General features: G+C 48.1%; 1 protein-coding gene across 2 annotated transcripts; it reads right to left on the bottom strand.

Moving 5' to 3' along the window:
- Positions 1 to 13,996: 13,996 nt before the first annotated feature.
- On the bottom strand, positions 13,997 to 42,410 carry GPR20 (G protein-coupled receptor 20). Of its 2 annotated transcripts, none has more exons than XM_013953278.2 (2): positions 42,330 to 42,410; positions 13,997 to 15,351 (listed from the first exon to the last, which is right to left on the bottom strand). In XM_013953278.2, the coding sequence occupies exon 2, from the start codon at positions 15,328 to 15,330 to the stop codon at positions 14,269 to 14,271; it is 1,062 nt and encodes a 353-aa protein (XP_013808732.1). In that variant the 5' UTR covers positions 15,331 to 15,351; positions 42,330 to 42,410; the 3' UTR covers positions 13,997 to 14,268. The 2 variants fall into 2 exon arrangements, with proteins under 2 accessions (XP_013808732.1, XP_013808733.1); XM_013953279.2 differs by lacking the exon at positions 42,330 to 42,410 and adding an exon at positions 27,665 to 27,748.
- Positions 42,411 to 71,212: the final 28,802 nt, after the last annotated feature.

Genomic DNA, 71,212 nt, shown 5'->3' with positions numbered 1-71,212 from the left:
GACGGGGGACCTGCCGCCAAGGGGACGGCGGTCCTGCCGCCAAGGGCCGCTGTCCCTGTCCCAGCCCGCCACCCAGAGCGCGGCATGGCGGCGCTCGCCCTTTCCGGCAGCGCCATCTCGTGACGGCGCGGGGCCGCCGGCGCGGAGGCCGCGGCGGGTCTCGGCGGGTCCCGCCGCCTCGGCCTCAGCCTCCCCCGGGGCTCGGCGCCCCTCCCCCTCCCCCTCAGAGCTAACGGCCGCGCTGCGGCGGTGCCCTTCACCTCAACGGCCACACGCTGCCCGCAGCGGGACCCTGCTCTTCAGACCTCCGAGACTTGATCCCCCCCCCGCCCCCCATCCCTGTCTGCAAACACACACAAAGCCCCTCAAAAGATGGAGCGCGACACGTTGTTGTCATCGGGGTCTTGCCGAGCGGTCGCCACGGCGGCTGCAGGGCCGAGCTGCGGCGCCTGCCTTCTGCGGGGCCCAGGGAAGGAGGGAGGCTGCCCCGGCTGCGGCCGTGGGGCGCAGGGCGGCCGGGAGGCAGGCGTGAGGGTGCCTGGCCCTCCGGGGTGACGCGCGTCGTGTGAGGATCGCTCCGGGTGAACCCGCCATCTCGAGGGCACCGGGGACTCCTCACCTGTGAGCCCAGTACCCCCCATCAGAGATTTATGGACAGGTGCTCTCAGCACAGGGGTGCAAAAAGCTCTGGAGAGGGGCAAGAAATCCTCACTCACCATGCACGGGCTATGGTGTCCATTACCTGGAGCTCAGGGCTGGAAGAAGCCACCAGGGGTTTCTGTGAGGTCCAGCGCACCAAGGCATGCATGAGATATCCCTCAAAGCTGCTTTGGGCTCTCCTGCTGAGGGACGGACAGCCCGAACTATGTTAGTCAAGAGAAAGATTGACTTTCTGAAGGTGGAAGGAGGCCGCTTATCTAGTCTGGCCTCCATCCAAACAGAGACCAGAGACTTCGCCTCCTGCCCGTGGCTGGGCTCCGGTGTGTCTTTCAGGAAGGCACCCAGGCTTGATTTCTTGTGATGGAGAGTCCACGGGGTCCCTTAGAAATCAGCTTCGGTGGGTGACTCCCTTCAAATGTAATACATTCATCTCTTCCTTGGCTTGGGTCTCTTCCACAGCAGGTGGACAGTTTGCCTATTTGGATGTGCTCTTGTGACAATTCTCATCAGAAACTTTTTTGCTTTTCATATACATTAGCCAAAATTCTTAACCGAGACAGCTAGTGGATGGATGCAAATACAAAATGTGCTTTATTGTTAGCAGAAAATAGCACTTGTGTAGTCTTATGTAGAAACAAGCCCATATATGTACTGTAGAGACTCTGTAGCAGGAATGTGACTTGGAAGTCACAAAATACAGGACCTTAGCAGCTGCAGGGCCTGGGACCTGAAGAAGAGACTCCAAATTTAAGATGAGGAGGAGTTCAGGCTTCCCCTTCCTCCCAGCAAAATAGGATTTTAGTTGTAATTTTCTGGCTAGCTGGACCCCTGGGAGCTCTTTGGGGGATTTCAGACTCTGTTCAGCAGAGGGCAGTGGTTGGTTTGGTCACTACTTCGCTGTCTGCTTCAGACCTCCTAAGCCATTGCCATGGTCTGGGAACCTTGGAGGTACTGCCTTTCTCTCTAAAGCTCTGCTGTAAAGCAGTGCTGTTTGTTTGCTTAAATCTCTCTGCTCTGCAGAGTGTCTGACTGTAGAAAGAGACAGTGCAAGCAGATCCTCCCTGCCCGGCAGTGGTGCAATGCAGAGTGATGCTGGATCAGTGAAATCTCTTGAGGAAATTCAGCAAATCTCCCTCACTCCACCCTCTGCTGTTTTACAGAACCAAAATAAATTTCCAAGGAACAAATTACGATTCCTTGACCTGGTTTAAATCTGGTGATTTACTGCTGCTTTTTAAGAAGCTTGGCATTTTGTTATCTGTAAGTGTTTAATTGAAATATCCCTCCCACAACCAAAACCTGCTATCTGTGTTTATAAAGCTTCCCTAAACAGTATATGTAACCACTACTGCTCATGTGAGCAAAGAATACCACAGAGCGTCTCATCGTCCGGGCATCCTGTTCCCGTGGGAAGGGAAGAGACGCGGGAAAATGGAAAAATTTCTGCAAAACAAGGATACCAGCCACCTGGAACAAGTAGTGAGGCCTAGGTAGCCTTGGGAAAATTACTTAACCTTAGGAAAATTGGCATGGGTCTGCTCTGAGCTGCTCCAGAAAGTCTGGGAAGGGAATGCTGAGGGGGACTGGTCCCGTGATGGTCCCCCTGTGACTGCTGGCATGTTGGATGCTGCTGCAGGAAGGAGGCCAGGGCCAGGGATTCCCAGACAGTTGCTCCATACAGGGGTTGATGGCAGGCGGTGTGACACCAAACTCGTCGGTACGGAGCAGCCTTGGGATTGTCAGAGGAGTCCCCCTTTGTATCCCACCTCTGTGCGTGGAGGGCTGATCTCCCGGGCAGATTCCAGTTCACTACTGGGTGTATTGGTGTGATGTGAGTCCAGGCAGGAAGGTCAACTCCCTGCCACTGGTCTGAGCAAAACCCAGTGTGAAGGGGAACTGCTGCAGTTTGATCACATTTTACACAGTTTAGACCCAGAGCCTGATTTGCCCTGACAACCCTTTAATCCCTAAGCAACTTCAGTGCCACCTTAGTGAATGAAGGTGCCATTCAGCAATAGGAAAGGTATCAGGGTCTGGCCTTGAAGGCAATATCCAGGCTGTTCACTTGTGAGACTAGGGCTGGAAGAGAGGAGGTGGGAGAATGGCTGCAACACAGGTGTAGAGGCAGAGCAAAGCACATAGGAAATCCGACAGGCTGGGAGGACTGGGAATGAAGAAGCTCAGCGATGAGATCAAGCACTTAGCCATGACCTGCTTGTCCAGCTCAGCCCCTGCATCACACCATGTGCCTGCCATGGCCCCTTCCCCATCTCCACATTGGCTGGACAGATACATGTATTTTTATATGTATTTATCTGAAGCTGATTCCTCACTTCCATAACTCTGCTGGCAGGACTGATCTTTGGAGAAGAGAGGGATCAGGACTGACAAATTGCTGAGGAAAAATTAACTATATACGTCCCAAATGGGAAGAGCTGTGAAAGCCTGCAAAGACAGGAGGTCCGAGGCACATGGGAGGCCTGTTCTGTTGTAACGCCAATGGCCAGATCCTGCTTGCTGCTGTGCATCCTCTGTTCCTGCTGCAGGCAAAAGGGATGAACCACTTCCTAGGAAAAGGCCCAAGTGTAAAAAGAGCCAATAGGTTATTTACTCCTGCTTCCCAGCAGCTTTATCTTCTCTCCGGTTGCTGGAAGGGCCTCAGGCAGGCTGTTTCCTGTGATTTTACACACCACTAGCTGGGCAAAGAGGCTTCCCTGGAGAGCTATTAAAGTGTATTTAAGCTGTGAAGATTTTTTGCTGACTGTGGTGGTGGGGAAATGCCGCAGACCCCCCGTGCAGAGTGTGGAGGGAGGAGATGGTGCCCGGCAAAAGGGACTGTGGTTTTACCACAAGCACAAGCATTTGTGCAGCCCCAAGGCATGCTGCTGAATGCCAGCATACACGTCTTCACTGGGGGTAGCCCCGTGCTTGTTGACCTCGGGCAGTGTGGGCGATCCAGCTACATGCTAGGAGTCCTCCTTCGTTTTCCTGGCTAGATGCACAAATCTCTTTCAGGTCTGGGTGACATGGCTTGGTTTCTTCTCCAGATCTGGGCCTGATCCTGCACAAAACCAGAAAAGAGAGTGGACTTCCCTTGCTTTTTCTGCACAGCTGTCTTGAGGCTGATGTGTTGGCTCCCTTCTCTCAGTACCTGAGCATTTCTCCAGCCTTCGCAGGAGACTGCAGGCAGAAGTGAGCTTTTTCTGCCCTGCTCCAAGCCAAGCATGGGCAGAACAACCCCAGAAACATTCAGCTGCTTTATAGACACTGATCCTGCTTGTGTCACTTCTTTCCAGCCTCATTCCTTGCTTCTTGCAGACGGAGTGAGGTTGGAAGCAAAACCTGGCTGTGTGAAGAGAGAATTCAAGCTGTTTTCCCACCCCTTGGCACTACTGGGAGGTGACTGCATTGGGGCAGAAGACGGGATTTCAGCTCTTCCATTGCACTGTGAAAAATCTGGAGGAAGGACTGGATCTGGGCTCAGTTACACCTTCGTAAACCTGGAGATAGCCTGTGTGCCATCCCCTCTTCCTGGCACATCACCCCATTCCCCATCCATGTAACAGTGCCCCAGATGGGCTCTCCACCCCGGTCTCTTCTTCCTTGGTGAGATTATACAAGGTCCTGGAATAACCCCTGTTGCACAATTACTGCTCTACCCTTCTGGGGTGGCCTCCAAACCCAGTGGCTTGGCCTCTTTGATTTTTGCTTTTCTATAGACTGTTCAAACAATTTTTACACTGTTTAAAATCTGTGCTCCCTGCTCCAGATTGGTTTCTATGCCCTTTTCGATTCCCCAGGGCACGTAACAGAGCAGAGCCAATGTGAGCAGTGAAGTTGCAAGGAAATTGTTGAAATGAGTGAGAGATGACTGCGACTGTGACTGCTTCTTGCTGCTGGTGTCCTCAGCACACACTGGCCCATCTGGAGAGGCGTGTGGCCTTCCTCACGGAGAGATCAGCTCTTGGACCCTTAGGGCTGTATTGAAAAGACCTGGATGAGAAGCAAAACAGAGAGGCTGTTACCTCATTTAGCTGGTGCCTTGCTTGGCAGCATGGATGCCCACTGTGAGAGTGTATTTCCAACTTTGGTGTCCCCAATAAAGACAAGTCATCCTGGACATGGCAGTGGCAATGGTGGGTCATGCTGTGGTTGGAAGGTGCCCTGAGGGACCCCATGTGCCTGAAAATTTCTACTTCTTTCATGTCCCAGAGGAATACCCCGCATTTCCACCTCCCTTCAGCATGCTCCTGGCTCTGGCTGCTTTCCATCCTCATGGGTACTCTCATGAAGCCTCTGTGCAACCGCCACAGCACGTTATGGTGTCCCACACTAGCTAACACCGTACTTCGGCTCTGGCTTGCAGTAGCCTTTGGGTGACCCTCCGATGCAGTGTAGATAAACGCATGACATCCTGCCCTAGGGACCGCATGTTGAGACTGTGCCTCGGTTTCTCTCTGGCTTTCACCCCACACCTCCCTGCCATACCCATGGTCTCCTAGTCTCCCTGTCTCTTTGGGGTTTGCACCCTCACAGCATGGTTCTCTGAGTCTTCTCCCCAGCCATGCTAAGGCATTTCTTTCCACGCTTGAACACACACGTGAACACACTGTTCCTTTTGGGTTTATGGTGCATTTGTTTTCACTGCTTCTGAGGGTCTGTGGCCTTGGATGTTCAGCTGGTGTTGGGCTCACTGAAGGCCCCAGGACAGGGGACCCAGGAGGGCTTTGTCTCGCGAGGGTGCCATCACTGAAGCTGGAGGCAGGGAGGACTTCCAGGAATAGCCCAGGACAGACCCAAAACCCTCCACTGAAATCCTCCCCGGCTGTCAGTGGGTGCTGGATCAGGACGTGAGTGATGTCTGATTTGTATCACGTAGCAGGAATTTGCCTCAGGAGGCTGGTGTGTTTAACAGCCCGCAGGCTCCTGCTCCCTGACACAGATGAGATGAGTTCCCTGCCCAGAGCTGTCTCTGCTGGGCTCCGTGCCCTGTTTTTCCAACACATGATTGTAACAGCAAACATGCTCTGTGTTGCCACCCACGTGACCCTGTGCACCTACACCTCTGTGCAGGTGTCCTGCCCCACTCACCCTTCAGGCTCTCCTCCTGCTCCCTCATGGTTCAGCATTGCTGACAAATGGCCCTCCAGGATACTCTTTGGCAGAACCGATTGATTTTTCTTGCCCTCAGGAGCTTGCAGGACAAACAGCTGCTCTATTGATCGTAAACACAGAGTTGCAAATAGCACGTCTCCATCCTCTATCCTGGCAGCAGCTGCTGCTGGATTTCACCACAGCAGCTGGAGAGATGGTGTGCAATGAACAGCCCCCCGCAGTCCTCATGGGCTTAGAAGACCTACATGCATGGCTGCCAAATGCTGCAGAGCATGTGGGCCTTGCAAAGCAGGACCGGCCAGACAGCACAGGGGCTGAAAGGGAACTGCAGATGTCAGGGATACACATCGGTGCTGGCAGACATGGAGCTCTTGGCGGTGGGGTAGAGAGGCACCATGCTCCCCCAAGGACCCTTGAGGGTCAGTTGTGTCGCTCAGTCCTTCTGCATCACCTCCCTATCTTCCCCAGTGTAAAGAAGGGGTTTAACCTCAATTAAATCGACTGATGGAATAACATCCCCCTGCTCCTGCGATGTAGATAGGCAGGGACCAGCTTCCGCCTCCAGCAGATAAGGGCTAGAATGGCAGGGCATAAACATGCTTTTTTATACAGCAAAGTGTCACCTGCAGGGTGGGAGGAGACCTTGGTGTGTAGCCACAGAGGTACCCAGAAAGGAGGGATGTGGGTGATAATCTGCCCAGAGCTGACTGAGGGCTCCTGGTACATTGAGCAGGGAGGTGAACGCTGGGGACACTAATGGCGAAACCTGGAGAAGGGAAGCAGTATTGCCTCTGAGTCCTGCTTGAGAGAGGGCAGTGCCTTTCTCTGATGTCCCTACCCGGAAAAGAAAGCTGAAACGGCTGAAGAGGGCTCGGAGAATAGCCACTAGAAAGCCTGAGCATGGAAACCTGCCTCACAGGAAGAGACGGAGTCATTTAATTTTTCAGAGTGCAGGGGTTGAGTGTGGTTTACAAATACCTTTGCTGGGAGAAAAAAATCTGGCATTGGGGTGTGTAGTAATCTGTTAGACAAAGACAGAGCAAATATCTGTGGCTTGGAACATGACACTGCAAAGGCAAAGAAAGCACTTTATCTTTTCTAAACCTCAAAGAGACATTGTAGTGACTTCTCTAGGCAAAACTGGAGGCTTTTCTGAAAAAGGGGCTCCAGTTTAAACAGGCTGTTGCTGGGATGACTGGGTGAGGTTATTTTGTCTCTGTTACGCATGCAGTAACATGAGAAAGAAGTTCTGCAGGCTTCCAAGTCCTGCCAGCCTTGGGATGCAGCAGGGCTATTGTGCCTGGTTTTGATGTTTTATGGGTTAATATGCTACAGCAGCTTGCTGAAAACTCTGCAGGCCAGGTAAAGCATAAGCAGTAGCAGAACTGTTAGGATTGTATAGATAAACCATCCAATAGTTTGCTTTAATTATGACAATACCAATTTGTTTGCTTTATGCAGTGTTTGTCAGAAGATGAAGCATGGTTACCAAAATTATCATGTAGACTAGTCTGTATATAATAGCAGGCCAAGAGGTTACAAGAGGAAGGGTTTCCGGGTTGGGTAGGAGGCACAAAGTAAAGCTACCAGATAAACAAGCCATAACTTCTGTCAAGAACCTATCAACAGATTCCCACCACATGCGCTGCAAATGGGCAGCTGTGGAGAGAAATCTGTTTGAATTGGCGTCTTGTGCACTGCAGTATTTTCCAAGCCATGCTGGCAGGATGGCATTTCCAACTCTAAATAATATCAATCAAGAGAGGCCTGCCCTGAGAGGTCTGGATTCAGGGTAGTCTCTGAGCTTCAAAAACTTGAAGGGACTGGATATACTGCTTTGGTCTAGGCGCCTGTCTAATGAGCCTCACAAATTAATTTATAAGGGTCCTTCTCTTTTTGGAGAGATGCTGTGTCTGCAGGATCAAAGGAAGGATGAGCTAACAGCTGGGCTCAGGCCCAGGGCACTGCTGCCGTTCTCTACTCTGACATGGACTTTGCCTGTGCAAGTTCCTTTCACCCACCTGCAGGAATCTCCCCCTTTAGCTCTCTTTGTAGAAACAAACAGGCATTTCTAGGCCTATTTTAGATACCTGCTTTTGGAGGAGGTGGAAATAAGGCTACTCTGAGTATAATCTGGGGGTGTCGTTTTGATGCCAGGTGCATGAGCCTTGCTTTAAGGTAATGTCAAGAAGGTCCCATGCATGTCTGCTAAGGGGACACAGAGGGACTGAGGAGTCTGTGGCAAGGGAGAGGGGAAAGGCCTTCAGGACCCGGGAACCTGGAGCGAGGCAGAGGTGCAGAAGAGCCAGCCCTCAGCTATACCTAATCTGGGACTGGAAACTCAGGCTGATGCTTCTGTTTGCTTGTTCCTATTGAAAGGAGTGAAGGTGACATGGTTGGAGAAAGAGATGTGTTTGAATCAGAGCTGTTGATTGACTTTTTGACAAAGTAAGGCCTATTCTGGCAGATCTAGACTTTCTTGGAGCATTGTGCATCTCTACACAGCTGTCTGAGTCAGTCAGCACTCCAATATACGTCCCTCCGTTGCTGATAAGAGAACCAAACTCTGGATTACTTGTGCCCACCAAGGCATGGCACTGCAGCCTGTTCTGACCTCTGCCTCACTTTCAATGGACTGCTTTAGATCGGCTCTCCAGAAAGCTCTCCTGAAATGACCCCTTTGCCTCCTTACGAGAGGCCTGCACACTGTAGGACATCCATTCAGTCTTAGCTTGTAGTCAAGAGCAGAGAGCTCAAGGAAAACCAGCTTTTCACGTCCCATTCAGCCCTTTTACAGCAGCTGCAGGTCAGATGTGTTATCTGAGAGAATTGGACTGAGCGGGTGATGGGCCTGGAAGGAGGCAGGTAAAGGGATTTCTTTGTCAAGCTCAAACTGAGTCAAAGGGACATAGCATCAAGAATGATGTGGAAAATGCTTCTCCATATTATCCCTTTGTTTCATCTCTCCTTGAGGTCTTAAATATGTTCCATTTTTTTGCTGGGCTGTTGCCAATATGGCCTTATATTGTCAAGACAGTGAAGAGAGCAGAACAGCAAAGGCTGCCAGTTGTTTAATTTCTCACTATTAATGGAGCTTAATCTAAACATCAATGGCAAATATTTATCATTGCAGTTCTGTGGCCTGTTGTTGACAGGTGATGGACAGCACTCTGCCCTTCCCAGTATGACTATTTGGGTTTATTAAGGCAAATGCAAAAGAGGGAATGGAGCTGGGAGAGGGCTACTTACCTTCTGGATGGGATGGCAGGAACTCCTCTCTGTGAGTTTTTGTTGAGATTGCAGTAAGGTGAACAAGGATTTTATCCTACATGTAACCTTGGCTTTATTTCATCTGAGGGGCTCTCTCTTGGAAGCATGGGCAGCTGGAGAGGAGAACCTCAGACCCGTGCTGGGCTGTGGGCTCTACATGCAGCCCTGAAGGAAAGGCCACATCACTTGGGATAAAAATCAAACCATACCTAAGTTAATCTAAGCTGGGATGCTACAGTCAAGCATGTATCCTGAAGAAGGATAGTTTCATGAATTAAAGACCTTGATATTCTGCCAGCGCTGGTGGATTATAAAAAAGATTTAGGGAATCTCATGTCCCTGCCAGGGAAGTTTTGGTCATTTTTTACAGTGTCTGCTGGGTGCATGGGAGGGAGTGAACCAGGCCTGAGCAGCTCACAGCCTGCAGGTTGCATGTGTCCTGCAAAGCCAGTTCTTTGCCTATGGCATTGCGTGCCATAAGGACTCAGCTGGTCTAATCGCTGATTCTCAGATTGATATGGGACTTGTGTAGATGATTATATGGACAGCCAGCAGAGGAAGACAGCAGTCTGCACAACTGAGAAAACAGCTGACCAATGGCTACTGTCCCACACCCCCTGTGGTGGACAGAAAACAGGACTGCAGGACTGGGGACTTCTCTTAGAAGAGGGCTGGAGACCTGGGAATGTACAGGGACAGGGTCTTACAGCAAAGGGAAGGAAGGAATGGGGATGGAGAGGACTGGGGACATGTGGAGAGGGAATTGCATGGGGGAAAGAAGGGATCAGAGAGATGGGAGATGGGTGAATATTGCAGGGGATGTTCCCCCCTGTATCCACATCTGACCCCAATAGCAAAACGGAACCCACCTCCAAGCACTGAGATACTTCAGTAACGTAACTCTGATCATTTCCCATGCTTGGGTTCATGCTGCAGTCTCCCAGTCTGCCTTTGCCTGGGATGCCAGTGCAGGGCATGGGACACGTGCTGTGCTGTGACATTTCAGGTAGCACCATCTAGCCTAAAAGCCACTCATCGCTTCCTGTGATGATCCTGCTCATTACTTAGTCAACGTACAAAATGGATACTAATACAAACCCACGAATGTGCACATAACACCAGGCCCCCACCTGCACCCCCTTGGCACAGCCCTCCTGAGAGCTGAGGGGACAGAGGCCCTCTCCTTCCTTTCCAGCATACGGGAGATCTTCCCATCCTCTACCCCAAGACCACAACAGCTCACACAGCTGTGGGGAGATCACTTTTGTCCCTTTTCTGGGCCCCGCCTTGGGAAGGGGATACAATGCTCTGCTTTTTCTTCCTAAAATGGGAGTCTTCCAGCTATGATCCAAGCACTGTAATCCTCTCGAGAGCTCCTGTTTTGGGTCTAAGTGCCCAGATGGGGAAAAGCAAGCCAAGTCTTCCCTAGTATTCCTGTGTCATCCTTTGCTAGATATCAGCTCCTTGTGTTCCCTGGCTGCTTTCCCCTGTGTTAGCTTCACCGTCCTTGTCCTCACCAGCCCTCCCCTCCATTGAGCTTCACTTGTTTAACCCGTTGGCTCCCCCTCCTTTCCTTCCTCTCTTACTGCTTTGTCTGGGGCTTTGGTCCCTTTGCAACACCTTCCTCATCTTCTCCTGCCCTGGGGGCAGCCATAGGGATTGGACCTACTGCAGCACTGCCCTGTCCTCCCAAATCCTTCCCCAGGCCTGCTCTTGCCCTTACAGCCGGGAGGAGGCAGCAGGCAGGTGCAGAATAGGCAGGGAGACAGGCCACTATTTCTGTGATGCTAACACACATGGCCTGTGCTGATAGCCCTAACACAGGTGATTCCACCTTCCCCTGCCTTTCTGCAAATCAGGCCCACACCTGCTAATGGTACTTGTTAACGCTGATTAGGTTGAATAATGAGACTCATGTGCACACATCTGAGGGGCAGCAGAACCCAGAGGACAAACAAGAAGGAAGAAATTGTCTTTGAGCATTGCTGTTAAAAAGCCACTCAGGACTTCCTGAAGTTCTGCAGTTGACAAGGCTAAAGTGTAGTTGGGGGTGGGAGGGAGAGCAGAGTTTGCTTGGAGCCCAAGAGGAAGCCAGTCTGGCAGATAACCCCATGTGTGGAATCAGGGGGCCCTGTTCTGGCACAAAATGCCTTGCTGCTTTGAAACACAGGCTGTGCTGGAGGCAACGCAGGTGAGACACACAGCAGCGAGAGAAAGAGGCTAAACTATATTTCTGGACTCCCATCCACTGGCATGCATCAGGTAGCCAAAAGATTACACACATCAGTGTCTCGTGACTCTGGCAGCCAAGCTTGTGGTTGCTAGAGATCTCTTATCACAGGAATGGCTGAGATCCCAAGAAATACATGTGAGATTTTTGCATGGTCTTTTTTGTTAGCCCCTGGGCAGCTGGTGGAAGAGTATATTTCTAATTCTCTTTATAGCATTTTAGATGCACAAGAGAAGCACAGCACATCAAAGAGGAATGAATGCTGTAATTCCCTTGAAAGGTCGGGGCTTTTTACAGAGCTCTTTATTGCTGTTAAGCTCTTTAGGGAACGCTGTATTCTGTCTACTGCAGACTTGGCCGTGATAGTCAGATATGCAATGCCCATCTATCCCTATTACTATTTCAGTCTTTGGCTAATGACCCAGATCCTCAAAGGCTGTTAAGTGCCTGATTTCATTTGAAATCACTGGGAGTTTGGCATTTAAATCTTTAAATGCCCCGCATAAAAGCCTGTCCTGCAAAAGTCGATGTGCAGAGCTCTCTCTGGTTTCATGGCAGGGACTACAAGCAGAAGGCCAGAAGGTGCAAGCCTTGCAGCTGAGTTAGCAGAAATGGGCATGCAAAGAAACACCGTGAGAAACTAAATTGTGCTGAAAGGAACAAAGCCAGGGCCTGCCTTGCCTGGAGCGGTGCCTCCCTGCCCAGCAGTCTCTGCGTGTATTTAATGGTATATGGAGTTACTCAGGTTGCCTGTGGAGACTTTCCTGCTGTTTCAGTGGGGCTTTGGTTGTGCTGTTCTCATCAGAGAAAGCGCAGATGAGGGTAGGAATAGGACTATTGCAATCCCCATCAGTGATCACTGAAAGGCAAGAAGATACTGTGAACAGACGGATAAAGTGGGTAAGGGCCAGATACCTAGCCCCAATTTCCAGAAATGTGGAGGAGAACTGAGGGAGGCTTTGGCACCAGTGGGAACTGGCCAGTGGCAGGTGTCCGCCAAAACTGTGCCATTTGGAAAGTTGTTTCTGATGACAGCTGAGTTTTTGGTACTGATTTTCAACATCATGCCCATTAATATGAGCAGAAATGGCTGACTTTAAATAGAGGGACAGAAATGTAGCAACTGCTGCACCCTGAGGAAAAAGGGGATGTGTAAATAACACGGACTAAGCAGACAGTGTAAAAAGTCACTGAAAAATAGGTTGGCTGGTGACTGCTTTAGCCTCTTGCCTTTTTTCGGAGACTGTGTCCTTGACAAGGGACCAGCTCCGGGTTTGGAGCCGGAAGAAAGTGAAGAGGGACCACTGGAAGCTCTAGATAAGGCAATAGACATTACCAAGTAAAGAGAATTGTCCAGTCCCAGCTGGGCCTTGTGGGTGGGGGGTGAATAATACACAATTCAGACTATTACAAGATAAGTCATACTGCAGAAAGAGCGAGCTTCAACTAAGAGCCCATTTAGGGACTAAAAATCTAAGCAAAAAATCACAGAGGTTTTATACTGGCCTCAAATGAGCAACTGCACTGAGAAAGATGTTCAGGCATTGCTGTATAAGGCAAAATATTGTTCACTGCAAAAGAAAAGGAGGTGTGAAACTTTAGCTCATTGGAATAAAGAAACTGAAATAAGCTATGTACTTAGTCTGCACTTTTGCTCCTGTTTCTCTGAGATAGTTTTGGCAAAAGACAGTACTGCTAACAGCTTTGCGCTGGGAAGCCTGTTTTCACTACAGACGACTTATCTGGCATGGTAATGACTGCAAGTGTGCTGTGGGTTGGTGGGCATGAGCTTCGGCGGGCTGCAGGGAAGTGCAGAGCTTTGATGTGTAACAGATTGTCTCCAAGTCAGGGGCTGGTGGAAAATGGTGGCAGAAATGTGAAGTGGCTAACCTGGCTGAGAAGTCAGAGCCTAATCCGTGGTACAGTGTATACTAAAATATTTAACCAGCATTGTGGAGAGAATTTGCCCAGCATCCTTAACCTCATGTAACTTTTAAATATGAGTCTTAAATCATCTGAGGGATTTTATACTGGGATGAGTTTTGACCTAGATGCTTCAGATGGATTCTTTTTCTTTCCTTTGAAGCATCAGTATTTAAGCAACTGAGAGGGTGTATTGATAGTGGGAATTAGGATGGCAAGCCCTAATTTCACATTGTGCCAGGAAGGGAACTCAAGCAAGGGTAGTTTAGCATCACAGTCTGGTTCTGCTTTTCATCTTGGATGCTTTTCAAGAGGAGAGTGCAAGTACAGAACAACGGAGTTTGCTGGAAAGCACGTTCATTTTCACAGCTTTTTTATATTTTTGTCTGCAATTTAGGGGATTTAGTGATCCAAATGAAGGTGGAACATATCATTAACCTCTCCCCAAGCCCAGACAGTATGCAGGAAAACATACACCCACATATATTTTTTCATATAGTTGAAGTAGTGAGAGGAGACATTACTGCTTAACTTTATCATCTCTTCCCTGAGAAAGTTTGGAAACAACTGAATAGCTGCAGGTAATAGGCAGGCTAGAGTATTTTCTGTCCCACTCTGCTGGCATCTAAAATCTTTGTAGTGGAAAGCTCTGGAAACATCTCTGTTATTCTTTACTCTTAAACACATGCCCAAGGCCTGACAGCTTTCATAGAAAACAAAGGGATTTACTGCTTTCTAAGTCATCCTAGGAGTGTCGCATTACAATGTCAAACAGGAAAAGAAAACCACAGTAAGGAATTTGTTGCTAGCAAAATGTCTGTATTAAAATACAAAGAAAACATTCCTATTGGGAACAGTAATTAATAGACTCTCTTTTGTATTGGTACTAACAACACTGGAAGTTCTTCTTTCCAAACAGACAATAATGTTCTTGAGGAATAAATTCCACCACTGTCATTCTGAACCTCAGCCTAAAAAACAAAGAGGTCAAAGACAATAGTACCATGAATCCTAACAATATTCCAGCATCATTACACTGGCTTACTGCAGCATGTCCCATCAGAAGTGGGTTAGATCTGGGCACTGCTTGCTGATGGCAAGCTCAGAGGGCTTCCTATTGTGTTTGAGAAGGCAATGATTGCATTGGAGCCCTTGGTGTTCTTGTTCATACCCAGGATGTCCACACTGGTTTGTTCTGGCTCGGTTTTCCTGAAGATGTTTTTCATGGTTGACTGAAAGTTATTGGTGACAAAGCAGTAGACAATGGGGTCCATGCAGCTGTTGAGGCTACTCAGAGTCACTGTCACATGGTAGACAATGAGGCTGACATCATTGGGCATATTTGAGTTGATGGAGATTGCTACCTGTCGCACGTGGAAGGGAGTGAAGCAGATCATAAAGATGATGAGAACAGTGATAAGGAGTTGCACAGCCCTCATCCTCCTCTCCCGACTCTGGTGCATGAGGCTGGGCTTGGACAGAGCACACATAATTCTGGTGGTGAAGAAGACAATTATGATGAGGGGGAAGAAGTACTCGCAGACCATCAGGGCTAGGATCTTGGAGAGGCAGCAGTTGGCAAACTGTATTGCCATGCTCAGGATGGAGAAAGTCACCACGGTTGCAAAGATCCAAATGAAGACACAGATCCCCTTGGCACAGGTGGGGTTCCTCCATTTACGTGAGGCCTCCACTTGTACGATTGCAAGATAGCGGTCAACACAGATGCACGTCAAGAAGAGGATGCTGCAGTACATGTTGACAAAGTAGCCAAAGATGTGAACCAAGGAACAATTCAGGCAGTCACCTGCACTATAGAACATGATGAGCCGGACAGGCAAGGAGAAGCCCACCAAGAGATCAGTAACAATCAGGTTGATGGTGTAGATAACGGAGGTGGTTTTTGTCTTGGTACGGAAGCAGAAGACATACAGTGCCAAGCTGTTCAGCACAACACCAACCAGGAAAATGATAGCATTGACCACCATCAGGGCAATCCACAGGTTGTAAAATTCTCCGTACAGTTCTTTGTCAAGGTAGATGAAGTTGGAGAACAACCGGAGGCTGGAGTTGAGTCCCTGCGTAGAGTTGATAGAGTCAGTGACTGACAGTTGGGTAGAGGAGGTCGGCATGGTCACTGATTTCCAAGAGATCTGGAAGAAAAGAAACAGGGAGACATTGATGGGTATGTCAGCATTCCTTTAGGGCTCAAAACATTGTCCCCTAAGAACATTTTAACCAATGTATTTGCACAGCCTCAATGACAATGTATATTGCTGTAGTTTCTGAGCATTTCACCTGTCAATATATTAAGTGGCAGGCCGAGTTTACCAATAATCGCCTACAAAATACCTGTTTTTATAACTACTGTTTTTTAGTGCTTCCAGCTGGGTGTTTCAGAGAAGATCCCCACACAATCCCCACCGCAAGTTGCTCTTCCCCTGCTCTGGGCACAAGTGTTTTTAGGGACAGAGCAATAACAGAGAAGTGAACCGTGCTGAAGGGAGCAGAAAGGAGAAGGGAAGGACTGGAGTGGTAAGGTGGAGAAGTGTGAGTCATGCTTGGCCCAGCCTTGTGGCAAATGGCCCAGGGAAGTAAACGGGGTTGCTGAGGGCAAGCAAGGTGCATTGCTGCTCATAGAGGGCACCGTATGTTTCCTGTCCTGACAGGGAGGGTTGGACTGATATGGGACTCCTAACAAGTTTTGTTTTCTGAACATGGCACTCACTCTTTTGACTACGTTCTTTTGACTACTTCTTTCATCAGAACAGCCTCTTCCTAGCTGGACGCTCTCTCTGCCGTGCCATGGGAGCAGGGTAGTGCTGACAGACACAAGAAGACATTTGCCCGACCTAATGGCACAACTGTAGCCCCATCATGTGACTCCTAAAATATCGCATCCATTCGCCTAGCCAGGTGATGACATGAGAGTCATGTGCAGCAGCGTTTTCAGGAACTGTGAGACTTGCCTAAAGGCAAAGGATGGCTGAATTTTCCAAGGCAGCACGAGCAGGTTGTGTGGCATCTTCTAGAGATTTGCATTCATAGCAACAGCAGCCGGGAGATTTCAAACCAAGGGCGTCAGCTGCTACTCCTGCCAGGGTCTGACAGTTTAATTTGCAAATCATTCCTGACTTATACACTATTTTAAACTGATTTGTATATTAAAAAGATAAAAAAAAAAGCCCAATATATACAGAGACTTGGCTGGTTTCAATAAAAATAAATAGTTGAAAAATGTCTGGAATATCTCAAAGTGGTTGAACAGGACAGTGAGGTTAAAAAAATCAGCTTGAATCAGCACAGAATGATGCTGAAAGACTTGAGTTATGAGTGTTTGAAATCCCTGCTACCAAAGAGCCAAGTGCGGAAGGGCTAGGAGACAACGAGCTTCAAGAACATCTTCCAGCACTCACAGAAAATACAGTGCGCCTGGGTTGCGTATCTGAATGGGGAAAGTTGAATTGCTAAGGGGGTCTGGATATCCAGCTTGCCTGTGTCCTTTGGCAGCTGGCTTTCTGCCTGCACTAGTCCTCTTTGCTGCTTCTGGGGATAGTGAGGATGGAATGATGGTGTCCCGTTGGCTGTGAGATGTTTCAAGTTGTCGATGGCAGAGGAGGAGGCTACCTGGGCCAGAAGCTTTCCAGTGAAAAGTGACTCCACAGGAGAGTTTCTGCTGGCCAAAAGCAAATGTTTTGTGGGGACTGTTCTAACTAGGTCCAGGGAGGGTCACAACTGATCTTGACCTGCCTGATGAGTGCCAAAGCCCACCTTTCCTACCCAGCTCCAACAGAAACCCTGGTGATCTAATGAAATGTAAATCTCTGTTAGCCATAACTCTCAAGCTCTTGGGCTGCTCCACATCTCTTGAAAAAAGTAGAAGGTTTCCAGCTCTTTGGGATAAAAAGTTGGGGAACTGAGATTTAGGAGAAGAGATTCCCAAGGCCCTGAGCCTATGGATCTTCAATAGCTCCAGCCCCTACAGTTTGTATCTTCAGAACAGACAGCTGGGGATTGTCAAAATATTTTTGTTTCCAAATTTGAGTAAGATCAAAGGCTAACAGAACTGTATCCTCAATGACTATGAGATTTTAAAACCCTCTGAAAAATGCTGGCCAAAGGTGGCGGTTGGCTTGGTTTAGAGTTACAGTAGTAACCCTGGGAAAGAGAGACTTTTATAAGCACAATCACAGACTATTGATGGAGCATGTCTCAGAAATAACAGCAGAATGTGAGTTTTCTTTCTTTTTTTTTTTTTTGGTGTTTTTTGCTGGGTGCACTGATGGTTCTGTAAATGAGCCACTGGTCGTGAGTTAGCTCAGGATGGGAAATCTTGTACTTTCCATCTTGTGGATAAAAGCATCTGTCAAAGTTGTGTGAACTGAGGAAAGGAGAAGTTGTTTAATAAAAAACCATACTTAGGGTCTGAATGGCAGGGGAGGGGTATGAGCTTTCCAGTGGTGTATAGGTTGAAGGCCTACGCTCCTGTCTCACTGCCCTTCAGCATTACGGGAACAGGATCATAGGATCATGGTAACATTGGCTGAAAGGGACCCCTGGGTCTAGTCCTACCTCCACCCTCCCTGTACTACTCTCCTAGTGAAGAAGTTTTTCTTAATGTCCAACATGAACCTCTCAAACTGCAATTTCACAGAATAACTGAGGTTGGCAGAGTCCTCTAGCGATCATGTAGTCCAACCCCCCTGCTCAAGCACAGTCAGCTAGAGCAGGTTCCTCAGAACTGTGTCCAGTCAGGTTTTGAATATCTCCAAGGATGGAGACTTCACAACATCTCTGGCCGGCCTGTTCCAGCGTTTGAACACCCTCACACTAAAAAGCTTTTTTCTTATGATCAGATGGAATTTACTGCATTTCAGTTTGTGCCCATCGACTCTTGTCCTGTCATTGGGCACCACTGAGGAGAGTCTGTCTGTCTTCTTTACTCTCCCATCAGGGGTTCATACACATCGATAAGATCCCCCATGAATCATCTGTTATCCGGGCTGAACAGTTCCAGCTCTCTCAGACTCTCCTCATATAAGAGATGCTCCAGTCCCCTAATCATCTTTGTAGCCCTTTCCTGGACTCCTCCAGTCTGTACGTATCTCTCTTGTCTTGGGGAGTCCAGCACGGGACACACCACTCCCGATGTGGTTTCACAAGGGCTGAGCAGAGGGGAAGGAACACGTCCCTTGACCTGCTGGCAATGCTCTGCTTAATGCAGCCCAGGATGCCGTTGGCCTTCCTTGCCACAAGGGCTCATTGCTGGCTCATGTTCAATTTGTTGTCTACCAGGAGCCCCAGGTCCTTCTCTGCAAAGCTGCTTTCCAACTGGTTGTTCCCCAGTGTGTACTGGTACATGGGGTTATTCCTTCCCAGATGCAGGACTCCTTGGCTGTTCCTGTTGCTGTGACATCTGGCATTACAAAGAAGAGTTTGGTTCCATCATCTTTGTAACTGTGTTTCAAGTAGTTGTAGGCTATGATTAGATTTCCCCCTTTGCCTACTCTTAGTCATACTAAACAAGCCCAACTTCCTTACCTTTCCTCATAGGATATGTGCTCCAAGTCCCTGACTGTCCTGGTGACTCTCTGCTGGACCATCTCCTGTTTTTCATCATCCTCTTGAATGGAGAAGTCCTAAACTGGACACCTCACCAGTGCTGAATTAATGGAGTTAATAATGCCCCTCAATCTGCTGGCTGTGATTCTCTGAATATAGCACAGTGTGCAGTTTGCCTTGTTTTCAGTGTCAGTACACTGCTCGCTGGCATGTGTTCAGCCTAGGATCCACCATAACACACAGGTTCTTTTCAGCAGAGCAGTTCCTGGCCTGTGTTGGTGAATAGGATCATAGGATATGGCCAGGCAGGCTCCTGGGAAGGACTAAACAGCCAAAGTGTGGGTGTGTTCCTGCCCTTCTCACCTTGAAGAAGGCAGGGAATAAAGTACGTTTGGCAAATGGTCAAGTCAACACTCCAGATCAAGAGTCTGGTTATTCTGTGAGGTTCATTCAAGCCAGGTGAGTGTGAAGCAGAATATTTTTTGAGCAAAAGCAGAGACTAGGATGGGGAATTTAGAAGGGGTGGCATGATGTTCCCTCTATAAATGTTTAGAGAAGTGGCTTTACCATCATGAAGGAGCCTGGATCTGCTGGTCTGGAGTGCAGTGATTGTTCTAGTTTCTTCCTGCCTGTCATCTAGTCTCTGGAGATGGTGTCAAAGAAAAAGGCTGGTTTCAAATATCCTTGAACTTGGAAGGATATTTAAAATCAAATGGCAATTTGTGCTTTTTATGTAGCTACTCAATTGCATGTATTTGGATTGCTCATTGGCGCAGCTGGGGCTCATCCATAAAGCCCTCCTCAGATCAAACCCAGTGTTGAGTTATGTGATAGGAGTGAAATCCTGAAGACTGGGGTCAGAGCACCTGTAATGTCCCAAGGAACTGATCAGCAAACATGAGCAATCCTAACTCACAACCACTTTTGCGCTTCTTAGGACATCTCTAGCAGAAACCGGACATTGGAACATCTTGTGTTTCAGGAATGACTGGATTACCTCACTCTGCACTGAACTCCAGTGGCAGCCAAAGTAGCACACATGTTCACATTATTTTGTCTGGGTCTGATTGAGCCTGCAAACTCCTGGGGGAGAGTCTTGTCTCTTACATTTTGTGCCAAGCATGCTGTCAGTGAATAAGAGGAAAAACTAGACCCAAGACTGGCTGCAGGTAGAAGAGTTGGAACATCTGGTACCTGAGAAAGATGCATGGGGAGGATGCAGAGTGTGGCCCCATTTTCTAACGACTTTCTAATGATTTTCTCAACATCTCATCCTCTCTATTTGTTTGTTTAGCACTTTAATTACCCAATAACAAAAACAAATGAGCAGATGCCTGGATCTGCTCCCAGATTTCCCTTTGCAGATGCTGTCAAGGGGAACAACGTGGAAGCTTCTGCACCTGCGCAAACCAGGAAATAAAGACTTTGCTGCTTCTTGAGTGCAGCATGATCTTGTGTATCTGTGTTCATCTAGATGGGGGAGCAAGTGGAGAAGACAAAATCACCTATCCCACCTCTTAGTTATCCCACTATTACCCTGAGGGTGCATTTGTCTGTTTTCCTATTGTACTTCTAAGGTACTGACTGTTCACTCTGATTTTACAGTCTGTTAGCAGCTTGCCTCCTCTGGGAGATTTTTCTTCAGTCTCAGATACCTTCTTATCAGGAATACCTGACATTCATCTTGCGTTTTTCATTTTCTGCTTCAGCAAAATTAGTAACTTGAAATGCATTCAAATGTGCCTCATCCTCAGATTGCTCTTGAGGTGTGTAGGCCACTTTACAGACTAATAGAATATGATCCTTTGAGTATTGCCCATACATGGAAATTAAAATCATCAGCATATACAGTGTGCTGCTTACATATTCACCCCTCCCACTGAGTCCCATTTACAATAAAATAAACCCTAGATGTTGTAGACTGCTAAAAAAACAACAGGTAGCACTTTGTCTGCCAGACTGAATATGCAATGCTGAAGTTGTGTAAGAGCTGGTACTGTATCTCTTTCCACTCCATGGCTGTCCTACATGGGCTCAAAAGCCGAGCAGTTACATGCAAGAAACCCCAACAAATTTAAATAATTCTGAAGATTTCCTCACTGACAGGCTATGAGCTATCTCTTAGTCTGCAATGCAAAAAGCCTTCCTCTAATCAAATTGTTGCTGATGGATGTTTGGGTGAATGACCTTTTTTGCTTTCTTTGTGGGACTGCTCTCATCTCATGGTTCACAATCAGAAGGGATGGAGGACTGGACTGGCAAAGTAATAGCATTCCTCTGAGTACTCTTAATGAGATGGAGCTGGACCAACCCCCTGGTTAACAGCTACTAAGTGTTTTTCCATTGTGGGTCTCCAAGCACTTGACAAAGGTACATTGCCCCATTTTACAGTGGGCTGAACAAGGCACAGAAAGGCAGCGTGACCTTGTGTCCAAGGAAAAAGCAAACATTTCCAAAAGTTTTCAATTCCAACCTCCCCCATTTCTGAGTCCAGAAATTCCCACAACCAGATCACTCTCCGTGATCAGAAATACTTGTGCTGGTGTTAGGTGGGTCAGTTCAGCTACCCATAACCATGGAGTGGTGACATATAGCAGTCAGTGTGGGTCATGGCTAAACACATGGGAAGCTTTGCAGCCCTGGAGACTTCTGCTGTTATGATCTCACTGCTTGTTGCCACTCCAGCTTGCAGCCATAGCATGAGCTCATGCAGAGCTACAGAAACCACAGTTATATTTGCTTACAGAATGAATAGCCTCTGAGCTGCCCCTCTCCCTAAAATCTCCTGAGAGTTTGGAGCTGGGCCTTCCTCCTGCTTAGTTCAGCTCTCAGCCCCCCAGATTTCCATGCTATTCCTGTTTTGTAGAACTGGTAGTCTGCAAAGCCCAAGATGGGTAAACAGGCTCCCCTTCTGAGTGCTGTCTGAAAGCGACACTTGGCTTACGCTGTTATGTTATACCTTGCAGGCTGGATTTTGTCTGTCTGGCCTGAGAGTATGGGTAGCATTTCCTTAAAAGTACAGCAGGCATCTGGGTAGAAGAGGGATAAGGGGAGGGACAGAGATTTGAGGTTGACCTGGTTTCCCTTGTTCTGATAAAGGTCCCTGTTCAGCGTTGGGAGACAGGGACTTGCTGTGAAATACTTTCTCTTTTTATGTGACGCAACCAATTCCATCATTCTTGGGCCAAATAGGAAACAGATGGATGCTGTGCTGAAACCGGGCCCTCCGGCTTCTTCTCTCGCTCGCTCACTGTTTGGCATTGCATTTATTCATTTAATATGGGCAGCTCAGTGCTACATCTGTCCCAGGAGGATTTCCTTGACCTTCTTGATCCTTGACCTTGATCTTCTATTTCTTTCCGCCCAACTTTTTGTTCAATGTCAGCCTTAAACCTCACCCTCCACTTGCAGAAGTCAATTTGAGTTGCTTCCTTGACCCAAGGGATTTTTGGATCTTGCTCAGCAATTCAAGTAATGGGACACAAAAGACAAGACGGGTCAGGCAACTGAACTCTGTCCTAACCGCCCTCCAAAAAGGTTATTTATTGGTGTGTGCAGATAGGATCTTTGCGTGCGGACACAGAGAGGGAGAACCAGAGAGATGTGCACTGTGATGGGAAAGATGAAAAGGACATTAAGAAACGAGAACGAGTGTTATTTTGTATAAACAGCTTCAGCTTTTCTCATCTCCCTGTCTCACTGAATCAGAACATCTGATCTGGCAAACTGGCTCCCCTATCGTTCCCCCTTTCCCCCTCATCTAGTCCAGCCTGCTAACGTTACTCTGCTGCTGGGGATGGCAGCAGCATGTGTTTAGTTTTTCCGCCTCTCCGTGTTTAAAGTTCCCTGGGTGATTTATCATCGTATTTATAAATGAAGGGTTAAACTTACTCTCTTTCAGTTTTAAATTGTATGATTCTCCTTCTGGCAAGCCCTCACTCAACTCTGGCTCAAACTGGCCAAATATGGTGTTTTTGTGCATGTCGAGGACTTTGCCCTATACGTGGTAGCGTTCGTTCTGTGTGCCTCACACACAGCATGGGGAGGGTGGGTTTGCTGACAGGGAATTGAGGGAGAAAGGGAGAGAAAGGGAATAAATCCAGCTGCTGAAGGGGAAGAGCTAGCTTCCGTCTAGCCCCCAGGCTCTGAGAAAGGAACTAATGTCCTGGGGAGAAAGATCCCACCCCGAGGCAGAAAGCGCTTTGTTAATGGGCACTTTTGGCAAAGGACACCCTTGAACTTAGCAGCCAGTTTTCTGCAGGGATTTGAGGGACTTGGCTGCAGAGGGATGCCCTGTGGGACTGTCACAAGCACTGAATTCTCACTGATCTACGAGCGGGGAGCCTTGCTCCCCTGCAAAATCCCCAAAACAACCCTATTTTGCATCGGTAGGTGCCTAAACTAAACGCTGCTGGTTCTCTGACCCAGCCTACCCTCCCTGGCCTGGCCCTGCTGAGTTGGTGCTGAGGAACGTAATTTAGGATTGTAGGAGGGGAATCATGCCTCAGGAAGCAATGGGGCTGTTTCTGGGGCAGGAGGACCCAGTATTTGAGGGCATCAGATCTCTGCTCTCACTTCTTTCCTGGGCATTGATGTGTCCTAGAAACCTCCAGGTCTGTAGATGGTTGAACAGTGTGTGTGAAACACCTGACTGCTGGAGAATTGCATTTGGAAATAGTCAAACAGTCCAAAGCGGGATTTTTTCTTTGCCTTCAGTGCTGTGGAAATACAAGGTGCTTCAGTGACACAGAACACACTGTTCTGTGAGTGCCGGATGAAATGACATCTGCTTTCATACGGTTTTGTGTCTTGCAGTGACTTACGGGATCGGATGAACACTTTCCCCTGGTTGGGTTGCTTATTGTAACTTTTTCCCATGTGGACTCTCTCGTGCCTTAATGAGAACTCACTTTGCAGCTCTTCCCTTGGCTCAGGCACTTGTTAGACTTTCTCTTCTCTTTACTACCTAGTTTCTTGAAAACTGAGGTGATCTTTCCTTTCTGCCAAACTTTGGGTGAAATTAGCCAATGGATTGAAAAACATTAGGAGGACAGAAGAAGCCAGAGCTGACAAACACACAAACATGACCAGCTAATCCTTATTTCCTCAAATAAGGGAGTTTACTAGCACTCTCCACCACATATGCTCTGATTTAGGTTTTCGTCCCTGCAAACTCTCAATTGCTTTGGCACTAAAACATTGTAAACAGGCCTGAGTGGCTTCTTTTCAGGGAAAAAACATTGCCTGTCTCCTCCTTTCTCTTTGTTTGACTGCACTGAAATAATTTCAGATTTACACCAAATCATATCTTCCTTAAGGCAGAACCAGCCTGACTAAGGATAGATATTAGCTGATTGCCTGGTGTCTGCACTGTTCAGCCATGGCCTGCTTCTCTATGTGTAATGGAGAGCATGATGGCCAGCAACTCCTACGCTTGTCTCCCAGTTTGAGTAGCCACATACCGAATTACAGCCAGAGAGCCTTTGGTCGGAGCTGAGAAGAAGGTCTGAATTCCCTTTGCATGACACCAAGAGAGATTAACAATCTCCTACCGACTTTTGCAGCTCTAATGTTGCTCTTGAGAATCAGATATTCTGTCTGGCCAGAGGAAAAACTTGGATGTCTAGCCCCTGGCATGGCCAGAGGCTGTCCTTTGGGCTGTGTAAGCCATCACAGCCTACGGATGTGTGGAGGCTAACACGATGTTAGTCTTTGGGCTGCTGTTGCTGATATGCCATTGAGCCATTTACCTCTTGTCTGATGTGCCTGAGTAGTCTACACTTGACCCTCCATCTCTAAGGCCTTGCTGTGGATGGGATATGGGTACTGCTGTGAGATGGGATTTGATTTCCACCCACCCGGCTGTGTTCAGTGCTTCATGTGCACATGGGTAGACCCCACATCCCCAGTAAGTCTAAGGCCAAAATCAGGTCCTCCGTGAGCAAGGGACCCAGCTGCCTGTTTCAGGCAGGGGCAGTCAAGCTGCAAAAGCCTGTGGGTGCCTGAGCAACGATTTAGTCGAACAGATCATCCAAGGCCCTGAGGGATCATTGCCAGTTAGAAGAGAGAGAACACAACTCTCTGAACTGCATTTATCTTCTTCATGGAGCAAAATGACCCAGATGTGAGGGAGACCACTCAGCTTGGCCCAGAGGCACACTCTCCGCATCTAGGTTCAAACACGCTGGTTAACACCAGGCAAGGGATCACCAGTCCCAGACACCCCAGACACAACTATTTAACATCTGAAAAGATCTGCATGGTCCTCCCCCAGCCCTGTCCTGAGCATGCATGGAAAATATGGAACAAAGCTCCCAAAGATACACAGAGCAGGAAATTCATTTGTCGACAAATCTCTTAACGGTTTATACCTTCTCTACGCTCATTTGCAGCAGTAATGCTTCAGCCTTCAAGAGAAGGAGCTCAGCTGTGCGCACTGGTTTAAATGAACAAAGCAGCAGGCTCACGCATACAAGCTGCAGCTCCCTGGCTGGCCTCTCAGGGCCTGCACATGTGCGCATGGCAGTTGCGGGGGAACCACAGGCCCTTTACAGGTCTCTGATATGGCTTGCTTATACAGGTCCTCTTGTAAGTGCTAATAAGTGCCTCCACTCACTTGTTTATACCACGTTTTATAGAAAAGTCCCTCCTGAAATGTTTAGACTTCTAAAATGCCTTATTGATACCATTGCATTTTTCATATCCCTCTTCTCTGTGTTACCAGAGCTTGGCCTTGGAATGACAGAAATATTAAGTGCCTTGGTGAATGCTCCATAAATCATGCTGTTAGCATTTAAAAGTCCAATATCTCATAGCCTGCCAGGGCTAGTACCAAGTACCATCTGTCATGAAGAAGCATGGAATGACATCTCTGCAATGGATACTCTTTCTAACTCTGATACAAGAAATCAAAGCATGACTTCCCTCTCTGTTCTTTGTGGGCCTATATAATGTGAGGGGAAAGTGCCTCTTTTCTGGGGAAAAAATTTTTTTCCAATAGGTTTTAAAATTATTTTTAGGTTAGATCTGGAAAGAAACTCATGGATTTGGAGTTGTATAAGTATAGTCAGTAGAGATGGATTTATGCCTATCTTCTTGGGAGGTAGTAACATTACAAGAGAAATGAATTTGATTTTATTGGGATTACAGTAATCCATCTAGCATCTCCGGGGTGCCTAGTACACAGTGCTAGAAATGTCAGTTTGGAAGAAAAGCTATCATGGCTGTGTACAAGGAGATCCCTGCAGTGAGAATTGCCATATAGGCACATACAGGAACTTCACAGACAAGCGAAAAAATATTGCGAGAGATTTAACTGAGTGACATCTGGCCAATGCATTGTTGCTAGCTTCTGAAAGGGAAGCTTTTAATTGTAAATCTTTGAGCAAGTCTCCCTCTTTCTGCCTTCAGCTGCCTGTTTGCTTTATCTCTTGATGGGAGGCCCAAGCAGGACAGTGGGGGAAGAACAACAACGGAGGTTTGCATTTGGGAAATACATTGGGTCTTGCATGGCCCAGGAATGCAGGACAGAAGAGGGTAGGCTCTCTCCCCAAGGAGCACAAGGAAAGGAGAGAGATCAAAATGCAGGTAGGGAGGAGATGAAGGGGAGAAACAGGGGAAGAAGGGTCAGATGTACTCCCGCTTCCTGGTGAAGGGCAGACCAGCCTGCCAAGGGTGCAACTCTCTGTGGCACAGTGCACGCTTCAAGTTGTGCTGCTCTCCTGGCTGTGGGGGAAACAGAGGCACAGAGCCATGCCCTGGCTTGGCCCAGGGAATTCAGCAAGGTGGGAGACATCCTCGGGAAGCAGACATTTCCTCTCTTCTAAGCCAGTTCCCTGCGCCCTGAGGGCAGCTTCCAGTTTCCCGTGCCTGCTTGGCCCTGGGTTGGTTTTCAAGGTGCCCCCAGGGTAGCTTGCCAGATCTTAACCTTTTGGGAGACTGGTTTCTGTTGTTTCCTTTGCTGGGTGCATGTGACACTCTGCTGTGCAGAGACAACCCCCCCTCCTCCCCCCCGCCCAGGTCCCTTCAGGGATTTGCAAGTTTTGGATAGACTGGGTCAACTGGAGAAAAGTTGAGCTGTTGGTGGGTGTAGTGCCAAGAAAGCAGTGAACATTTCTGAAGGGCATAAAACACGCCCTGCTTAAGGATCTTGGAAAGAATCTGTTTCTTTTTGGGCTGACCCAGCAAACTGATTCAGAGAAGGAAAACAGCATCTTCCTTAGAGCTGAACTTGCACCCTGCTGCACGGCCGAACAGAGACTAAAATGTCCCCAGCCCTGGCTGATCCCATGCCTGGCACACATCTGAGGAACAGTGCACTATCTCCCCTCCTGACTTCCAAAATCTGCCTGAATCATTTCCCCAAGATTTTGTTATGCCTGGGAATACCTTGATACAAATAAGATATCATTCCTCACATGAGCTGACACAGTACTTTTCACAGCCATTTCGTACACCTTTTCTCACTCCCCCATTTCCTTGGGAAACAGGCAAATATCATGGCATTGACCAGAAACCAAAGTGCGGAGAAGCTTGTGCTGGGAAAGCCCCCTTGCAGCCTGGAGTGACCGCTGGTGCAGCCTGGCTCTCTGGGGACAGCTAGCTCCTGAGGAGCTTCGACATTTGCTACAAAAACAGAGTCAGGGGCTTGCCAAGGTCTTCTTCCACACGTTGGATGCGGGGCCCTCTCCACCTCACTTGCAATGGCTCACAGCCCCACAAGGCTCCCTGCCATGATAACCATGCTTTCCACAGCAGACTTTGAGTTCGGTCTCCAGTGATTCCCTCCTGGCCCCCTGCTGCCACCTCTTCGATACCGTGCCCTCCCTTTCTCTCTGACCAATAGCTCAAAGCATTCACTGCAACAGTCCCTGCAGTATATTCCTTCACAACAGATTGACTTACCTCTGGCCCGATCTCCCTTCTATGTTAGAGGAGCTGCCGTTAAGAAAATTTCCTCATGGACCTGAATGTAATCGCCCCAGGAAAGAGACATCTGTTCCTACAAGCAGAACGACTGGAGTGACTACAGAATATGAAGAAATGCCTAATCTCTCTCTCTCTCTCTCTCCCTCTCTCTCTCCCCCCCTTCTCTTCTAAATATAGCCTTGCAACTAATGGGAAAAAATACACACGACCAAAAAAAAAAAATTTCCACTTGTCTTCAGTGTTCAGAATTTCTCCCCAAACATCTGGCTCCTTGCCCTAAGTCTCTCTGAAATTTATGAAGTGTTGGAAATGCTGAAGATCCAGCCTTCCTCACGGTGTTAATGCCTAAACATTGCTAGTAAACTAAAACTGATGTTGCTGACCCCCTTTGTCCCCTCTCTGTGTCAACTTCCCTGTGTCTCTGCGGGAACAAACTCTCCTTGCTGAGCACTAGCCAGCTCCAGGCCACTGCAATGTGGCTGAGCCATTGCCGTGTTACATGGGAGGAAAATACCTCTCTTTTCATCTTCCCGATATGAACTGTGATTAGACAGAAGCATCTCTGGCAGTTGGAGGAAGGTGCTGTATCAAATGCCGTGACGCCTGGGACATGCTCTGAGCTAAACCAGTTGTCCAGACCCAAAGAGGGGACCTGGCACAGCGAGATGAAGGATGACCTTGCACGCTTTGGTGACTTCTGGCTGCACTAATCTGGGAGAGGGTTAATAAGAGGATCTATCCAAGCCATGGCCTTAAGTGGCTGAGTGTATATGAGATGAGAGTGGAAATGAGAGTCTGAGGTTCCACCAGGGAGCCCCCCAACAACTTGCCACATTCATCCATTTTCACACAGCCCTTACCTACTGATGGTAACCGTCATTGTGGGTATCGGGACCATCTCAGAGCTGGTAAGCAAATGGGTAATCCCCCAAACTCCCAGCTCATGATGGGACTACCTGGTCTAAATTGGGTAGCAATACATGCCATCTTTTGTGGGGCGCGGGGAAAAAAGGGACATGCAGAGATGTTACCTCCAGGAGGGTATATGATAGTTATAGAAGTACCTTCTGGGAAAATGGGCAGAAAAATTAAGGTGAGAAGCTGCATCAAATATAGTTATTTAGAAGGATGGGGAGGATGGATGCTAGATTTTAGTGTCAGCCCTGGACTGCTCTTTTCCCTCATCCTTTAGATAAAGACAACGCTGGTGCCAATGCAATAAACATGCAGGATAGGGCCCGTCACAACACGACAGGATCAACTGAGAGGCATTGAATTCCAGGTCAAGAGGCCAAATCCATAAATAGAGGAGAGGTAAACTCTACACATGCGTGTCTCACTAGAGCACGAACGGTAGCTATGGATATGAGAGAAGGTTGACCTCATTTTCTGGAATTAGTTTTTCACCCTTGGATCTTTCCCAGGAAGGCTGAGCTGATCTTTTTTGTCATGTTATTTTATTGATTTTCTATTTTGAATTTCCTCAGAACGAGGGGCAGATTCTTCCCCCAATTTCAGGAACATCCTCCTTGACTTCACATGCTCCTGATCCAGACATCCAGCCTTTCACAATTGACCTCCAGCTCAGGCATGTGTCTGGGCTCTCATCTACTTTTCACTTCCTTACGACTTGGAAAGCATGTATGATTGGAAGGCCTCCATGAGTCATCTCTGGGTAATAAAGTTGCCCTCACTTCCTTCCATGCTGGGAGTTAAATGGGAGGAAGAACGAAAGAGAAGAAACCAACCTATGATCAAGTGCTGGGCCAGAAGACTGAACTTGGACCCTATCTTTCATGTTGCCAATGGTGGCAAACACTTGAGTTCCCCCCAGGTTGTCAAAAAAACTTTTATATTTAGGGAATAAATCTTCAGGGGAGGAAGCCTCTGGAGTTACAAATGCAAGACTGAAAAAAGGAGGAGACTTTTCTCCACGATGAGATATTGGTACCTACACTCTGTTCACCTGATCTGGGACTTCCTGGCCCTTGCAGTGTCTTGTTTTTGTGCTTTTGCGTGATACATGGGAGCTTTGTTCTCATCCCTCGTGCACAGGATAATGAGTGCTTTGCACTCCCCCGCTATCCCAGCCTCTCCCTCCTTGCCGAATTTAGTGGCAACAGCTGCAAAGTTTCAAGTTGTGCCTGAGATAGTGCAGAGCATGCCATATTGGGAAGCAGATGCTGCTGTTAAGGTGGAGAAGGCACATCCGGGCTCTGGGACATGCTTTGTCCCAGACCCAGTTCCCACAGTTGACTTCAGGAGGAGTTGCAACTGTAGCTGATGAATGAAGAGCTTCTATTGTCTTTTGATTTTCAGACATTCAGACAGAAAGACAGGAAAAAAAGGGAAGCTTTAGTTAAGTGGAAAATTCTCAAGCTTGTTGGCTGCATATTCAACAATATTAAATATTGCAATGGATGTCTTGAGGCTGTAGGTAGAAGAAGGTTCTGGCTCAGCTGAAATTAGCATGTGGGAGAAGGAGTCAGAGCACGAAAGGGTGCTACTGGCCCATATTAATTCTTAGCAGTCCCTTAACTGCTTCATGTAAAATAGGGATGGGACAGGACTCTGGTTAAAAGCCCGCTGTGTCACAGAGCAGCAAAGCAAGAAGCTGGGCAGCTCTGGAGAAGGTGGACAAAAGGGTGATACCACACAATTTTCTGTGGAGATGTCTTCTCTGCTGTTGTCAGAAGGGTTTTCAGTCCTATTCAAAGAGGGGAGTTGAGCGTCCTTTCACCCCTCGCTGCATGAGAGGAGATGGAGATTGCCACAGCATAGTGAACTATTATACTGTCAAGATGGGCTCAAGATGCATGGCCATATCAGTTTTCAGGACATCTCTGCTGTCCAACTCTTTAAGAACCCAAACCAGAATCCATGTCTGAACATGTCTGTTTTTTCAGGATGTTATATCTTGTCTCTGTTAGACCAAACAGGTCCTCAGAAATTCATTGTGTTCTTCAGTGGTAAAAGAGAGCTTCTACTCAAGAAGCTCATGGACCTAGACCTGGAGAATCAGAGCTCAGAAAGCTGACAGGCTTTTACACATGTTCGTGACTGCATGGAGGACACAGAAGAGTGGGATCCTCACTGAGCTCTCTGGGAAACCATTTTTATCAGTTGCTTTAGAGGAAATGAACTCACCTGCCCCTAGACCACCTCCACTGAGCCCTCTCCTATCTTCCCACCAACACAGATGTTCCTGAGATATTTTCCTACTGTCTTTGCTCCTGCACCAGAGAGCAGGAGAATCAGAAGGGAAATGGGAACAAGAAATGCCCACAGTCACAAACAGGAGACTATCCTCAGGAGACTGCCTGCGTGGGAGTTTGCCCTCCTGGTGCAGCTGCAGGGTTAATGGAGAGGCAACACTGGATGTTCTCTGCTCCCTGTCATGCGAGTAAACCATTTACCATGGCACAAAAAGTAAATGACATGGGGGAGGACCTATGTCCATTTTACTCTCCCCAACTCCTCCTTTCCTGCAGTAAATCTGCCCTGGATGATCCCCAGGCCTCTGTAGTGTTCATAAGCACTAGAAAACACTTGTGTATGTCTCTATGACATGCACTGCCCATGGTCCCTAAATTCTTGATTCTCTACAGCATCCAGGGCCGTCATTGGATGCTGTGAATCAAGTGCAGGATTGAGGACCCAGAGAACTTGTTTGGTTCTCATGCGTAGCCCGAGGGTAGAGGCTGTGGAGAAGTTGCTGCACTTGATCCCGTTCTGGGACTCACCTTTCAATGCATGGTGCTGTGAGACCACAGGGGACAGCTGCTAGGGAAGTATTGCATGGTATTTGGTTTAGGGGGAAATGTGAAGACAATGAGACTGTCCCCAAATATGTAGGAATTTCTTCTTGTAAAAATGGTGTTGCTTGGTCAGGTGTGTTTCAGCCCCATTGTGCTTCCTTATCATTAATGAGTGAGACATACATTCCCTTCCCTTGGAAGGCAAGCCTTGGACAGCAGTGCAGGAATATTGTCAAAGGATGTGGAACAAAACACTGGCTTCTGTCCCAGCCCTGCAGCAGAGCACAATGGAGCAGGGCAGGGTCTGGCAGGTGCCAAGCTCCTGCCTGATGGACTAAAGCACCTGCCCTAACTTTCCCCACTCCGACAGTGAGGAAGGGGGAGAGAAGAAGATATCTGACTGAAACAACTTGTAGCTATTCTGAGTTAGTGGAACTGAGAAAGGCCAGGGAGAACCCCTGGCTCCTCATCCTACATCCAGCCCTGACCCTGCTTGTGCTGTGGGTGGCAATCTTCTTGCTAGTGGGGCCTTGGGAACAGGATGGGAGAGGGCTCAAGGGCTGGATTCACCTCGATGAGCTCCATTTACTCTAGCCGAGTCAAAATTGGACCCTGGAGGGATGCCAACACTGAGATGGGTGCAGCACCCAGTGTCCATGAGAGAGAGGCTGGAGAGGACACAGCAGGTTGTGCAAGGAAAAAGGAGTTCACAGAGGATCTGGCCTTGTGGTTACTCCTTGATAGAGTTCATGTCACTCAGTCCTGTTCCATTGCTGGTGCACAAAGAGAAATCACACTCCCCTTTGGCAGCTCCTGACCCACAACCAGTCGGTGCTGGAGTCTCTTCCTGAACTATGCTGCTCAATCACATTGATGGTTGGGGCCATTCTGTGCCTCTGTGGGAACCAGTGGCCATGTCACCAAGATCAGGATCTGCCCTGCTATGCAGCTGCCTCTGGGAAATGGATCCTGCTGGCTGTGCTGGGAGACCTGCTATGTAGTGGGCTGCAGCCTATATTTCGCATTGCTGCTCTGCTCCTCTCTCACCCCAGGCTCTGTGAAAGCAATAGTGAGGAAATGGGTGGATTCTGAAAGCAGATCTGGGATTTGTCTGGGTTCCTTAGTAGAGTCCATGGGAAGCCCAGCTGAAAAAACCTTAAAGTCTGGGTCTGACACCTGGATCCAAGAGAGTCAGCAGTCAACTTTGGGCTCATGGCATTTGCTCCTTTGGATCCAAGCAGAGAGAGATGTAGCTTTAGTTGCTGAGCTGTTGAATAGTCATTCTCTGCTGCTCTCTGACATGATGATCCAGGTGTGCCACATTGGGCTATCTGGGGAAGGAATAGCTTCATAATCCCTTGGGATCTGAACTCTGAAGCACTATTATTCCTGATGGCTATTTCTAAGGTGGCTATTTCTAAGTTTGGAGGGGCTGTAGGGAAGGATCAGAGCCCTTTTTACTGAGCCCTAGACAAAACCTGTGGGGAAGAGACAAACTTTGTCCCCCAGAACTTGTCCCCTCTCCTGATGGCAGGATGTGATGCTGGGGCAGAAACACAAAAGGGGCAAGGGAACATGAGCATCTTCTGCCCAGATAAAGAGGACTTGGATCGCTCTCTCCTGGTCACATTCAGCATCTCCAGGGCTGATTGTCTGGCTCTCAGCATGGGCAGTAGAGGTAGTTTCCAACCATAAAAAAATGATCCAACTGCCTCTGTAATTCCAGCTCAGCAGCGCTCAAAGGCAGCCCTACCCACCTAACATAACTGCATCAGTGGAGAGCAGTTGGCTTTCCCTACAAAAGCGCTGCTCCGAGATCACAGTCAGTTCCCAGAGCCTGCTGGGCTGTCAGTCACCATCCTCAAAGGACTGCAAAGGCCAGAGGGACCATTAGCGCATGGCCCTGCCTCTGAACAAGCTCCCTGTCTGTGTGTTTATACAGAAAGAGAGATCAGACAGCTGCCACATGGGGGCTTCTGCTGATGGAATCCAGCCGTGATTTGTCTGTTTGATGAGGGACAGTGAAAGACAAGTGCTTCCCAAATGACAGTCACAGCTCCCATTGAGTGAGTCAGGCATGGGGGAGAAAGTGTGCAAGAGCCAGTTTCCTTCCTGCCTGCCTGCCAGATTTTTGGGAAGCTACTCTTCTGATCATTGCCTTCCTCTGCATTTCTCTCCCCAGGCTATGGCATTTTTGCTGGTGGGTCTACTGAGTTCAAAAAGATGAAGATGTCTGCAGAGCAGAAAGAGCAAGCTGCTCCTCTGGGCCACCCTGAGATCTCTCTTGGATGACTGGTTTGGAGTACACTTGATCCTGCCTATCTGCAGTTCTTGCATGACCAGGAATGTAAAGCTGGATGTGCCCTGTACTAGTATAAATGTGCTGTGTGGGGATGAGTCCAAATCCCTCGCTACAGTCTAGTCTGCCCAGATCACCACCACTCTTAGGCCAGTGAGGTTTCTAACAAGGTTCCTCAGTCAACACACCAACAAAATGAGCTGGAGAGACCCTTTGGGCACCCAACAGGGCCTGTTATGTCTCCACTACCCCTTGTGATCCAGCCTCCGTTGGGGTCCCTCATGGGATCCCACTCCAACCCTTTCATCCCCCCAACAGCTCTGGCTGACAGCCACTCCTTGTTCTTTTCTTGCTATTTTTTTAAAGATTCAGGAGCCAATTGCCAAGAACATGATGTCCAGTGTCACAACCTCACTGCGAAGCTCTCTCCATTCCCAGCAAAGTATTTCCTGCTGGATTTGTTTGTCACTGGGCATACAGGGACACTGACACTTGGAGGAGGAGGCTGTGCAGGCAGTCAAGGCTCTGGCATTGCTTGGGCACACATGCCCTGAGGAGGTCAGAGCTGGGCCCTGCGGAGTGGCTCTTGCCCAGTTCTGGCTGGAGGGCTGCAAAGCAGAAGTCAGCAGGACACTTGGCATGGCTACACTGGGCTGTGGTTGTTGAGAGAGTCACCAGACAGCTCTCTGGCGCTCTGCTCTTGAGTTCAGGGAGGTGGGAAGCACAGCGTGGCCGAGCTGAGCAGGAAAACCTGGAACTCAACATGAGCTGCAACCTGCAAGACAGCACAGGAGAGTCCAGCTGTGCCTAAAGCCTCCCCCCGATCTGGGGCAGCCCTGCCCACCCCAGCATGTGGCAGGAGTGCAGTGCAGCTTGGGGCTGGAGGTCCCAGAGCTCACTCTGAGCAGATGCTGTGCCACAGAGGTGCTAACTGGGGCTGCTTCCCTCTTGCCCATCTGCCTGCAGACTCCTCTGTGTCAGATCACTTCTGTCCTGGGCATGGGCCAGGCAAGAGAAGTTTCTCCATCTTGGTGGAGTGGTGAGGACAGAAGGGTCATTCACAGACCCGTGGAAGGGAATTGGCAGAGGTCTAAGGGCACCACTTTGGTACCTCCACTTGCTCTGATTTGTCAGGAAGCACAAACCTGGCAAAGGGGAGCAGGATGCTTACGGGACTCTCTGCTCAACAAGCAGAGGTCCTTTGCTGTACGAGCATCCTAGCCCATGCCTCAATGCCATTTAGAATCACAGCTCCCGGGAGGAAGAACACCTGCAACTTAGAAAATCTGGTCTTTGGACCCACAGTCCTAAAAGGGCTTAGAGAAAGTCACATCTCCTCCCTGTTCGCTCTCTGCAACCTGGACACACTAATCCTCTCTCTGCTATCCTCTTTGTTTGCCTGGTCTGTAGAGATTGCAAGTGGTTCAGGGCAGGGCTGTCTTTTGTTAGACATGCACAGAGCTCAGCGATGCTCTGATCTGGAACAGGGCAGCATAAATCTAATGGATTGTGATAGGAAATTCCACTGTGATGAAAAACCCTAGAGGAAAAGGAAGAAAAGAAAGGGCCCCATTTGGAAAAAAAAAAAAAAAAAACAAACCCTGCTGCTGCTGCTGCCTAGTTACAAGTGGTTCCTAAAATTGCTGCCTCTGGAAGAAGCTGGTACAATTGCTGATTTTTTGTCTGTTATTTTGGAGGTGGTGTTTTCCTTTGTGTTTTCAGCTGTTTGGAATTACATTTTGAGTCCCTGCAGGCAGTCTCTGCTCCTGCAGCGAGCCCTGTGTGAGGGGCCTCATCAGGGGCAAAGAGCCACCTTCTGGGGAGGTGCCTCAGTTTCCCTTTTGTTGAAATGACCCCTATAAACACAAGGTGCAGAGATGCCCTTTTCAAGAAAAGTTTTCAGGAAGTGAAGGAGGGAATTACACATGCAATTTAAGGAGTTTTCTTACTGGAAATTGCAATGTCAGAATAATCAATTTTCTCTTAAAGGCAAATAGCGGGCAGGAAAATACAACAGGCACCGTTTCTGATGCTGATGCTTTTTGCTGCAGAATTGCACATCCTTTTGTCCTGGCCATGAGGACCCTCTGCAGAATTTCTCAGCCATTTGAAACCTACCACATTTTAGCTTGTTAATCCTCAGACATTCCCCTCTGCAGTAACACTGCTGTGTGCAATATCAACCATGGGACTCCTGCTCCTCTTGTGCCTACCCCCACTTGTCTTTTCTGGGTGCGATGGTTTGCTTGCTGCACACAGGGGACCTGCTGCGAAGCCGAGACAGGTGGAAGTGCGACTGTTCAGAAATTCCTGGGGATTTTTTCCCTGCCTGGGACAAGGTTATAGACAGAAACAGCTTCACATTGCAGGTTATCAAGGAGGCCTTGAACTCTCTGAGATGTGGGCCATGAATGGTGGGATGTGGGGAAAACTGAGACCTTAATTTGCATTTATGGGCTCAAAACGAGACCCTAATTTGCATTTATGGGCTCAAAGCAAGTTTTTTGCTAGGAGGAAAAGTGCAACTTGCCACTGCTGAACAGTCACCCATTCCTTTCTGTAGCTTTGCCTCATTGCAGATAGCTTCAGTTGCCATTGTACCGGAGGTGCTGTGAGGTGTTGGGTGTCACCTATTTGACACCCTTGCACCATGGTCTTTTGCATCCTCTGGAGGGATTTTTCTTCCAGAAAAACACTTCTAGATGTAATAAATACTGTTGGATGAGATAATAAAAGGGGCGTGTGTCTCTGTCTGCCTTGGAAAAGGTCCAAAGCAAAGCAGTGGGAATGACCTGAAGTCCAGCAGACATGTCCCACCAGAAGAGATGGACAGAACTGGGGTTGTTTAGTCTAGAGAGGCAATGACCGAAGGCAGACCTGCTAACAGCTCCAGAGATGTCCAAGGCAGCTTTCCTTGGAGCAGCTCAAGGTGGTTTCATCTCACCTGGCTTTGGAAGTCTGAGAGTCACCCCCAGCTCCCTCCAGCCAAGGCAGAGAAGCGGGTGTTTTTAGTGGGATGTCTCTGGCCTCCTAGCCTGCATGGTGACAAGGACACTGTGCAGACAGGGCTTTAGCCCATGCCCTCGGCTTGCTTAGTTCATTAGTACAGATGTAGCCTAAATGACCAACCCAGTCCCTGGCGGTTCCAGGGTAGAGAACTCCTTCTGGTCAGAGAGGTCCTACTCCTCACGTCTCCTGAGGCAGGAATATGTGATTGGCAACTGCTGTCCTCTGTCATGCAGAGTGGCCGGCCTGGCCAGCCAGAGGATCCCCCCACAGCACTTGGGCTGCAAGTTAACCACATTGCTGTAACACAACCTAAGTGGCACTTTCCTTTGGGCAAATTTTGCATGCTTCTTTAAAGCAAAAATCCTGTCTGCTGCGGTTGCTAAACTGGGCTATGCTTCTTTGGGTGTCTTTCCATTTTCCAAGAAAAATAAACCGCAGGCTCTGTATTTTTAGATATGCCATCTGATCACAGCCAGTCATATATCATATCAGTCATATACTGTGAGTCAAGAAGCTGAGCTCCACTGCTGAGCTCCCTTGGGCAAGAACTAATGGCTGGAGCCATCTCGAGTGTATTAATAAATCAGTGCATTTAAAACAATTATGCATTTTCCTAGGTAAGCTGCTCACGAGGAGTCATACTGTTGGGATTTATTACTGCTAGTGTCTTAGTAGCTATGGTTCTCTGAGTGAACTTAATACTGTTGTGAGTGGGAGACTAAGAGCCCTGGTATGAGACAGGCCTAATCTAGGCAGCATGACACCCCTTCCTTTTCCTCTCCTGCCCACGTCTCTGGCTCCTGACGTCTGTCCCTTGCTATTTCAGTCCTGGGTATCCTCTGAGGTGGCTGCCAGTCGAGATGAACTCTGTGGTACTTCATGCGATGGTGGGATGTGACAACCAGCTTTCTTTGTGCTGCTGAGACATGGGTGGGAAATATAAGGCTTGTGCATCAGTCCCAGTATTGCTGAACCTCGTTGTGGGCAGCGGGAGAAAAGGTAGTTCAGAAGCAGCCCTGTCCCCCTGGGCTTACCTTGCACACTGTGTAACCTTGCTCTGTGGCTCAGCCCTGGACTCCTTCACAAACTACCTGCTCAACCTGGCCTGCACAACAGCGTGCAAACGTGAAGTTAGCGGTGTATTATATATCTCTATCCCTCACTGGCTTGCTCCACCCTTCACAAGTCTGTGTCTCTAGCACCAGTGCAGCCTGGAGACAACTTTCTGTGCATTTGATGAAAGTAGCAGGAAACCTTGAGCCTGGCATGTGAAAAATGGGCTGCTTCATTCCTGAAAGTTTATTTGCTGAGCTACTTCATCACTCTAATGACAATCAATTTATCCACATAACTGGTTGCTGGAGACAGCATAACGCTGCTTGGCAGCCTGGATTTATCTTGGAGATATATTTCTTGGCATATTCATGCAGGGCAAAAGGAGCCAGCCTGGCTACTGGGGGGCTGCAACTCTGCATAAGAGCCAAGCAGATAAAACCCAGCTGCAATAACCCAACTTTCCTTCTCCATCCTGCCAGAAGAGTGAGGATGGGTGAGGATGGGTGTTCCTCACCTTGGGGTGAGGATGAAACTGAGCCCAGCTAATGTCCTGCTAATGAGCCCGCTCTAATGCCTTGGCCTCCCTGCTGACACGGGTAATGACAAGTCAGGTAGTGTCAGCTATAGCGAGGCGGTGTACTCCGTGTGGCTCGGTTCACACCATCCACCCCCTGGCTGTCGGCGTGCAGGCAATAGCAGGCCTGCGTTGGACCCGGGCAGCAGCATGATTGGGGAGCAGGGGATGGGAGAGCAGGTAGACCAGTAAGACAAACATTCGTATACTCCATTGAGCAGAGGGGCTCATTGGGCGATAGCAGCTCTGCCTGGTGAAGCTCTATGCCCACCGTGTGCCACCTAAGCCATCCATCGGCAATCTCCTGTCCTCTGCACCCAAGCTCCAGAAAGCCCCTTCATCTCATACAAAAAGCTGATCATCTTGCTGAGCCTGTCTCAGCATCCTCTCCTGTTGTGCTCCAGGTTTCCACTTTACTCTGTCCTTCTGGAAACATTGCTCTGAGAGTGTGTAGTTGGGTTACGAACACCTGCAATGATCTCTGCCCCAGTCTGCATGCTCAGAGCTCAGTGCAGTTTCATAGCCAACCTTGCCAATGCCTACTCAGGCTTGCACAAGCTGCTTTAAGATAATTTTTTGTAGTTGTCTAGTGCTCTGGATAAAACAGAATTTCAGCCAACCTCCACAGCATCCACAGATGGTCCTCACCCATGAGGCCAAAGTCTGCTTGTGATGGCTTCACTGTGGGGCAGCTCCCCAAACAGACCCAAATCCATATCTCCAGGTATCCCATGGAGAAGGCTGACAACCTCAAGGTATGCAATGATGGGGAGCTGTCTACTGGACCACCACCACAGGAGCCATAATCCCACATGCATTATCCTTAGGGGCATTTCTCTGTGCCCCATCTTTTAGGCAGGCATCTGGAGAGAAAGTGGCTGAAGTTATGAAGAGGAAACATTTACCAGTAAATCTTTTCCCCCCAATGTGGAAGAAGTTGCCCTTTCTGTTGTGTGATAACAGCTGTAGTGGCACTTTTTGATGCTTTGATAGATGAGATACACATCTTTTATGGATTATGTGTAAGAGGTAATAACGAATTCAGTTCTTCTGTGTTTATGCACTAATGGCATATCGACCCCAGTAAATATCACACTGAGATTGAACAGCAGCATCCCTGGTTAGCGCCATCCTGACGGGTGACATCATTTCTATGCATGTCACAGCCCAGCTCAGCCTAGCCCTATCTAAACCACAGCTTTACTGATCCAGTCTGCTCTGGCCCTGGGCCTCACCTTTCTGTTTCACTGATTCATCCTTCACCTCAGCCCTTCTTCTGCCTCTGGACTGTGTCATACTTGGCTGGGCTCTGCCTTGACTCTCTCAGACTTACTGGAAGGGAAGTCTCTCTCTGCAAAGAATTCAATAGGATTTGCTCTGTGCAGGTATCCTTAACTGGTTGTTTCCAGATGGAGTAAAAACTACAGCTAAAAGCTACAAAGAAAAATGCAAAGATGAAAACAGGAGGAGAAGGGAGAGAAAGAGAGAGCAAGAATGGAGGGCAGGGTCCTTAAAATATTTGCAGAAGGGCTTGCGAAGAACCTGCAGACATTCCTCAGAAGGGGCTGTAGACTTTACCTTAGATGTCATGGGATGTTCGCTAACACGCGCGTTTAGGTAATAAATTGTTTAACCTCTCCCTAAACCTAGCAACTGGGCATTTATAGAAACCTGCTGTAAAAGTCCCTGGTGTAAAGGAAAGTCCAAACAATGTACACTTTGTGTGTTTGTTAGAGCACTACTCCCATGGGGGATTTTTGGCTCCCATTTTAAAAACGGGCTCAGGAATTTGGATGTCTCCATTTTTAGATGCCAGGATTCACATGTCCTTAAAGGGTGAGGTTTCCTTGAACGTGCTGAGCACCTGCCCACTAAAGATCCCCGTTTCAATGTCTCAAGCTGATGAAAGTGCAGACGGCCAAAATCTCACAGCTCTTTTGAAAAAGTGGAGTGCAGGGTTTGGTCTCCCCCCTGAAAGAGACCGTAGGGGCAGGACATCTCCCATCCCTCCAGGAACCTCCCGATCCTGGAAGATGTCCCTGCACTTGGCGGACTGCGCTGCAACCCTGGGGACGAGCACGTAACGGGGAGCAGAGATGCTGCAGCACTGTACGTGCGTGCGGTGGGATTTATTGCTCTGTTCAGCAGCCTCCCCGTCTTGCTTGCCTTGTCTCCGGGAGAACGTGCTGTGAAAGATGTTTCATGTACAATTCTTTCCTTGGCCTTTGCCTCCTTCTTTGAAACGGGGAAAGGAAGACTTGTAGGGTGCTTTTGGCGCCTTTGCGCTCTGCGGGGAGGGAAGAAATGACTCCCTGTCTGTATGAAGTATGTTGTCTCAGACAGACTGGTGAGATTGGGAAGGAGGCTGAAACGGAGTTAAGCAAAACCTCAGTGAAATCAATTGATTAATAAAGTAGTTGGCTGACTGCGCTGCTAGGTTGCCATGTGCCCTTATAAATAGGGAGGGAAAAAAGAAGGGGATTTGCTTTCCGATTTGTGATTTGGCAGAAATTTCTGCATTCAGAGAAGCTAGAAAAGTTTCTCACTTGGGAAAAAAGGTTCCCACTGAAGACACACTTCTGCCCTCACTTGTGCCCTATAGATGCTATGATACCAGTGCCATAACACAGGCATGGAGATGACGGGGGTTTTGCTTCCTTTTTCTGTGTTTTCCCAGCTTTCCTTTATCTCTGTTCAGAGAGGGATTTATAGAATAGCTGAGATGCAGCATTTGTATCTAATCATGAGCAACAGAAGCCTTTGCCCTAGTGGTTTTCAATTGCGACTGTCACATGCATGTAATAATGATTAACTTGTGCACCCACTCTCTTTCATTTCCGAATGGGGGAGTTTTAGCTTTTGCTGAAGAAGCTGCCATTTCAGGAAAAGGGCAGGCTTTTAGCTTAAGAAGAGAAATTAGCCCTGGCATGTAAGAAATGTTGAAAGAAAAGGCGCCCCATGTTACCAAAACACAGCTGAACTGAGTCCGAAGAGCTGCATTTCCAATTCATCACGCTCTACTGCCGAGTATAGTTTGTGTAAAGGACGAGCGATGCTCTCTATACTGGATGGACCGAGCTATAGCAGACCCATCTCAGCTGGCAGTGGCTCACTCATGGGGCTAGCAGGACATTCATTCCTCCCACCCAAGCTGGTTCTGGCCCTGCCACTTTCTTCCATCCACAGTCAAAGTGCCCGAAGTATGGGTATTTCCATACCATTTCCCTGGGGGAAGTTTTCTTCTTCCTAATCCTGTGTTACAAAGTTCATCTTGCTCTGTCTCAGACCACCTTTTCATGGCTTGAGTCTAAACCCTTTGCACCCAGCTCAGCGTCTCTATGCAGTGTCACTTGCAAGATACCAAAGTGTATATGTAGCAGCACTTGACAGAGGTAAGCAGTATATGAAGATATACCAGGCATAAGCAATTTTGCATACAGAATTCCCTTGGACAGCTCTGCCTGCAGCCTGTTTTATATTTATAGTCATGTGAGTGTCCTCACACATCCATAGCCTGTTGAGATAACAGACCAGTACAAGTTTATCTGGCATCCAAACGGGCCAGTTCAGCAACTAGGAAAAATAGCCACATTTCCCTCGTTGAGATGTTCTCTCCCTTTGTGCTGATGCTGGGCTGTTAAACTTCCCGATCCTCCCCTACCTGTGCAGTACTTGGTGTGCGAGCTGCTCCTCGAAATTGCTATTCCCATCCACATCGTACTGCCTGCTTAGTGCGTGGAGCAAACTGATTCAAAACCCACGTGCTTTGCACTCAACCCGGCTTGCAAGGAGTCCCGTCCCCGTCCACATGGCTTCCAAAGAGCCCATGCAGCTGGGACCGGAGCACGCTGCCTTTCCGAGCTGCAGCTGCTGAGACTGCCTCTCTCTCCCCCTTGCTGCCTGCCTGCCTCTCCGAGCCCTGTGCGCGCCGCAGCCGGTACTTACGTAGCTTGAATGAGAAAGCTCAGCTGCCGGTCTCTGAGCCCGCTCCCAGATTCGACAGCGTGTTCACTCCCCAGCGCTCAGCCCGGCACAGTAATACAGGAACCAGACCTCTTTGGTTTACTTTTACATTGACGTCAGTGTCTTTTCTAGCCTCCACGGCTCGTTTTGGTAAAAGGATGTCTTCAGGGTGGAGGGAAGGGGTGGGGAAGGGAGAGGAGTGAAGAGGAGCGGGAGATGCTTTTTTGTGACGTAGGCAGCCACTGGTAGGAGGGTTGAGGGCTAGCACTAAAAGAGGGGGTGCATACTGAGCCCAAGTTGACCCTGTGTGTAGCTCATCACCTGGACGTGGATATGCTGGAGGCCTGACCCTCCTGTCTGCTCAGAGAGCTGCTTTCTCACCTGCACCAACACCTGACTGGGAGCACAAGCCTGGCCTTCCCCCACTGTGGGCAGCCGTTTGTACCCGGGTGCTGGTTCAAGGGGAGAGGGAAGGAGGGAGTGAGGATGGACCAAGGGAGGTCCAGTGCCCCTGCGCAATGCCCTGTGGACATGGCCACCCAGGTGGGCTGTCTCTAGGCTCAGACCAGGGCTGTGTCTATTGCCAAAGGGAATAGGAGATGCCGATTTGGTTTGCTTTTGTGGTCACAAAGCACAGCCTTAAAGAAATAGGCCCCATGGGCCATTCAATCATAGATGAGTGTGCAGTGTCTTTGCCTAAACATGCATGTACGCACATGCAGATCAGCATTTTCCAGACCTACAGGTCACCACCTCTCATGCCCAGATTGAAGTGCCTTGATAACTGCTGAGGCCTTGCAGGACGCTCACCTCTCCGTGGCCCTTCTAAGGTCAGAGAGCACTCGTCTCCTGCAGAGATCTGGCTGGGTCATATTTGGGCTCAGATTTCATCCCGGGATTTTTGCTGCATGGTGTGCACATCCTTCCCCACTCTCTGTGCGCCCACTGTGCAGGGGACGTGTGCATGGGCATAGATGCACTGTGCAGGGCATGCACCAGATGGTGTCTGTGAGAGATTCAGAGAACACCAGCAGAAACTGGGGAAGCTGCAAGGGCAATCATTAATGCTGAATTATTCACAGCAAATTAATCACACCTATATTTAGGACTTCTTTCTGCCTGGGAACGGAGCCAGATTTCTTTGTGTGGCCAAACAACGTGCGTCTTTCATGCCCTAAATGCTGTTAGATTTCTTCTGGGTTTGTGGGTAGTCATTCACTTGGGTAAGGTGATGCAAGCACTTGAGTGCTTGGATGTTAAAGCGTCATGTAGTAGCTAATACAGAGCTTTCTCCGGCGCTTTTGCACAACAGCAATTAAACCAGTGCTTTCCCTGGGTCATGGATCACCTTTCTGTGATGCATTCTTGACATAACTGGTCTGTCATCTGTTATTAGGCTTTTTATATGCTATGTTGGTACAAACCATTCATTGGAAGCCTTTAGAAGCAGGCGTTGAGATTAGTCTGTATGAATCAGGCACCAGACCTCACAACACCCCAAGCATCTGGTGATACCAGTGTAATTGGGTTGGCCAAACCTTGGAAACTGCAGTGATACAACCTCTCAGGGATCTGGGTCTTGTTATCAAGGAAGTATCATCTGGTACCACCAGAACAACCAGGCTGCACTGGGCTCTGTGCAAACCAGTAGTGAAAAGGTGGTTTCTTGCCCCAGTGAACATACCATCCCTACAGAGATGCAGAGACAGAAAGGGGAATCTCTTAGGTTGTTCAGCACATTGATGGCTGAGCCCAAGTAGTAAGTCCAGTTCCTTGGCCCTTGGATCATATGCTGTCTGTCATAAATAATATTAAAGTCTCAAATATTCCCAATGTCCTTGTCATAACCAATCCAATCATGGCTGCAGAACGACAGGATCTTATAAAAAACAGAAGAAAGGTCCTGATAAATCACCATGTCTATACTTAGAAATGTGTTAAACCTTCTTAACTCCATTTCAGAGCACGTAAAGACTTTTTTCCCAAGTTGAAAAATCCATCCAAAGGTCAGTCAGAAACAGGAATAAAAGTGTTTTTGAAATCTCAAGCTGCTGTAATAGCATTTTTGGCAGTGAATGATAAACTTGAACAGTTGAGGTTTACATGACAGATCAAGTGAACGTGTATTTGTCTATACATTAAATGATCCAGCAGTGGCCCTTTTTCATTCCATCTCTTGACCTAGCAGACTATTTTTAGATTTTTACTACAAATGGACCTCCTGAACAGAAGAAGTCAGACCAACTAGTTCTGAAGAAACCATCACGGTGGAGCTGTGCCCATAAGCCATCATTCCCAGGCACCAGTCCCATTTTAGAGATAACATCCTAGGTAGCATGAATATTAACCCTCTATTTACCTGACAGGATTCCTGGTCTTTTTACAGTCTTTCACAGCTTTTGAAGGACATAAAAGGTTTTGAAGGGTTGTTCAGGGAGATCTTATGATGCTGAGGGTCTGTGGATTGAAAGGGAATTGTGGCATGTCCTGGCCAGGGCTCTAGTACAGACTACTAGGGAATGAGGTCTGCTAGCCACTATACAGACTGCATCTGGTCCTGGTCTAGATGTAGCCAAGGGACTGGAGCTGAGTATTCAGAACTCTGAATTTGAATGAAAAGCCTAGCTAGTCCTTGATGGATGGATGGTGATAACAGATCTTCCCTTTCATCCAAGGATGGAAGGGATTTGGAGGCTCTTCTTTGTCAAGCCTAGTAGTTAGGAAGGTTTTGCTGGACACCTGGGTTGCAGTCTTTGTTCTTTTAACTACGGAAAGATATATTCAGTGACTGCTTTTTGGAAAATATCTTAACATTCATCATAGCAGGATCTTCTATGACATCCCTTCCATCATCCCAGTTAAGTGCCTGCACAATGACATGCCTTGTCTGGATGGGGAGTCCTAACATAAACTGCAAGATTTTTGACAGAGGTGACTATAAGATCCTCACCTCTGGACAGTTTAACTTGGTAACTGAGGGACAGGTGATGTGAATTTGAACCTCTTCAGGTGCAGGAGGGATTTGAACTAGAATATTTGCAGTGGGGAAAAAAAAGGTGTCTCCCTTTTTTGAGTGAATTTTGGAGCCACTGGTTAAAAAACCCAAACAAGCAGGTCTTCTTCATCCTTTGGATGCTCTTTATGTAGGCCTGGCTGAGCTGAGGTGCCTCCTGGGCTGAAGTGCCACTGATCTGAGCAAGGCTAAATGCTGAGATGGGTCTGGAGAGCAGACCAGGGCTGAAAAGAGAGATCTTCTAGGCTTGACCAGCTGTTTCCATGCACCCAGTGAGATAGACTGGCAAAAAACAAACAAACAAACAAAAAAAACCAGAGTGGGTATTTCAGAGTTCTTTGAGGGAAGGCAGCTGTGGAGGGGAAGTTTAGGACGACAGTTTTCAACTTCTGTGCTTGAGGTGGGAGCTTAGGCAGCTGTAGGCTCTCAAAACCTCTGTGGAGATGGGCTCTCCCAGGTCCTTTGTTGGGTGGCTGTAGTCTGTGGGACTTCTCCTTCTTTGAAGCTGAATGCCAGCTCTGCAGATCCTGCTGGGGGGATTTGGTTGCTCCCTGTGTTCAGGATGTCCTGGTGTGCATCCAGTTTCTCATGGCTCCAAGTGAGGCTCTCCTTCCCCCAGCCTCCCCCTGCTCCCATGGCAGAGACTTGAGGTGGTGTCAGACAAATAATGTTTCAAGCCACTGGGGAGTCTTTTTAGGTACTTAGATGAACTGGTGAGCTGGCTTTCCAAGCCCACACCACGTAGGGGGACACAGAGCAGCTGGACAGGGTTGGTTCTAATTTGGCACATATCTGAGGAGTTTCCTAGGCAGGAAGAAATGTTCCCTGCAGTTCCTGGTGCTGGGAGCAAAGGCAGCATTTGGAGACTGCAGGAGCATGGCACTGTGCTTTGAAGACAAGAACATCCAAGGTTTCCTGGGGACAATGAGAACAGAGTGGGATCACTTGGGTCCAAGAGCTGCCTCTACTCCACCTTTGCATGCAGGCAAGACAGTGTCACTTCAGAGACAGCAGTGGCCTCTCCAAAAGCAAACACGCAGAGGTGGAGTCCGACAAGGCTTCAGCACTCCACACTGCCAAAAACACCCCTCTCAGCCAGCACAGGAGGAGATACCACTCTCTGACTCCTTATGAGCATGCTGGGAGCTCTCTGCTACAGTAGCATTTGCAAACACATCTCTTTTCAAGATGAAAAAGCATCCCTTTCCCAGCCAGCCTGCTGTCTCCTGCTATAGGCCCAGGCTGGGCTACGGGAGGTAATGGCGTCTGAGCCAGCTGTGGGACACAGGAGCTTGTGGTCATGTCCCCATGGCTGGTCACCCTTGTTGCAGGCCTGAAGCTAGCTCGGCCTGGCACTGCAAGCTCTGCACATAAATGCATTTCAGAGCATGGATCTAAGTGGCTTGTCTTGGAGGACGAAGCAGGAAAAAAAAGCTTGGGGCTACACTCAGCCCCACTAGACACCTTTGCGCAGGTGTCTAGTGCCACTTGAGATGCTGGAGGGTAGTCACTGAGCTCACAGGTCTCCCATAGGTCCTGTGTCATATCTCCCAGTCCTGTGAGGAACTCAGATTTCCTAAAGCATCTCAGACAACACTAGACAGCGCTGCATCCCTGACGTAACAAAGATAGCTATATTCAGCCTGAGTAAAGACTCCCAAATGTTGGTGTTTCCCTGTCCTTTGAGTGTCCAGACTCCTGCTCCGATCACTGGAGATCTAGTCAATACAGTCGTGTAGCCTAGACAGCCATTCAGTGACCAGCCAGGAGGGTCTTGAGGCTGTTGCTCACATGCAGATGCTGTTTTAGAGGTGTTAGCCTGGCCTCTGGTTGCTACTCTTTAATGGCATGGGCTCCCACAGGTATTGGGTGCTGAGGGCAATGCCAATGGCTCGACGTGCCTCTGTGCGAGCAACTGAACTGAGCCCCTTGCAGTGGGTGAGAAGGATCTCACACCCTCTTGCAAGCTAGATGGCCAGTGGTCTCGTCACTTGGCCAACTCAGCAATCGAAGGATGAAACAACTCGGATTTCAGTCTCTTTCTCCTTTATTTATCCCTTGAGTAATGACTTATCTATGTGATCAGTGGGGTGCATGCTGGAGGGGAGGGTATTGCACGAGAAACTCCTAGAGGTCCTTTAGCTGCAAGGGGCCCCCAAACATTAGCCCCAGAGGGAAAATGCCACAGCAAGGTTTACAGGCGCAAAGGAATGAAGCAGGCAGCAAGCGGATTTGTCCACAAAGACATTTTGAGAGTGGCCATGCAGCTGTCCAAGGTAAATAACAGCTGGGCTCCCAGAACACTCCCATAGTGCTGTAACCACACGGGGCCTCAGTTCTTTATTTTCAAATGTGTTTTCTCCTCTTGCCTTGCAAAATCAGGGTTTTTTTTGTGTATCAGAGCTGGTCCATCAATGAGGGAAACAATGGCTCATAAAATTCATAACGGTTAGTTTGGGGCCCTGCCAGGGGTGATTATTTCTCTCAGTGCATTTGTTGCCGAGATGAAGGTTGCATTTGGAGGCTGCGTTTTCCTTGCTTTGCTGCCGACAGACCTCTGTAAAAGGGTGTTCAGTGTAAGCTGGAGGGAACTCAGGCTGAGCTTCTTTCATTAAGAGCTTTTCCTTTCCCTTGATTCCCATTTTTCAGAAATTTAACTGACAGCCTAGACCCAATGAAACAGGAAACCAGATCCAAAGAATTTACTTACAAAAGGAGCATGTGGCATCAGCTACCTGTATTTTTTTCCCTTTTCTCAGTGACCAAGTAGCAGATTACAACTGATCTGCATCTTTACCCTTCCCGTTCCCAAACCAACAAGGGCCACATCCAAATCCTGTGATGTGAGCAATTCTTTGGGAGTCTTAGATCTGGAACTACAAGCTCATTTTGCTACATGAACATATGAGACTTTTAATGCCACTATTCAAAAAGCATATGCCGTAGGGAGCCCTGTCTCATGTCCTAGCTGGCTGTATAATGGCATGTTTCCTGCTTTTGCTTGTGTAGGAATATGCATTCCCTCCCTTCTAGGCTTGTCTCAGTAAACAGAGTCCTGAGAAATCACCCTTCTAACACCAATAAAATCTGTTATTTTTCTTTTTTTTTTTTACAGCAGTCTGTTTGGAAGCTATTTCTGGGAGCTCTGTCCTGTGTAAAATTCCATGCCCATTTCAAATACTGTTGCTGCATTTCTTCCATCCTCTTGCTCTTCCATTCTGGCTAAAATTAAGATTAAAAATAAAAATAAAAACCCAACAACAACGTCCTGTACTGCCCGAAGTGTCTCAGACAAACTGGCAAAGAACAGCAATTTTAAGGCTCAGTGGCCCAACCTTCAGAGCCCTTATGGCTCAACTTTCCATTAGTCAACAGGACAACTCATAGAGGTCCTAGTTCAATAGGCCAGAGAAGGACACACATAATGAACTACCCAATTTGCAAATGGCAGATGATGTGGTACTTGGGAATTTTTCCATGGTTTAACCTTTGATGGATGGAGTTGGGTTCCTAAGGGAACCACCTGCTCCAGTCCTTACGATCGAACAGGATGGGTGACCCACAGTATAGCAGCAATGCCAACACCAGCTGGGCTGGCATACAGGGCTGTTCCCAGACTTGACAACAGTTAGTGTAAGCTATAGACCACAGGAATGCCAGCCCGATACAAAGGAAGCAGCTGGCTATTGGTGCACTTGCACCTTTGCTATTTTAAGTGAGTTTGATAGGCGAAATGGCATTTCCTATGTAGGTGTGTAATCAAGGCTCACCAACCCCTGTAATACGTGAACTTTGACATTAGGGGGATTTATCTATCCCAGAGCAGAAAAAGGGGAAAAAACCTGTTCCTCTTTGTTTCCAGCATCATCACCTCAAGCCCACCAGCTTTGCCCTCGTTAAAAGTGTCCTCACTGTCCCTTGGCTAGCTTGCTCTAAGGGTGAAATGAACTCAGAGATTTGTGGCTGGAATGAGCTGTGATGTTTGGAAAGAAAATAACATGCTTGTTTTATGTAAAGTAGTAAAGCCAGGGGAGGGATATCCAGGACTTTATTGGGCCAAAGTCAGCCTGCTGCTGAAAGGCAAACTCCCAGGCAATGTAAATCTCACCTTGTTGATGAGTCGCAATGTAAAACGCGTGGACATTAACGATGCAATCAAAGGAGTTAATCTTTTGGGGCTAATTCTTCTGTTAAAATCAGTGGGAGTTCTGCCTTTGGGTCCTTTGGCTTTTAGGCAGGGTCTTTAACATGAGTTATAGAAGGCAATATATCATGCACTGTGACACAGTTACAGGAGACATCATGGGACTTTATGTGTGTTTACATGAAGTGTAATAGCTTTTCCTTGGCGTCTGCAGAATAGTCACTTTGGGGAAAACAGTTTCTCAAAGCCTCTTGTAAAAAAGGAAACAACCAAAACTTGAACTGGAACTAAAACTATTTTGATCCTCTTGTGCCTTGCACCGGATGGCTCATGGCAGAATGCACTTCCTCCCATGAGCAGTGAGTGAGATGAGAGTCTACGGAGTGGCTTTGTCTACACCCAGATCAGATCAAGGCAACTTGTCTTGGAAGGAAGCTTTATTTCGCCCTCAACTGCAGTGAAAATGGTCTGTCAAGCTGCTTGTAAGAATACACCAAACCATTAACATGATTGATAGGTGCTATGTGAAAATGCACCCTGGGGACAAATTCACCACTGAAGACTGATTCTGAGTTGTGCTAAGTTTCTTCTGATGATGCAAAGGAGCCTAAAATATGATGCAAATGTAGTTTTTTTTTCCCTGTCTGCTCTAGCACAGAGTCAACACGGATACAAGCAGAAAAGCTCAAGAGGATCTGATGGTAGCATGCAGGTTACCACTCCAGGGTGTTTGTTGTCCTCTGGGATGGAGGCCACTTCGCCCAGAGAGAGCCTGGCAAAGCAAAACCCACTTTTGCTGGCTTTTGAGCCGAGTTGCAAGACCTTGCGCAGAAATAGATGGGGCACATTGACTTGAGGATAGGAACACCTTGCAGAGAGTGGTGACAATCATCTACTCTCCGGAACCACATCTGTTGTCTCCTCATAAATAGGAGCTATGCTGCAAGGATGAGGCCTGCTGGTCTCCCTCTGCTTTGGATGCAGCTCTGCAGTCCCTGAACCCTGCCCTCCTGCCACGCTGTACATTTCTGCTGCCTTGCATGCACCAGTGCAAATGTTGGACTGGCTCTCTGGAGACCTGACTCAAAGAAGTGATATGAAAGGGTCCTGAGCACTGATTAATCCAGTGCTGGATCAGTTCCCCTGTCAGCCTTTCTGCACGAAAGGAGCAGGAGAGCCCATGTGTGCTGGGAAGGTTGTGGTGGGTAAAGCAGGACTGGTCCTTTCTGCAACAGCATGGGCTTGCTTGCAGCTGACCACAGATCTACACTCACGGTCTGTTGTTGGCAAGCAAAACACTCCCCTGTGTGTCCTTACCCTTCCCCTGTGTGTCCTTACCCTTTTGAGCTCAGAAAATGCTTCTTTACTGATGTGCACTTGGCCTCTAACATCACCATCTGCCTCACTGTACCAGCAAAGGGGTGAGTTGCTTATGGCAGGGCCGTGCTATGTAAGCCTGGCAGCAGGCTGATGCTCTCTAAAGAGAAAGTGCCACGCTCCCTCCATCCACTTACGTAACCAGTCATACCCATCACGGCTGCATTCAGCCTCAAGCCCATAAAGAAGATGTATTAACGCGTAAGGGGGCAGTAAAATGCTTAAGGAATAGCTAGTTCATTGGTATATTTTATAGCTTGTTAATTTACACTCTATGAAGTTTTTCTGTGTGTTTGAACAATGAGGCCGAGATCTTTCCTCTAGGAGTTTACTAGAAGCAGGCACACATTTCATTCCTGGAAGTGACTACAGGCCTGTTATTGATTTGTTCCTATTGATTGCTTTGGGAGCTTTTGACAAATGACACTGGGTTTAAAAGAGGGAGAAAGACGTAGATCTCAGCAATGTATTGTTTTGCTTCCATGCATCCAATGGCTATATGAGCTGCAGATTAATGGGAAAGTGATGTTGTTAATTAGCTTTGTCTACCAGCATAGCTCTGAAGCAAAACCATATCAAGCTTTGATGAACAAATGCTGGTTGTGCAATGGTTTTGTGCTCTTCTTGGAAATGACCTCCATTCTGAGTTCTTCCAAAGTTGCTCCTGACCACTTTGGGCTGGACATGATGACACAAACAGGCCCTCTCATTTAGACTAAATTTTCCACGACTTGTGTTTTATGTCTTATTTGATCCATTTAGGACTCCTCTGGCACTGCACTATTTGGAAGGGGTCTTTATTTGCAAGTGATGTTCAGATCTGCTTTGTTCTTAGTTTTAGTTCATTACTTAGCCAGAAGGACTCGTAAATCTGCTTCCAAGTTGTTTTTGGTCTTAAAAGTGCTGTAATTACACCTGTGGTCCCTTCTTACGACAGCTCAGTAAATGCGTCCAGCAAGAGAACTGGCAGGTCCCCTCCAAGCAGCTGCCTCCTTGGTTTAGCTCCTGAAGAGATGACAGCCTGAAGAGATGCATCCTCCATCTGAGAGGTGGGCACGTGTGGTGGAATGTGAGTGAGGATGGACAGGAGCATGGCAGCTTGCTAAGCTCTGTCCAAACTCACTTTCCCCCCACTGAAGGACAGAGATCACGGGCAATTTCTTTTTGTTGTGCAATTTTTTTCTCTTTGTTTCTGAACAGTCAGCCTGCCTGCGGTGGACAGCATACAGAAGCAATGGGAAGTACGAGGCACCTTCTGCCAGCCCAGGGCAGGAGGACGGGCACATGGCAGAGCAACACTGGAGCTTCTCAGAGGAGGGAGGAGGGCCCTGGAAAAATTCATCTTGAAACCAGGCAGGAAAGCCCAAATGCTGGATGCACAGAATCTGTGCAACTGCTGGATCCCCTTTCAAACAGGAACCAATGACAAAATGCAGTGAGGTACCACCTTGCAGGCCTTGCAGGCCCTGACATTAGTGGAGGGCACACTCATGTGGATGCACGACTGATGAGGGAAATCCTGCCTACCCGAAGGCGTGCAAATGAGGAGCCTGCAGGCACCAAGTGAGGATGGAAGTAAGTAGTGACTTTCCATGGCTTGACACTTATTTTCCTTGTTTCTATGGTTCAACAAAGATGAGGAGTTCTCACCCAGATTTCTCCAGAGCCTACTAACCAGCACGATCTTGGGGGTAATTGTGGAAAGGAGAGTATGCACATTCACAGCTCTAGGCTCCTGGGCCAAATCTGCCAGCTCCAGGTGGACCTCTCTGATACTCCAGGTTAGCTCAAACAGGATGAGACACCTATGTGCAGGCAACTGGCTGGAGCTCGCAGAGGCCATGGGATGGAAGACAGTGGCACTGGTAGAGGGAGGCAATGATTTTGGTATGGAAAGTAGATTTTGGCCCTGTTTGTGGAGACAGAACTAGTACACTGACTCATCCTCTGAGATTGGGTGTCCTGATGTCTCAGCATGTCCCTCCTGGTCACTTCCTGTAGCTCTGTTAGAGAATCTGGGGCAGGCTACCCTCATTTTCCGTATGTAGAGGGTCTGTTTTCGGAACTCCAGACATATCCTTTCAGTAAGAAATATCCCCCAGCTAACACCTGTTCCGCAAGGCTGGAAGGCAGGTACCAGATGCTTGTGTCATGGGATCACTACTTACTGTTGGACTATCTTTGATGGCTTAAGCTCTTCCCCCTTCAAAGGGAGTGAGCCTTTAGATTCAAAGATGAACTTTCCAGGAGCTGTGTCAGGTAGGTCCTGCAGCAAACCCAGGCTACAAAACCTGTGTTTCTTCACCCAGGCATTGCTGTATTATTTCCATGGTCCCCATACCCCTACCTCCACATGGGTAGGAATTCATCTCACTAACTCCAGGGTGGGATTCAACTCTGGACTGACACCTGTACATGTAGGAGTCTCCGTGTCTGTATCTCCACATGTGTTAGGTGTCCAAGCTCCTATTATGGCTTCTGGAGACATAGTTAACAGAGACTAGCCAGAAAGTCTTGCTTCAGTTGCTCACATACAAGTTTCTAGCATTGTGTGAGATGCTGCCTGGTCTCTCACTTGGCCTCTAGCTGCTCTAAAGATCGTGGGTGTTCCAAAGACATGTGGCACATTGTCCTAAACTTTCCTCTGTTCTAAAACATTCCTGTCATAAGAAGCAGGAAAAGCCCCAGATCTCTCCAACTTCCATCCATCTCTGAGAAGCAAAGGGACAGCCCAGCCCGACCCACTTGTCCCCCCCCCCCCTTTCCTGAACACTTCTGACTCTTCAAGGGAATGCCGTGGCCCGTCCTTCCGCAGTGCTTTGCGACACCAGTTTCTCTGAAGGCAGCACAACCGCAGGGCAGAGGCGAGGCGCATTCCTGATGGGACCAAGATAGCTTTTTCCCATAGCTCCCAGGCAGTGGGAACAGGGCACTTTTTCAAAGAATTGCTGTGCCTAAAGTTAAAATAGCAGGAGGAACAGAGTGGGAGATCCAAGCAGAATTATAGTACTCAGGACTCGATTCCTTCAAATTAAAAGAGAAAAAAGAAGACAAAGTCTAAAGGATGTACTTGGGAAGCTTCCGAAAGACTTCTGCAACCACTTTGATATCTCTTCTCTCTCAACAGCATCACGGGAATAAGGTGTTTGCCTGATTTCATCTTGTAAATAAAATCTGAGCTGCGGTGTTATTAACAGGGATTACCCAGGCCTGTGGTTTTGTTGTTGTTTCTGGAAGATTTCTCCTGCTGCTGGGGTAGCTGTGTCCCTCTTCCTCCCTCCTCCTCATGGAAGAACAATATTGATATAAAGTCTCAAACATTTAAAATGAGATAGGCTAAGCTTACATCTTCGAAACCCCAAGCTGTCTTTGTCCTTCTGATTTTTCCACATGTTTAAGAGCCACGGAAAATCTTGTCTGTTTTCAAAGTATAAATCTCCACTGAGTACACAAGTGTCTCTCACGAGAAAATAAATAGACAAGTACTCTGGGGTCACAATGGTGTTGTAGGTGACAATCTTTGAAGCTTTCACAGTGGAGCACATGCTGTCTGCAAGAGCAAAGAAGAGGGGAAAAAATGCTCCTTATTATTTTAAAGATGCATCTTGAAAAACAGGAACTTATGCCAATACAGTTTATTTTGGTTAAAACAGAGTTGTGCTGCAATTCCCCCAAGGCGAGACTGAATTTCAGGACACAGAACAGGAGAGGGACACCCTCAGGGGGAGTCTGAGCATTTAGTCGATGCTAAGTGATCAGCGTGACTCAGGAGCATCGGCGACAGGGTTGGATCAGATGGAAAAATGCTATCTTCTCCCAAAGTGCGCAAATGACTCTGAGCAGTGAGGAAGACTGGGAACTTCCTCAAACCGGGCAAAGCTGTGAGACTTCCTGGTATCCTTAATCTTCTGTGCTATATTTAAGCAACCGGCCTGTTCCCAGGAACCAGGGGATCCCCCGGTCAGCAGTGATCCCTAGGGAGCCGAGGGATGTTCATAGGTCTTCATTGGGAGAGAAAGGAAAGCCTCCACGGGCCCTTTCTCATGGAGAGAAATCCTTAACACTGCAGGGAGAAGACGACTGACGGGGTCAGGAGGAGTTTTTTCCCTCTGGGGATATTATTTCCATCCTTTTTTGGGAGAACCCCTGTGACAGGGGGTTGGCCAGGGGCAACTGTGCAGCTAGTTGTGGTCGCTCTATGGTGATAGGCAGCCCAGTTTTACTGAAGCCGGACAGTTACTTGGGATGAAGGTGAGTCGTGTCAAACCACGGGTGAGCCATCATCCCCCAAACAGCTTCCACGTCGAGCTGCAAGCCCGCTCTTATTTTCTCCAGGATCCTGGCGTTGCAGGAGCTCAGCCTCAGGACTGTTTCAGCCTCACCTCTCCTGCTATAGTTGCAGCCCAGGAGGATGCACAGGCCATGTCTACACCAGTAAATAAAACAGGAGCATCCCAGGGACCTGGCTGTGACCATTTGCACAGTTAGCTGTAGACACAGGCCCGTGGGTTTAATTGTGATTTGGTCACACCAAAACACGGTGTTGCACTGCTGTGGGTTTAAACCTGTGGGGCTGGACTACTGCCAAGGAACCAATAGAGGAATATAACCATGGGTGCAAACAAGCATAGGGTCATAGGACCATGGGATAATTCAGGTTGGAAGGGACCTCTGGAGTCTCTAGCCCAAACTCTCTGCTCAAAGCAGGGTTAGGGACATGCAAGGAGGATTGCCGTCCTTTTGTGGCAAAACACCCGAAAGGTACCTTATCACCTGAGGGCCTGGGAGGACTTTCCTGCTATAGAGCAGGCCTGTTCAGCTGGTCTCCAGATGCACACAGTCACTTCAGGCTGAACTGCTGCTCCCTGACAACTTCCCGCAGAAACAGTGATGCTGGTGGATGGGGATTTTCCCTTTTCTCATCCTTCTGTTACTGGAGGAGGGCCTGTCTCAAATGGGAATCAACAGAGGGAACAAAATGACCATGATCAGTGGCTGGGCTGCTATTTTGCATAGCCTTTGTGTTCATCTGATAAAAATCACAATGGCAGGGACATTTTCAAGTTGCCTTGTGCTACCCTCCTTGGGGTGGCTGGATGTCTCCCTGCAGGATACCTTGTCTTAGAGGGGAATTGAAGCTTTATGGTCTGTATGTACAATGTATAAAAACAGAGCAAACGCATATGAAGCTTTTCTTTCACATGCTCTTCCTATCTCCAATACTTTGTGTGTTGGGGACTTTCTGAGCTGAATGTTGGTTTTATGTATTTAGTAACACTCAGCGTATTTCTCTTGAACTTGCCTACTGTCCTGTTGACATGTGTAAATTTTAGCACCCACAAAATCTGATGGCAGAGAGTTCCACAGTTTGACCACATATTACATGAAGAATCGCATTTGTTTTGAAGTTCCAAGAGCAAGAGTCCCGGCTTGCAATTCACTCCTAACTTTCAGCTTGCTGAAACCTGAGCTGATGTTTTCATGGTTCTTTCAAACCAAGATCTTGTTCCAGCCCATCATTTTAATCTGCATTTTGAAACCCTGCTTAAGCTGTTTCCAGTCCATCCCATATGGAACAAGCAGCACAGCTTGTTACTTAGAGCAGCTAAATTTTCCATACAGAGAGATGTGATCATTTTATGAAGAAACGGAAGTCATCAGAAATAAAAGTCAATGGGAACATGTGGCTATTAAATGTGAGCAGCAAAAGCAATAACCACCCAAGTCCCATGATAGTACTTGTCATCTCTTCCTTGTTCACCTGCCAGGGACATGGAAAACAATGAGCAGCAATGCCAGCAGGCAGCATGGACTCTTGGGTTTGAAATCACACCCAGGGTTTCGGAACCAAATCTCTGAGATTGCAAAGTCCAGCCATGCATGTGAGATCTGCAAACAGGAATCACCCCAACTAAATCTCCTCATTCCTTCCAGGGACGTGACTGTGCAACTAGGGCCCAGGAGACTTCTGTAATATCTTCCATCCTTTTGTAGTCCCCTGGAGATTTGGGCAAGTTGGGTTTGTACAGAGAGGGAGAGGGGAGGAGAGTGGGTAAGGCTTGCTGTGTCTGACTGCAGGCCTTATGAGAACCCTAGCTTATCTTACTGGAAGGTGGCTGGGATGAACACAGCTCAAAGCTTCTCTGAGAGGCAGTAGTGGAAAATGTTGGAGATAGCAAAGCAGAAAGGGATGAAGAAGAAATTGTAGGAACCTTAGCTCATGTTACCCTTTGGATCAGCAATCAGTAGGGTCCCTTTCTCCTCATGCTCAGCTTGATCTTTCTCCTTGCATTGTTTGTGATGTCCCACCAGTCTGGCCCATGATGGTGTCAGGCCTGCCATCAGCTGGGAGGGAACGCCAAGGTGCTCAGCCATGCGCAGGACTGGGCCCAGCACTGCTTGCTGAGCTGTGAGAGCACGGTTGAGATATGCTGATTCCTCCTTCCTGCTTACAGAGTTGTCACATAGACAGAGAACAGACAGGAGAAGGCAGTCGTGCCTGCAGGGTGAGAAAAAGTATGAGTCACGGGTGTGACAGCCCCTGCCCAAAATGATGGGTGCCTTTGCCACTTGGACCGCTTGGGCCACTGCAGGGAGAAGAGCTGGGTTTCCCCTTTTCTGTCCTAACACCCCTGAAACGTGCAAACACAGAGCTGCAGGGCAACTGTTCAATGAATAACCGTCCTGCTGGGCTTGTGTGGCCACTTGCTGGATGTCCTTCTCCTGTCTGATCTGTTTAGAAAGGACCATTTTCCCCTTTTTCTCTTTCTAAATTTATACCTTTCCCACCCTTGTTTATCCCTTTGTGTTTCTGTTCTTTATTCTTCACGTTCAGGAGCATCAGTTGTTTGGGGAGAGCTGTGTGAGATGCTTCTCACATGCAGTCAAGAGAAGGATGGAAAAGCCCTGGCAAGTCTGTGACTAGCAAGAAGCTCTGCATCATTTTGTCTCTCTTCTGCAGGCTCTCCTGTATCAGGAGATTTTTTTTCTTTCCATGCTTTTCTCACCAGCCAGAAGATTTTGTCTGTGATTAAAATATCCCAGAAAGGGGAAGGGGAATTTTCTTCCTAATACTGCCATTTCCTCTTGCTGGTGGCCTCTTGCCACATCTATTGTATCTCAGTTTCCCTGGCTCAAAAGAAGGAGTGTTACCTGGCTACTCTAGCCAGAATTGGTGTGCTTATGTTTGAAAATTGCTGGACAAGAAAGGGCTACTGAGAAGGCAGATCGTCATTATAGATGAAAATCTCCCTACCTAGGACACAGACACTAGAGAACATGTGGTTTAACAGCTCTGAGATTTAGCTACTGCGCGCCTTTCTATGTTTTTTTTTTTAATTACCTTTTTTTCCCCCCTAAATAAATCCCCAGCCTTTATTTTTCAAATGGGAGGACCTCACCCCTCAGCATAAAAGCAAAAAACAAAATCTGATTTTGCTGCGACTAGACTATAATGAATGTGTTAGTCTGGATTAAAAAGCTAGAGAGGATGACTGGTCCGTAGGAGCAGAATGGGAGAAAGGAAGGAAGATGGGGAGAGGCAAACTCTCTGATTCAAAAGGGGGTGGTGAGCTGAGAGGTGATTCTCTGTGAACACCACTGCCAGGGCAGGGGCTGGAAGAAGGATTTTGAAGTGAGGGGAGATGGCGTTCCTGAGGAGGTGGTCTCTCTTGAAGATGTGGGTTGGAGGTAACCCCTCTTAAGGACATGGTTTGAAGGTGATGCTCCTTGAGGATGTGTGTTAGGGTAGGAAGAAGATGCTGTTGGCCACAGACAGCCCCAAAATCCTGAATGCCACAGCCAGTTCTCTGGAGACCAGGGGAGAACGATGTTCTGGGATCCACTGGGATGAGCACAGGCTAGAAATAATAGATAAGGGACTTACTCCCTCCAAACCCCTGTACCCCCACAGGTGTTCTCCATTCTGCCCCCACCCCAACTCCCCCTGTGGGTGAAGAGCAGCAGAAACACTTTGTGAGCTAAGATGGGATTATTTTTCTGACACCTTCTCTTCCTCCTCTCTCTGCCTTCTTCCCATTCCACTGTCTAATGGCTAAGGGACTTCACTAGTCATCACAACATCCCCTTCGATGGATGTGGAGATGGATGGGGTGGGAATCAGAGAAGATGGAGTTTAGGAACATTTGGGATCTACAGGGAAGGCAAAGTGCATGCTAATGCTATAGACTTCAGACACACATTTCACCTCTTAGCTGCTGATGGGTGCAGAGCTCAGTTATCCCCCACGAGTAGCATAATTCTCCCAAATACTATCCATTTCTCTAGTGACACTTGACGCCCATTGGCTTGCATGGGAAAAGAGCTGATCCTTTCATGATACTTGTGAACGTCCCTAGTTCACTGCTGGTAGGGGGAACACAGTCCCATTAGTGATAATGGAGAGTCTCTGCTCGCCAGGGTACCGGATTCAGTCCATTTTACCCTAGATATGTTTGCTGGGACCATTTTACATTTAGCATAGAGGCTGTAGAAAATCTGGGTGTTATCTAGTGCTGAGGAGAGAAGGGAGAATCAAGCAGATGGCTTTCACCATAGGAAAGCACCTCCCAGGGAAATAAAGACAAATGAAGAAATCAGCCATGAAGTCAAGAGGCAGAAATTAGCCATAATAAAATAGACATAATAGATACAAATTTTATTCCATTTTATTTTTAAAAAATTCTTAAGCAGTGGCTTGTTGATTCTGCGGCTGCTCTTGGCCAGGTGCAAGAGCTCGAATCCCTGGGTGTTAGTGTCTGTGTGTCTGACACATACTTGGAAACGGGAGCAGAAAGAGGAGGGTGAGGTCACACCACCTCCATGGGCCCAAATGAGTGCCGACGCACAGTGACAGCCTGCAGATCCGTAAAAGGCTGCTGCAGGAGGAAGGGGAGCATGGGCTAATGCAGGTCGCTGATGAATGGAGTGGGAAGAAATGTCCTAGCCCTGTGGTGTGCCTCCTGACACATGGGAGGCAGGACCATGGGGAGGCACGGGAGCAACTTGCCGGAGGAGGAGCCGGAGAGGGCTAAAAATAGTTTCTGTCGCAAATGCTTTCGTAGAAGTGGTTCCACCTCGGCACAAAGGGATGAACTGGGTGTTTTTTCAAGGGCTGATTGTGCCCTATTTTTAGCTTGGTTTCATAAGGCAATGGGTGTTTATCCATCTCTCCCTACACTCCTCCCTGCTCAAACTTTTTGGCCTTTTGGCCACTGGAACAAAGTAAGACAGAGGGCCGGTAATCTCAAAGAGAAAAACTGCCGTCCAGTTTCTCAGCACTCAAGAGTGAATGTCGCTGTTGACAGTGGCTGCAATATCATAGCCCCTTGCACACGCCGAGAGGCAGCTGCCCACTGGCCAGGCAGCATGGGTACATTGCCTGGCTGATAGGTGCCATAGCATGTGGTCCGTCATTCAGGGACATGGGAATGACTGGAGCCTGCTTGCGGATGTGGATGGCATCCGTGATAACTCAGGCAATGGGGGTGGTGTGGGATAGGGGTGCCCTGAGAAAACAGCCCTGTGTGGGTAGTGCCATGGTACTCAGTGGGTCTGTGAACTATCCATGGGCAGGGGGCTGCGGGAGCGGATGCCGCTGGCTGTAGAGCATATAAAAAGGCACTCTTTGGTGTTGGCTTTCTCAGCGCAGGAAATGTGAGGCAATGCAAATTTCCCATATAAGGAAGAGCAGCAGAGGAGCCCTGTATCACGGCAGGGCAGTGACTTGCAGAGAGACTACGGGGCATCCTTGCCAGAGGTGCTGAGCTGGTGGGGAGCGGCTGCCATGCTGGAGCAGCTTGAGGTACCTTTGGGCTCCTGCAGCCTGGGGGAGGCTGCAAGGAGATGGGGACTGAGGGAATGGGAAGAACAAAACTCCCTCATACTCCTAGGCTGGGATCATGAGCCTGCCTGCTGCTGGGAAGAGCTGAAGGAAGGCTGCTGGGCCGCATCTGGCTTCAGTGAGCGTTTCCCCTTGCTCCTCCATGCATCCTACCTGGGCGACCTCCTCTGCAGACACTTTGTATGGGTTCACTCTGACACCTACTGAATCTGTGTGGGGAGTCTGACCCTGGCCTGGCCAAGGTGAACAAATGAGAAGGTTGCAATGCCAAAGAGACTAGTTCGCAGTCTCTATCCTTGGAGGCCAGACTGGATAAAGCCTTAAGAAACCTGGGCTGACCTCCATTGCTGACCGTCATTTGAACAGGAGGTTGGACTAGAGACCTCCTGAGGTGCCTTCCAACCTGAATTATCCTGTGAGCCGGTGATGATCTCATGGTGATGTGGGACCCTGTGCATTGTGGTGAGAGGTTCCCCCATCTCTCTCCTTGGGGAAGCTGTTGGGCAGAGTCCTGCCATCTGGCCTGGAGAAAGTTATTATTTGCCAACCTTGAAGATGATATTTAGGAGTGAGGTTGTCCATGATAATGGACAGTGCAGCAGTCGGTGCTGTAGATACCAGCTAGTACTCTAGGGTTGCTTTAGCAAACGGTGCCTTCTGAATAAATGGAAAATGGTGGCATTTGTCTAGGCTTTGGGAAGGCAGGAATGTGTGTTCAGACTGAATTGCAGGGCACCTTTAATCAGGCAAAGCTGGATAAAATGACCGATACACGTTACTGAGCTGCTTTCCCCTGACGCAAGGAGGTTATGGGCCAGGACTGTCCCAGTCAGCATGTTGCACTAGGTCCATCATCGCAGGGTGGATGTGTCCCAGGCTACTGCTGGGCCAGAAGGAAGCCACTGCCTGAAACAGTGTTAGCGATAGAGGCAGCCTGTCTCCATGCCCTTTATTTCCATCCTGTCCTTTCCACATGCATCATCTTTGCTTGGCCAGCTTGAACAGCCCTGTCTTCACAGCACTGAATCCTTCTGTGGTACATGTCTGCCCTGGGGTCCCCACAAACACTGATCTTATGTACAACTTCTTTTCTTCTGTGCCGGCCAGAGAGTCTCTCTTGCTCTGTGTCCTCCTTCCTACTTGATCTCTCTCATCTCATCAAGACTAAAACTAGACTGCAAACTTTCAAAGTCATTGGCAAAACTCCTGACTTCAGCAGGCTCAGGTTTTGCATCACTGCTCAGTAAATTGCCCAAAACAATTTTGGGAGGAGCTGTTAGGGAAAAGGATCCTGTAGATGACCTGTGATCAGCCCTCACATATAACTTTCTGGATGCCCTTATTCACCATCTGCGTTAACTCCAGATGCACACAGATTGAAAAGTATGTTTGAGAAGCATTTTTGCCTGGTGAAGTGAAGTCGTCTCCCCCAAATTTCCCTTTTTGGATGATCTGTTCCCATCTTCCTGAACAGAAGCTGTGGGACAGCAATTGGAAGTGAAAGGGTATGGGACAGCTGATGGGATGGTATATACTAACATTTTTTCTGCTCTTGGGCATAGCTGTTTGGAAAAAACATGCTCTTTACTTGGAAGGGAAAAGAGCTTGTAAGAGAGCAGTGATTTCTGGCAGTTCCTACTGAGGGCAATAAAATCCGGATGAGAACCACTGAATGTGGAAACGGCAGGGCAGGCGGACCATGCTCTTGCCCGCACACGGTGTGTAAACCCAACTCTGGGCTCTGGGTCTTTTCTGAGCTAAAGTGGCCAGGTTTCCCCTTAGCTGGCTCCAGGATCAGCATGAGGATGGCTGAAAACTGGGTTTCCTTTGTGGTAAGAAACCCAGACTTCGCAATACATTCATGCTTTGCAGTGCAGAGGGCTCTAGAGACTGTGTCTCAATTTGCGTAAATTGTGTTTGGCTAGAAAAGCCTTTGGTCTTGATTCGAGGCATCAAGAAGTTGCGAATCCATCTCTTCCCATACTGTTTTATTTAGTGGTTAATCATCCTCATTGTTAAAGCATGTGCTTAATTTCTCTTTTGAATTTGTTTGGTTTCCTAAACATGTAGCTTTGAGTTTGGCTGTGCTGACACACATTAAATCTCTCTTGCTGTGCACTCCCGAGGTCTATGCTGACCTTATCTCACTTTTCCTTTGCCAGTAGACAGCAGACCACTGGGGCAGAACAGCTGATTTATCCTGATGTAAATCAGAGCACAAGCATATCCTGAATCTATTTTTATTTGGCCAAGAGAGATTATTGAGCGCAGCTGTGATTACGTGAATGCAGTGGGTGACCCTTGTGAAATCTGGGCTGTTAAAAGGCACAGATAATCCTGTGTGATGCTGTTTTAACTATGATGATCACAGCATGACTGGCATACTGGGAGAAAAGTTTACGCAGCCACTCAGAAGAAGGCTGCTGGGGGAGGTGGGCATGCAAATACACTTGAGCAAGGAGAGGTCAGATATCCCCCGGTAGCTTCCTGTGCTGAAACCCTTTATCCAGAAAAGAGCTGGGTATGGAAATGCTGTTGCTGCCCACTTTATCATGTTCTTGCCTCTGCCTTTTGGACTTGCATCCCTGTGGCTTACGCTGTCCCCGTTCATAGAGCTGATTCCTGCCCTCCGGCTGCTACGCTGGGTTTCTCAGTTGCCTCCTTACCAGAGAGGGGGACAGGACAGGTCCTGGCTAAAAGTTCAGAGCTCCAGACAGCTGCAGTTTTCACCTCGAGTAGGTTGGTTCAAGCTAGATTTGCTCCATGTTAAAATCTGACCTTTTGTCTTAAGTTCAGCACCCTTTACTAAGCCTCTGGCGTTTTTTTTTATTGCTGCTTTGAAAACCTGAGAATACCCATGGAGCTGCTGTTGTTTTCTCCAACAGCACCTGCCACAAAGGGAGTCTGCTGCCAAGAAAAATAAAAATACTAATCCCCCAAAGCCTCAAGCTGCAACAGCTTTCAAACCTTGCCCTGCTGCGGTAAACATCTACCCCATCACAGCGCTGGAGATCTGGCTAAGTGGCAGAAGTCCCTGGTTCCCGGCTTCAGCATAACTTGTGTGGAGCACTCTCAAAGCTTGCACTGCGCCCACTCTTATCTAAACATGCCTAAGCCCCAGCGTGCTGCTTCAGCTGCGCTGGCTTTACACTTCGGACTGTTTTGAAAGTGAATTTGTAAAGCCGTTAACATTATTTAAACAGTTTAGCCACAGAATTACCCAGTGGTGGAATCCGGCTGCCAGAAACGAGGCGCGAGGCTCCTTTGCGCTTAGTATCGAATAAAACTCAGCCAAAGCACGTGCACTTTGGAGAATGCCAGAACCAGAGGTGATGGGGGAGTGAGAGCTAGCTGGCTAAGAAAGCAGGCTTTCCGGTTAGTGGGAAATGTCATCGGGGTTTTTTTTACTTTGTTTTTTATGAGCTGGTTTGGGTCCAAATCAGACCAAAACCAGACTTTTTTTTCTGAAGTTTCCGGAGGACTGGAAGCTGTCAGGCCCCTGGGTCTCCTCAGGCAGCTTCCCTGCTTGCAGTGAGCCCGTTTCAGCCAGCAACTTCATGCCCAGTTTAGGGGCATACAGTGAGCTCTGGCTGGCAGCCGGAGCTTCCAGTGCACTTGATCTCATGGCAGACCTCACCGAAATCACCTCCTCCAGGGCAACCCCCGCCAGCTCCTGATTTCCTCCACCCTGAGGCAAAAATCCTTTTGCAGAACAGAAAAGGTTCTGGTGACACGTGGCCTAGAAGGTGGGGAAAGACTCTGGAAACAGCTATTTCTGGCATCTGCAGATGATTAATTCCTACAAGCTGAACCTGTGACAAGGCTGAGGTATGGTGGTAAAGTCTGGGAACGCCCTCGCCAGTCAGGGTCGCATCATCTGTGGCTTTCTCTAACCACCACAGCAGGAGATGCTCCCTGTCCTGAGAAGCCTTCAGTAAAGATGGACAAGCCTAGAGGAAGAAGTGCAACAGAAGTGGAGAAACTGAGGCACTGAGAGCTCAGATGACCTCTCTAAGGTTGCAAGGGGTTTTTAGCAGAAGCCAGGCTGAGCTCCTGCAGAACGCCACAGTACATGATATTCAAGCTAGGGTCTTTCATGCTCCAGTAATGCAGGTGATAGCAACTTTCCAAAAACATGCAGAAGTCTAAGGGTCATTCTGAATCAGGATTTTTTGTCTTCATTGTCTAGTTGTCTTGACTGGCATCTTAGGACACGTCTTGAGATCTGCCTTAGTTCAGAATAAAGCGCTATCCTGACTACCAATATTCTTCCTTTTGAGCACATTGCCTTAACTGGCTATTTGATCGTATTCCATTACAACTTACAGACATGCAGCTGGGAGAAACAATGGTTATTGTTTTATATTTAGCCTTGAGTGTTAAAAGCTGAAATGTGCAAAGAGACACATGCTGCTGGAAGGGCTCAGACCGTCGGCTCCCTCTGCTGACCTGCTCAGGAAAGAAGCAGTGCTGCCAAGTTTTAGGACTCCTCAGGCTGGAAAAGTGAGAACTGAGGGGGCATATGACAAAATTGCTCCTGAGCAGCAAGGAGGAGGAGAGTAGAGAATGACTCCTCACTGTCTCTTCCAATACAAGAACTAGAGGATACCAAGAGAAGCTCTCAAAGGACAAGTACAGAACAAGCAAGTAGAGGTGGTAGTTCACACAGGTTGGCATTCAGCTGTGGAGCTCCTTGCTGTAGGAGGCTGTGGAATCTGAAGTTTATGTAGGCTAAAAAGGAGTTTGCAAAAGTCTGGAGAAGTTCACTGATGACTACTAAATGCAGTGATCCCTCTTCTCACCGGGGAAATTCCCAGCCCACATTTGATGAATGTTGGGGAAGTGTTTTGAAGAAATATTGTTATATATTTGTCTATTTGTCCAGTGCCTAAGTTCTCTCTTTGGCATCTGCTGTTGGAGACAGGATGCTGACTCACCACAGCTTGTTCTCCTGTTACTCCCAACGGATGGCTGAAGTGTCCACTTTGGAATCAAAGAAATCCTTATTTTAGTGAAAAAAAATGGGTTGTGGTTAGCCTTGTTATTGCCTTAGCCTCCATACTGAAAGAAGTGACAGTGTGGAGACATTTACACCATGTGAAGGTGTTATGATAGCACTGAGGATATATTGACCTTTGATTCAGACATAGCTAGTCAGCCTGGCCACTCAGTCTTTCTTGATATCATTCTTTTCGAGCTAGCATGGACATGGGCTGACCTTCTAGGACCAAGAAACTCACAGCAACATGATGGTGATGGTTTGAACGGAGGTTCCACCAATACAAGTAAAACCACTCCAAGAATTCAGTGGGAAATGGCTCCTAAATACTAGGAAGGCTAATACACAATGACCATTTCTGAACTCCGGAGATGAAGGGGTTGTGCTAACATAGCATGACATTGAGCTGGGGCGTGGTGATTATTCTGCGTGTCTCCTTATAGAGTTAACAGAGTATTGAGGAGCTTCAGACAGAAAACCATGGGAACAGCAGAGTATGCAGGGACCCTTTACAGGCTAAACAATGCATCTTTTCTAATTTGTAATGTTAAATGAACTTTTTGGATGTCTTTCCAATGTGGCTTAAGATGCTCTGGATGCCTTTAGTACAGGATTATTCTCTTTCCACGAGGCAGGTAGCCTGCATGCTGGAGAGCATAGAGATCAGAGCTGGAGGCATTATTATGGGAGAGGGTATCCAGAGTCTGAACAGGTAGTGGCACTCAATTTGCCCAGACAAAGTGACATTTTCATTGTCAACAAGTGTCAACAAGAAGTTTACATCATTCCTGAAGACCAAAAGCTGAGGATAGCATCCAGGAGAAATGCTGACCTCAGACTCTTGTAAGGCCAAAGACATGGGTTTCTGTCTGACCCTGCAGGAATCACAGAATCACAGAATCACAGAATGGTTGAGGTTGGAAAGGACCTCTGGAGATCATCTAGTCCAACTCCCTGCTCAAGCAGGGTCACCTAGAGCACATTGCACAGGATCGCATTCAGGTGGCTTTTGAATATCTCCAGAGAAGGAGACTCCACAACCTCTCTGGGCAACCTGTTCCAGTGCTCTGTCACCCTCACAGTGAAAAAGTTTTTCCTCATGTTCAGACGAAACTGTCTGTGTTTCAGTTTGTGCCCGTTGCCTCCCGTCCTGTCACTGGGCACCACTGACAAGAGTCTGGCTCCATCCTCTCGACACCCTCCCTTCAGATACTTGTACACATTGATAAGATCTCCTCTCAGCCTTCTCTTCTCCAGGCTAAAGAGGCCCAGCTCTCTCAGCCTTTCCTCATAAGAGGAAACTCTGCAGTGGTCTGACACTGTTTCCAAAGTTTGCTGAATGATTTAAGCAAAAAGACTCTTTGGGTTTGCCGAGGACATATCTGGCTACCTGATCTGTTAACATCTTTGACCTCCATGGTGTACCTGTGGATGGAATTCAAATATCTAAACACCTCCTCATCTGAGGTGGAGTCTGTGTCATATCTACCAGCTCCATGTGGATGTCTGGGATACCCTCAGGCCTCTCGGATACCTCCTTTTAAGCAAATGAATCTACCCCAAGCTAGGTATCTGCTGTAGGATGAGCTTAATCAAGCTCTAGGCTCCATTGACTTGATCTCCAGTGACCGTTGTGGAAACTCAGACACCAAACTCGCATGGGAGCACCTAAATTTGGGTGTCTTAATATGGAGGGAATCTCACCCTTACTACCTCTTAGGCAGGGGAGTCAGGAGGATGGTGGTGAGACTGACATGAATACAAATCATTTCATCCCTTTTTATTCCTCTTGGATGAAGGCAGGACGACAGAACATAACATTTGTTCGTTATTCAGAATAATGCCCCTATCCTGGGTCTCTGGTTGTGGCCCCGCACCATATAGATTTCTTTTGTACTCCAGGCTTTGCAAGGTGAGGGATGATAAGGGAGAGCTGTCCTTGAGTACATCTGGGACTTTTCCATCCCATTAAGATGCATGGTGTTACTCTTGTGACAAAGTGGGCAAGCAATTAGAAAAAGAAAGTGAAGGAGGGAGAGTGGATCTCCGTGGTCTTTTCTGGGTTTGTTCTACTTTCCAAAGGATACTCTGGCCAGCTGAGCAGGACCTTGCTTTCCTCTCATAGCAGGTGAGGGTAGCTCTTGACATGACTGCTCAAGGAAGAATTTGCCTTTTTTTTCATGACTGGCCTCAGAATCACTTTGTTTATTTGTGTTGACATCAGCCATGAAGTTGGTTTGAAGTAAGTTGTAACTCTGGAGCTAGATTCTTTTCCTGTGAAGAGCATGCTAAAAAAATGCTAAATTTCCTAGAAGATAAAGCCTTTGCTTGATAGTTTAGACTTCTCTTTATGCAAGAGAGCTGGAGATGATTGCAAAAGAATTTAATGCCCTAATACTTCTCCTGATGGCTACAGCTCAGAAAGATGAGAGGTCTTTACAGAGACCATGGATTTATCATGTTGCACCTGTTTCCCTCTTGCATCTTAAAATATTGCTTCCCCTTTCCTTCCAAGAGTTGTCAAGAGCCTGAAAAAAAAGGGTTGACATATCTCCCAGAAAATAGTTGTATCTCAAAGTCTACTGGGTGTGCTAATTTACTCTGGTACCATGTATGAGTTCCAAGAGAGAGCTATTGCAAGCAGACAAAGTGAGAAGCCAGCTCTGCCCCACTGGACTATGTGATGAGCCAGGAAAATGAAGAACATTTATCTGTATGTGACAGGTGGGAGTATAGTCCAGACCCTCCCACACCTTGGAGTATCACACCTAAGGGTCTAGCACTAGGTCAGGTGGGAAAGCCAGTGTCAGGAACCACAGCCAGAGACTCCAAAGTCCCTAGGATTCTTGCCTGGCAAGCTGCCAGGGCTCTGTTCACTCTCCTGGGCAATAAGGAATCAGAGCAAAGCTGTATTTTGAAACAATACCCAGATTCTCCCCCACAGCACTGTCACTTTCCTCTGCACAGCATCAGCAGCACAGTGTAGGGCTGACTTAGGGGAGCTGTGTGCATGGGCTCTAAAATCAATAGCGTGCAAACAAACGCTGAAAGACGATGCTGTGTGGCAGTGCTGGGAAGCAACCAGACCTAGGCCAGGCTTCCCTCATCTGTCTCCTGGTTCTGGCATGATGGGCCAATACAGTCTGCTTGTGTCTCCTGAACACTGCGTAACATGAGCGATCTCAGTGTGTGGGACCTCCCCTCTCTGCAGAGCGGCACTCTCATGCTGAGCGGCTTGTTGATATATGTCTGTTCTGCTGCGAATGCTGCCCTGACCACCCACATGCAGGCTGACGACTTGTGATGACGGGGATGAGGTTAGCTCACACAAAGTCTTTGCAGTTGGAAAGCTGGCACACAAGCACATTTATGGCAACTGTGAGTTTGCTCCCCTTCTTTGCCCTTTTGCATAAGGCTTTGCTCTGCTGCCACTGAAATCGCTGGGAGTTTTGCCATTGACTGAGATAGCATGAAGAGGAATTGTCTCCATTAATGGCTAGAAGAATGGGTGCACAAGCATGAATCTACCAGATGCAGAGTAGCCCAGATTCACTCTATCTTTGCTGCCTATTCACTGACCCCTACTTTTCTCAGAGCCCAATTAAACAGATATCAGTTTCTCCCCTCCTAGAACTAGACACTTTGGTAAGGATAAGGCATTACATGGACTGAACTGAAGGCATGACTCATGTGGTAGCTCCTGTGGACAGCAGGTATACATCTTGGCTTGGAAGGACTGGGTAGCGCAGTACAACACCTGTGATGATAGCCTTCTGAGAGCTGTGTCAAGAAGTTTGCATCAGTGGGAGCTTTTCACATCCAACTGCTTTGGTGCAGAGACAAAAGCACTATCATCTCCATCACTGGCAATATCTTCAGTCATCCTTGAGCTCAGTGCCTGCCTGGGGATTTAGTGCTGTGCCTGCTCTCCAGTCCAGTGGGAGGAAAATCCCGTGAAAGAAACCACGCAGTTCTCTCCTCATTACAAGGAGTCATTCGCCTAACCTAGCCCCTGGCGTTTCTCACAAGTGCATTTCACAGGCTGCAGAACAGGTATTTTCAGCCTGCTGCAGTCACCATGGTGGTGAGATCACCTGCTCAGGCCAAAACTTCCGGGGGAGTTATCTCTGTAACAGAAAGGTTGCCAACTCCCAAAAGCCCACTCAGGCTGGATGGAAGCCCAGGGCATGGCACGTTTGTCTGAAGTGCTGAGTGTTGTCTGTGGACCTGGGAAAGGAACATCTTCCTTCCCCATCAGAAAGAGCTCAGCACCTTCCAGACGCAGGCCTTGAATGGAGAGTTAGGGATAGCAAATACAGCCGCACTAGGACCTGGAGGACATATTGTCTTTATTGCCTTCTATTTGGACGCATGACATGGTGCTGTCCAGGACAGACACAAATCAACCAGTGATGAGAAAGATACAGAGAGACAGGAAAGTTCCCAGGTCTTCGACATCTCTTAGGATTCTAGTTCTGCCTCAACTTGGACGTCTTCCCTTTGATCTGCTCTCTGCTTAGTGGCCTTTTCTGGGAGCAAAACTCTGGGTCCATCACTCGCCTCCTCCATGAGCAGTGGCCTATGGAAAGTGAACACAGTACACGTCAGAACAGGGACGAGTGAGCAGAGCAGAAGAAGAAAATCACTCATCCTTACACCAAGAGACTCCTTATATCTCATTCTGAGGTGACAAGCAGCTATCTTCTGGACTGAAATTGGACCGGGTCAGTGTGTTCATTATTGACACTAGGTGGGTGGAAGACTGTAAAAAGTGACATGAGGCTTCACATCTGCACCAGAACCGGTTCATATGGAAGAGGTGTAGGGAGGCCAGGCCAGGGTTCAAATGTACGTGTGGATGGGAAAAGGCCTGTCCAAACTTTTGCTGGAGAAATTATAGTGTCCATGTGTGCTGAAGAACCTTATTATGCTTGGAAGCTCTTGTTTTAGTCAGATACCATTTTTCTTGTTTAGCATGAGTCTTCCACAGTTAATACCTTGATGGCATTTGACTCAGTGGGGCATTGAGGAGAAAGAATCCCCTTGTCAACTCTGGGGATGGTGTATTCTTGTAGGTGCTAGCCACAGGACACAGCAGGTTGCCATCAGCACTGTTGCTGAACTTGTTAGCAGTGCTAGCATGTTGCAAAGATATTTTGCTGTGCTAGAAGGCCACCTTCTGCCCCCAGATGTGCATGTGAGGAGACCACAGAAGTCAGCTGATGTCTTTGCCAACTATTTTGGAGTTTCAAATATAGCCCACATCAAGCTGAACATTTTTCCTCATTGATGAGCTGGTCTTGTAACAGATGGCACACAAGAGGGTACATGAACTGAGAATAAATGCTTTTTTTTCATTGGCACTTTTACCCCTCCCAAAGCCTCACGTGGGATTTTTGATTCTTATTCAGGCCATCCTCCTTTTTGTGGTGATAGAGCCAGATGAAATCTTCAGAAAACACATTGCCCATGGGTAAACTCAGTCTGCAGC

The sequence above is a fragment of the Apteryx mantelli genome, chromosome 2, assembly GCF_036417845.1.
Source record: "Apteryx mantelli isolate bAptMan1 chromosome 2, bAptMan1.hap1, whole genome shotgun sequence".
NCBI classification, from domain to species: Eukaryota; Metazoa; Chordata; class Aves; order Apterygiformes; family Apterygidae; genus Apteryx; species Apteryx mantelli.
Note: the sequence above shows the minus strand (reverse complement) of the source record. Positions and strands in the feature narration are given on the sequence as shown.

Coding starts and splice junctions, on each gene's coding strand:
- GPR20 (XM_013953278.2), bottom strand. CDS start 15,330: ATGCCGACCTCCTCTACCCAACTGTCAGTCACTGACTCTATCAACTCT.